Raw genomic sequence first — 72,089 nt, 5'->3', positions numbered from 1 at the left:
ATAAATACTCAAATGCTTCAGTATCTTTAAATCTTTACTTAAATATAAACTTCAGTCCATTTGCCTGGCTTTTATAGGGCAAGTTCTATTTTGAAGAAAACTGGAATGAAATGTCAACATCAATAAATCAATGAAAGGATCTAGCAGAGGTATGGCAGGAACAGAGAAATGGATTTGGCATAGGGATTAAGAGGTTATCCGGTGGGCCTGACCCAGGCTGGACCCCACTTGTACCACTCACCATGCATGTCCTTGAGCAGTTAATGAGGCAAAACTTTCATCCTCCCATCAAAGTGAGGTTATCCCTGTCTCTAAGCATAATTATGAAGATTAAGTGATAATATGCAGGTAAAAAGCTTAGACTATGCCTGGAACATGGCAAGTGCTCAATGAATATGGTAACTAATACATTGATGCAAAATATAATTTATATCTCATACTGCTCATATAATTACAAACTGATAAAGCAAAGGACATTCTGATATCCTACCTAATTAAGCAGAGGAGTATTCAAACAAGAATTTAATTCATGTGCTGCTAGTGTTGTTTGTAATTATCTTACTCAAATCACATTTTATAAAAATACCTGATGCCCTAACTGACTTGATTCTAGACCTAAATCTTGGGATTAATCATGAATTAGTGGACTTTGAACTTGGGAAAGTTGTGATAGAGTGGAAAGCTAGTAATTCCAAGGTTTGGAGTAGGTTCACTTCTTGTCAGGATGTACAACTCTACCTCTAAAGCTGGTTGTCAAAGCAGAAGAAGGCAGAGGTACTGCAACTCTTCCATGGCCACGTTTTCACTTTAATCCAATTTCAGATGCTAGCCACATGCTCTAAAAATCATAGGTCCAAATAAAGGAAATGTCCCCAGGAATTACTTTATGGCTTATAAAAAAAAAACATCTCCCATGAATTTATTGGTCTAATTTTCTGTTGGGAGAGAGAGAGAGAGAGAGAGAGAGAGAGAGAGAGAGAGAGAGAGAGAGAGAGAGAGAGAGAGAGAATTCTCTTTTTTTGTCCTAAAGCAGCCAGTTATATAGAAAACCAAGTGTGCTGTGAGTCAGGAGATGTGAGTTCTGGCCACTGACCATCCCTGACCTCTCTGACTATTGAGACTAGCTCCAGTTTCACTTTCTTTTTCTGTAAAAGGGGTCTATGCTTTGATGGTAAGTGAGATCCTTTCCACCCCTCATAATGGATCATTTCATACCCAAGAACAAGAATTTTCACCAAAGAACAAGAAGGCCATAAATGGTATGTTCAAAGAAAATAAAATGAGACAGTAAACAAGGGGTGTATGTGTGCTCCAGAAGGAAAAAAATTCAACCAATTCTAAATCACCAAATTATTCAACAGGACAAAAGATAAGTGATGTTTTGAATATTAATCTTCATACTTCAGCTATTAAAATAAGCTTCACAGTTAACTGGCTGCATATAATAGGGCTTTGAATATTTTAAGCAAGAATGGACGAGAACTGACAGTGTACAGAGGTTACATCCAAGTGCCATGGAGTTTTATAAAGTTTAGATTCAAACTTTATAAAGAGCATGGTGCTGATAACGCAAAGATTGAGGGTTCCTTCCCCGTACCGGGCACCAAATGCTGCAGTCTGGCTGGGCACAATTCAGGAGCCACTAGTCAAAAGAAATGAACTTTACTTTTAGAACACACACACCAAACCACACAGCTCCTCAGGAAAAACCTTCAGAGCCCAACTGCCACCAACGGCTTCCCACAAGCCTCTCAACCTCCCCCACTCCTCCTGCTCTTGAGGCTGATTGGCTGGGTCACATGGGCAGAGCAAAAGAAAGTCCCCCAATGAGCAGCTGCGTGGTCTGAAAGGGAGGGAAAACAGCCCAATGAGCATCACTGCAGAGGAGCCAATCAGTTGACAGCTAGAAGTTTGCTGGGGCCGATGTGAGCCAATCATCAGCTGTCAGCTGGAAGTTTGCTGGCAGCTGGAAGTTTGCTGGTGCCCCTTAGGCTGTGGCTCTCAACATCAAAGTCTATCTTGTTGCAAATTGAAATCGAGTACATGGATAAGAAAAATGCAGATTTCACGAAAATTGCTTAAAAAGTCACGGACCAATTACATCAAGACACATCAGGCTGGTTAAATGGACTACCCTGGATTATGACTTAAATGGTTTATATATTTAACACAGGTCTTTGGAATTCCCTTTGAGAGACCCTCCTTCCCTCAACAACTTAAAAACTCTTATCTAGAGGATATCTTGGATTAGGGTTACTTTATAGATACCCTTGCCTTTAAAAAAATGTGAATCAAAGTGTTGTTTTTATTGCAGAGTACTTATCCATTAAAGATAAGTTTGAAAATACAGAAAATTAATTCTTTTGTTGTTGTTATTGTTAAAGAAAGTAAAGGATGGATTTAGCCAATAGCATTTTCAGATGCAAAGGTGTATTTGTCAAATGCTTTCTGTGTGCCAGGCACTCTTCTTAACATTCAACTTCATCTTTTTAGTCACCCCCAGTATTATCACATGTTCTGTGGTAATAATGGAAGTGAGGCTCCTGGAGAGCCAGGATTTCCCTGCATGTCTCATTTAGTAAGTGGGGGAGTGGAATTAAGCCCAGGTCTGGGAGCTACAGAGCTTGTGTCCTTTCTAGCCATTCATGCTTCTCATCCTCAATGCTTCCTGGAACTGTGTTGACAGAGAAGTGGGCAAGAAATTTTTACCTCTGATGTATAGATATCATGTGAAAATCATCTCACAAATTAATTTATCAGCTAGAATTATTTAAAATGTACATCTATCTTCCCTATCATTTTTTAAAGTTTTTTTTTGTGATTGTAGATAGACAGAATGTCTTTATTTTATTTGTTATGTGGTGCTGAGGATTGAACCCAGTGCTTCACATGTGCTAGGCAAGCACTCTTCCACTGAGCCACAACCTCAGCCCTCTATCATTTTTTAAGAAATCAAATGAATGAATTTTAAGTGGGAATATATACACCTGCAATGAATGTACAAGTCTTTTCTAGAGACATAAGAAATCTATTGAGCTAAAGTAGAAAGTTACTATTCCATATGCCTAATAAAGGGTATTCCTGAAAAGAGTGCTTGATAGCCATAAAATATATTTAATATATTAAATATGTTACTATATTACTGTTACTACTCTATTAAATATATTTCTATGTTACTATTACTATTATATTCAGTATATCTAACATGTTAAATATATTGAATATTATAAAGCTCTAATAAAAACTGTATGTTTCATTTGAGTGACCCCTAGTCTGGAAAATTATGTAGTTTTTCTAATTAACATAAATATATTTACTCACAGTTAAGACAAACAGGTTTTAAAAAATTTTGAATAATAAGAATATATTATCTATGAAAAATATTTTAAATTGTAAAAAATGTTCTAGATATGAATGGTATTTACTACAGAAAATGGATGAAAGGTAACACTTTCAAAGCCACCAAAGACAGCCATTTCTTTAAAGTCAGTAAATGAATTAGCTATTTCCTCAAGAAATGGAAGTGGTCTGACTGAACTTTCTTCCAAATCAAATAATGCAGTGCAGGGCAAACAGTTGAATGGTTTTTGGTAATTTTATTTCTAAATTGGATTTGGAATTTCTTCTTTTTAAGATTCAAGAATAGGATAGGACTCAGATTCATAGTATAATAGGACAAGATTAGCTACAGAAAAACTACAGAAAACAATTGCCTGCTGCTTTAAAAATTTACCTTAATAAAATAAACAGCAATGCTGAAAAGAGTGTATTCCAGTTAGAATTACACTTCCCCTGTCTCTCGCCCATATAACTCCAACAGCTAAGAGCATATGACAGTTTCCATGCAAATTTTAAAACTGAGGATCTTTGTAGCTTCGGTTATATATATTCTTTACAATACAACAACAACAACGAAACATCGTGAATTCTATTTGCTGCAGTTGAGGATAGTGGTCAAAAAGTATATTTGAAAAGTAAAAAGAAATACTTACAAAAGTTTTTAGTTGAATTGGAGGAGGCTCTTTTAATAATTCAAGCACTGTCAAAACTCTCAAGTTATTCCTAAAATAGACTCAGGAGTTTATCAATTGATAAAGCCATTGTTTTTCAGAGCAACCTACGTTGTTCCTTGAACTGGACATGGGTATGACTGACTTGGCAGACTTGGAATCCAGGGTGAGTGCCTGACAAGCTCACCTTGAGTGTGACAACCTGATGATGAAGTTTTGACAATTTAACTCTCTACTCTTCATCACTTTTTGAATAAATGGTATTTAGAGTTTCTTATGGTCCTGTTTCTGTCACTACTATCTGTATTTAGTATTATAAAGTAGGAAAAAAGCTCTAAGTTAAGTAACCATGTTTCTTATACTTGGTTCTTATGTTCTTTCCAATGAAGTACAGTGAAATATCATATTGGATTTGTTTTATTTTCACATAAAATTCTATTATTTGAGTATGTTTTTCTTGACCTTCTAGTCCCCTAGTCTCCATAATTTTTCAGGTAAGAGAACCAAGTATGATTATCTCCCCCAACAGTATTAGGCCATGGTATGGTTTAGATGTGAGGTGTCTCCCAAAAGCTCAAGTGTGACACAATGCAAGGAAGTTTAGAGATGAAATGATTGGGTTGTGAGAGTCCTGACTTAATCAATACCTTAATCCACTTGACTGGTTGGTAACTGTAGGCAGGGAGGGTATGGCTGAAGGTGGTAGGCAAGGGGGGCATGTCTTTGGGGAATATATTTTGTCCCTGGTAATTAGAGCTCTCTCTCTCTCTCTCTCTCTCTCTCTCTCTCTCTCTCTATCTATCTCTATCTATCTATCTCTCCTTCCTGATTACCATGTCCTGAGCTGCTTTCCTCCTCCATACCCTTCCACCTTAATGTTCTGCCTCACCTGGGGCCCAGAGCAATGGAGTTGACCATTTATGGACTGAAACCTCTGAAACTGTGAACGCCAAATAAACTTTTCCTTCTCTACATTGTTCTTGTCAAGCCTTTAATTACAGTGAAGAAAAAGGTGACTAACAGGCCACCAATGAGTGATTTATTGGTTTGAGGGGATTTTCAAATGTCTTCCAAACCTAGGGCTACTCATATCATTTTATCTAAATTATGTCCTGTTTTTCTCAGTAGAGGAAAGTCTCTTTACTTGGTGATTTCATCATATCACTAGAGGAGGTAACCCATTTTCAACTATATAATAATATGTGTTTCCCTAAATGCTGACTTTTACTTTGTTGGTATTTTGGTGACAGTGACTTTAAACTTCATGTTCTACAAATATATACACGACATATATGTTATATAATATATGATATATATATATAATTTGTTTATATGTATGTATATATATATATTATATATATATATATATAATTTGTTTATATGTTTGTACAGATACATACACACAATGCACATTTTTAAGAATCAGTTTTACATTAAATATTGGGAAAACAATCTTTCCATTACTTTAAAACTACATGTGATCCACATATGCCAAAGATAGGTCACTACTGATCAAAGGAAAAGGTGACCAGTGGTATGTGTGCTGAGCTTGGGCCTGGGTGTCAGGACATGAACAGGAGATGCCAGACCTGTTTGGTAGTAGTGGTAGTAATTGCATAACTTGGCAATCATTGGTTCAGAGAAGCTGGTGCTTTAAAGTATTAATTATCCCCTCCCCAATTTTAGTACCATTTTCTCTCAAACTAACACACATACTCAGGCTTAACTAGGTGCAAATGGGAAGAAGTAGGTGGGCAAAGACCAGTAAATCAAAGTGACCACTCTGAATTTGAGTGGAAAACCAATTCCAAACTCAGTCTGAATAAGAGAAAGACGTTTCTTCTTAGTTTTGTAGTGGTCTGTGGGAGTCTCCAGGCCTTCTTGTCCATAATGTTAAGCCCTTTTACTGGAGGACCAGGTTCTTTCAGGTGCTATCTTCTTTGGAATTTAATTGGTCCTAACATTCCTCCAAGAGCTCTTACAGCACACCACATCACTGTATCCTATTTAACTCAAACCACAGAGAAGTTGGCTGCAGCATCAAACAACACTATTAAAAATACCACAAGGGAACCTTGGAGTAGGAATTCCAGGCACAAGTAAATGCCTAGGGACAAACAGAGGTTGTAAGGAGTTTGGCTGATACTGGGATGGCAATCTAGGAGAATTTGAGAGTCTGGAAAATAGTCCTTAAGATTTGCTTATTGATTCCTAGGCCTGGTTTTCTGTGGTTGTGCAAGTTAGTTAAAAAATGAGAGTTAAGTCTGTCTTTCTCACTCTGACTTGGAATTCTTGTCAATAGATTTGGGACTGTACCCAGAATAGTTGGCAAAATTGTGCAAGAAGAGTCCCTCTCACCCATTACTGGGCTTCACAAAGGAACAACAGACTCATTAACATAGATTTTTTAAAATCTAGATATCTTTATTGTGCCATTTAAGCAATTAGTTGGAAGTCTTCTGGCTCAAATCTTGACTCCAGAGGTTTACAAATGCAAGTGCAGAAATAAGCAGAGTTGTGGCTTCATAAGAGGCTTCAGGCATTTCAAGTGTGAATGAATGTTTTGGAAATCTAGCAGACTTGATGGTTTAATCCTTATTTAGAATTCTGCCATAGGAGAGGTTCTTCTAATTCAGAGCCATAGATCTGGGGCATGAGATTACACTTGTTGTGGTGGTGGCCTTGGAAGCAGTGGTGGTAATGGAGAAGAAGGATCCTCCTCTGGGAGGGAGAACAGGAAGAAGAGAAGCCAGTGCTTATCTTCCAAGCTCTACAGTAGAAGTATCAGAAACTAAACACATTAATGGAATAAATGACCTTTAGAAACAACTTAACTTTTTCTCCTTGATGGTTCAACATGCCTCTGGAATATTCTCAGAAGATCCATTCTACTACATGTAAGTATTTCTTTTTCCATGAGAGTCTTGGATCATGGGTAAACTGGACTTCTTGTCTTCCACTGTCATAGAATTTTTGCTTCCTATAATATGCTTCATTTTGTAATTTTACATTCAGTACTATTACTATTTGATTCATAAATATCTCCACTCTCTTGTCCCTAAATTGTAGGGACAAAGACCAGGGATAATACTTTTTTATAGTCATCACTGACCCCAACAGCCGTTTTTGGTGCCTGACATATAAAGGACTCTCAATCAATTATTTTTTTAAAAGAATGTTGTCCAAATGTCAAGTGGAATGGGTCTAGATATATAATACAAAGACAGGAAATTTGTGGATTCACAAATAGCCAACAATTGGTAAAAAATAACCACAATGGAAAGTTGTTTAATTGTATTTGTGAATTTGTAGGTTCGAGTTGTGATTGTAAAGGGAAAATTATAACCAAGGTAATTGATGTCAGGAGAAAACCACAAAATCATCATCATCATCATCATCATCATCATCATTATTATCAGCATCATCATCACCATCATCTACAAATTGCCTGAAGTAAAACTGGAGCTAGATAAGCTATGAAAAACCATCTACATATAGGGAAAATGATAAAGTTGATACTACAAAGAGTTGAGAAAATGTTTCCAGAGAAAGGGAGCAGTCCATATATACAAACAGGGCAGAGTCCCAAGGAAGTCACTGTATTTCCTATAAGCAAAAGACAAAGTCTCAGGTATCTAGGACTGTGGTGACACTTCAAAATTACAAATTTACACTTTAGCCAACCTGAATCCATGTAAGAATGACATTTATTTGAATGTAATTATTTCTGATCCAAGGAGATGCTACTGTATGCTGAAGAGGGCCCTCTGTCACTTACTATGTTAAGATAAGATGCTGATTTTTGCCAGTAGCTTAAGAATCTGGAATCATTTCCTGGAACTCTGAGGCTGTTTTCAGGAAATGTCCCCAAATAGCTTCAGGTTCAAGAAAATGAAACCCTTCTGGCCAATTCAAAACATGATCACTCTAGTAAAATACAATGTTGTTCAAGTACTACTGGGTGCCCCTCAACAGTTGCTTCAAGAGAATTATACATAAGAACAGTACTCGGCTCAGATCTCACAGTTCTACATTTGGCTTCTATCTGTTGCCTAGAACTTGCTTCCTGGTAATTACTATTTCTAGTCACTAGAGACCATCTGATGTGAAACAATAACTTGATTTCTGAGCTATCTGGCAGGAATGAAATTGCTCTTTATGGTCACTAACAATACTGTATATGGAAGCAGAATGACACAGGCTCTCCTCATTTATCTTCACCCTTTCTTGTGATTAAAGCTTGACACCACTTTCAACTTCTGGAGAGAGACTTTGAGAAGCATAGATGAAGAATAACAGAGGAGACAGAATTTGCCCTTGAGAAATGCTATGGTAAAAAATGAGGAGGCATCATGAAGGGAGACCATCTGGGTATTATAGGCAGTTTTCTGTCATTATAACAAAACCCCAAGATAATCAACTTATAAAGAGAAAAGGTTTATTGTGGCTCACAGTTTTGGAGGTTACATTTCATGATCAGTCAGCCCTGACATTGGGGCTTAAGGCGAGGCAACACATTATAGTGGAAGTTCATGGCAGAGCAAAAACACAAAGAAAAATAAAGTAAGAGGAAGACACTGGGGCCACACTATCCGATCCCCTTTAAGGGGATGCCCCCAATTTCCTAAAGACCTAGCAGTAGAATACACCTCTTAACATTTCCACCATCTCCTAATAATGCCACTCTGGGTATCAACCTTCATTCAAGATCATGGGGACATTTGAGGTCCAAATTATTGCTATGAGATTAGGAAGCTGGGAATAATAGGATGAAGAGGATAAAGGGATTTAGACAAGGAATGGGAGTGTTAGAAAATAAGAGAAGGAATGAGAGAAAAGGACAGAAAAACAAGATGCATAGGATATGAGGGAGAGGGGAAAGAATGTCCCTTGAGGGAGACTGTCACATATTGTTTTTAGGGCATGGATTCTGAAATATAACCATCAAGATTTTGCATCTTGGTTCTTTCCAGAGTAATTACCGTTGGAAATTTCCTTCACTTGTGAGCCTCAGTTTCTTCTATAAATTGGGAAATACCTTATCTACCCCTTAGAAGGTAGCTATGAGAATTAAATGTGATCATGTGGGCCGAATCCTAGCAGGCAGAGGAAATGTTTCCAGAGAAAGGAAGCAGTCCATATATACAAACTTGGCAATGGTTAGAGTTGTTGTTACTAAGGTTAAGAGAGGGAAGGGAAGGGCAAAGCCAAGAACAAAATAAGGGAATTAGGAAAGAGAGCTTCTCAGACTATGGAAGGGTGCAAAAGAAAGACACAACCTGCTAATTTTAACCTTTCTTTCCCATTACAATCCAGATCTCTGCCTCCTGTAGTATGTTTGAATGACATGTGGGGAAGATAAATATGTGTTGAATATGAACACATTGAAAAGGTCTCTTCTTATTAAATTTGCCTGAGACAGTTTGCAAGATAAATGTTCACATTTCCTTAAGAGTTGAAATTATTCCCTAGAAGTGATTGAGATCAAGGCTCCTTGAAGCTAAACCAGTCACCCCCAAAACCATTTGTTTACTTTCCCTTCCCCTTCAGTGTATTGACTAGCTGTTTGATGGAATTAACGAAATTGGCTGGTTATTTTTAAATGTGTTAACCCAGCTGTAGGCACTGGGGAAAACAGAGCCCTTAGTGTTCTTGGTGGTGCTTCTTTCCAAGTTTCTCTCCACAACACAAACCACTTCCTTTTACTCGCAGTCGTTTTGCTTCTCTCATTAGTTGCATAGTCCAGGGGCCGGTGTGGAGTGCTGAGGCTGCTCTCAGTCCAAGACCATGAAACAGCCCATCTGAGCATGCACAGCGCCCAGTATTCCATCCCAATTTCTACATAAAGTAGAAGGATAGACCCAGGGGTTGTTCTGCCCCTCCCCCAGCAAAGGAAGAAGAAACGTGAAGGGAGGGCAGCTGAGGTGTGAAAAGCTCTCTGGGGTCTATTCTTACATTGGGTGGTGGGTGGGGAAAGAACAAAACCACAACCCAAGTCAGAAGGAAAAACTGGAAGGGACCAAAACAACTTCTCCTGACACTCATCACAGCAGTACTCAGTGCACCTGGCCAGGAGCTGCACCTTCATCAGATCACAGTCTGGCTTCCCACAAAGCTGAGTAAACAGTGTTCTCACTGGCTGGCCAGAAGGAGTTGGGTGAAGGCCTACCTTTACCCGCCACTCTCAGCCTACTCCTAAGTGCCTCTCAGAACACACCAGAAAGATTTTTTTTCTTTTTGCAAAATCATGCCCCTTTGCTGGACCATGCAACTTATTTCAAATATTGGACAGTGATACACATATAGTAATGGCATTGGTTCTCATATTTCCTCATTCTAATTCTAAGAACTGACAGTATGGAGAAGACCATTTGTCATTCTTTTTTTCAATTCTTTCAAGTTATTCCCTCCTGTCAAAGGGCCTAAGAAACACATTTTCATACCAGTTCTTTTTCTCATGTAGGAGAAAAAGTTTTCCATATTTACTTTTTTTTTCTGATACCTGCAACTGAACCCAGGGGGTGCTTAACCACTGAGCCACATCCCCAGCCCTTTTTGTATTTTATTTAGGGACAGAGACTTGCTTAATTGTTTAAGGCCTTGTAAGTTGTTGAGGCTAACTTTGAATTCCTGATTCTCATGCCTCAGCCTTAACCAGCTGCTGAAATCACAGGCATGTGCCACAGCATCCAGAATTCCATCCTAACTTCTACATCAAGTTAATGGTTCTACCTTTTGCTCTTATATGCTGCTTAATTAATCATTTCAAAGAGACCAAATAATTGCAAAGAACTCAGCTGATCACTCCTGCTGTGAGTCTATTGAACACCTGTAAATCAAGCATGATGGTGTCCCAGAACCATGCCCTAGCACCCCGAAGACAACAAAAGAACTGACATATTATGGGGCAGACTTCTTGAGAATAGAGAGGCATAGATCACAATGTTTAGAATAATTTTACTGGTGTATGCTAGAGATATGTTTGGAGGGCTGTGGTGGCACCCTGTCCCAGACTGGGAAACTGGGCACAGCTTAGATTTAAGGTATCCTGTCACACAAAAAATTGGATTAAGTAAACCAGAGGATCATGAGAGAAAGTGAGTTCTAGATGGGGAGAGAACAAGCCAAGGAAGACAACTGTGAATCATGCTGCATGGGATGGAAGAAGGTTGCTACTGACAGAGCCATGAGGCAACTGGAAAGGAGATTTATAACTGGGTGGAGCCTTTGGCTCCATTCCAAGGAGGCTGGATTCTGTTTTGTGCTACAGGTAGGTACAGAAGGTTTTAAGCTGGAGAGTTACCTGTTCAGAGCTAAGAAGTAAGGTGGATACAGGCCATTCAATGAATGAGGTTCTCAATTTTTTTTCATTTATAGTAAGAAATACACTGTTCATGGCAAAAATGTGTGCATGCACATTTGTGTATCAATAATTTTATAAAACAATACTGATCCTTGATATTATAGGTATGGTTTTATACTTTTATTATTTTTTATTCAATTCCATATTTTTTTAAAAAAATAAAATGCTAAATAAAACTGACAATTTCAAAACACTATTTCAGGCAACACTACTGCAATTCAGGTGAAGTGGTGAGCACTTGAACTAGGGAAGTGCTGGTAGGAAGAGTAGAGATTTCAGAAATATTTTGAAAACAAAAATTTTGAAAGATGGATTCAATGGAGAGGTGCATGATTTTCAAGTTTCAGGGTGAGATATAAGTAACCGAGGTAGGAAAAACAGATTTACCACAGAGCATTTGAGTCTAGTTTTGGACATATCAGAATTGCAGGCTATCCAGGAGCATTGGTCTTTTTGCATGAGTGAATCTGAAAATCAGGGAAGAAGTCTAACTAGAGATGGAATTTTAGGAATTGTCTGTGAAATACTGGGGAATGCAACTATTGAAGGACATCCAAGCATCTAGAGTGAGAAAAGTGTTGAATCCAAAAGAACCTTCTAGAATACTCATGTTTAAGGAGGGAAAGGGAGAAAAAGACAGGCTGTGAAGGATAGTGAGGAGTATTTAGAGCAGTAAGTGTCTGGAATCTCCTGGGACAGAACAAGTACCAACAAAACTTTGTTGAATAAAATTTACTGAGGATAGAGTTTAGGAGGGAGGCTTCTGACGAGGAGTGTGTGGCACACAGGAGCTCCCGGTGACTGTGGCCCGAACAGCTGAGGTGCTGGTGTGTATGAGAAAGTCCTACCACAGTGGGCTAAGGAGTGAGGTGGGCTGAGGAGGGTGGGACAAAGAACCGGCACCAGGATCAGTAAAGAGCCTGCACCTGGACTTGGCTGTCCTGCGTTACTTTTAGACTGAGAGAGAGAGGAAGGAGCCAGAGTGAAAGGAGATTGCAGATGTGTTGTGTGGGTGTGGGGGAAGCAGCCAGGACCTGGAGGACCTGGAAGGAAGAAAATAAAGGGCACAGACGGGGAGTTAGCTCAGAGCAGCCAGGAGAAGGCACTAGACAGAGGGGAAGGAAGGCAATGGATGTCAGTAAGAGGACACAGGGACCAGGGAAGTCCATGCCTTGATGCTGACATTCTTCACAGAGCAACAAGTAAAGTCATGTGTTGAGAAGATACTCAGTTGGAAAGGAGGGCGGAGGGAGGAGGTTTGGAATAAGCACCAAGGGGACTTGAGAGGGGCAGAGTGAGGACAAAGGGTCACGTGCACCACCGAGGGTCTTCTTGGAATTCCAGCTTGAGATGGTGAAAGATTCCCACCCCCCTCCCCAGGAGTTTAGATGAGTAAGTGGAGAAGGCAGAGTGCAGAACTAAAAGAGAGTAGAGTTTCTGAGATGAATAATAAGAACAGCTTGGCAAGGAATCAGAGACAGACAGGGCAGGCAAGAAAAGTAGATTAGGAAATGGCTTGTTTGCTCAAAGAAATAGAGATCCCCATACTAGGGCATTGCCTTCAAAAAAATGCCTCCATTTCCCACTTTCTTCTGGCTCACTTAGGGCAGTCAATGAGGTATAAGCAGGTTTATGTGGGATTTTGGGAAACTATTCCAGAAGGAGGGGTGTGCTCTTTCTCCCTTCCTCTGCCTTGCTCCTGGCAACCTAGATGTGAAGGCTATGACTCTTGCAGCCATTTTTGTCCACAGGGAAAGAACCCATTATCTAGAGATGGTGAAGAGTTATCTGGAAGAAGCTTAGGTCCCTGGTGGTCTTAGAACAGCCATACCAGCCCTGGATTGCTGATTCTGAGTTTCTTTTATAAGAAAGGGAATTAAAATTCTGCCCTGATTAAAGCATATTTTTTTAAAAATTAAAATTTTTAAAAAGTATTTTTCTTGTGTATATTTAAGCTATACAACTGATTTTTAAAAATATATATATTTTTAGTTGTAGTAGTAGTATTATATAATTGTTATTGCTATCATAACAACACTGTTCGTGGGCAAGTGAAAAGAATGTGTACTGGGTATAAAAACACCACCAAACACATAATTAAGATGGAAATCTAGTTAAACAGCTAAAGAGAGAGGATTTAAAGAAGCAAGACTTGGCTAATACTTCTTCCTCCAATTCTTGCTCCAGGCAACATGAATAGAAGCAGAAGACTGGACTCTGGGATGCTAATAACTCCCTTAACAAGCTGTAGTAATTGGGATCATGGAGCCAGGCTTATGGAAGAGAGAGGGGAAGATCTCAGGATTTAAGAAGTTTAGCAAGAAAAAAACTTTTTTTTAAAAAATTCACATTTTAATTCCAATCATAGTTAGAGATGTCTGGCACCAACAGCAAGAAGGAAAGGAGTATTGATTTTTTTTTGTGAGTTGCTCCTCTACTTGGTTCTCCTAACTCAAAAGAGATAATTGACTTTGAATAGTAGCTCTTGTGTTGAATTTTTATCAAGTTTTCATTATGTTCTTGGTATGTGTTCTTGAAAGTCCACAGCTCTCTTATTTTGTTTATAGTTACTGGCCTAATGATCTTCCATCTTAGAGACACGCTAGAGGAAGAAGACTGCTTTCTAATTATTTAACCCTTCTCTGTAGGTTTTGAGATTGGCTTCTGTATCTTAGCAAGGAAAATAATAGAGAGCTCCAAGTGAAAGGAGAAGTGCAAACAGGCATCAACAAATACTCACTCCAGCTAAGTATGGGCTCCAGTTGAGCTGGAAAAGGTCTCCCAGCTCTGAGTCACTTGCGAGGTTGAGTCCTTGAATGTGTTTCTATCCCTAATATTTTGTTGCTCTGGGCAACCATCAAGTCCACATGAAGACTTTTGCCAACTGGAGAGGATGACTAGCCAGGGGAGTCCGAATTTCCTTTTAACTCTTTGTTGAACAAACTCAAAATAACAAATGGTGTCAAGGATACCCCCTGAAGATCCATACTGGGAAAGGTGAAATTCATTGACTTGGCATATCTTTCATTCACTTCTTAAGGGAATATAAACAAAGGCAATTAATTAGAAGCATGCATTTAAAAATAAGATAATATTATGAGATAGCTAGTTAGATCCTCATTTAATCTAACATCCCCTTTTTACAGATGAATAATCAAGTTAAATTACTGACCAGAAGTTACAGAAGGTGACAGTGGCAGAGTTTGGATTATAGCTCTGGTCTCTAAAACCTGAGGTCATTACTCTTGCTATGACTTCCAGAAACCTGGTAGTAGATGCAAAATGAAAAAAAATGTTAACAATCACAAGTGATTGCCTCACTTTTGTAATAGTAAATGACCATGGCTGGAAAGGACCAGTTTGCTAGAATACAAGAAGCCACTAAAGAGATCTGCAGCTGAGTCTCCAACCATCAGGGCTCCATTACAGTCTGGCCAGGGGTCTGAAGAGTGCTTAAGGCCCTTCATAAATACCAGAATTTCTGGGACTTGCATTGCTTATTATACAAGTTTGATCTCCATCTCAGAATTCTAACGACATTTCTTCTCTTGGCCCAGTCTGGGACTAACTAATATATTTTATTTCCTTTTCATATGTACAATTATATCAAGTTCTTGGGGGTGGGCCTACAACTTATTTATTTTTATTTTCCTGGCACCCAAAACACAAGACTAAAGATGTTTTTATGGATTGGTTGATGACAAATCAATATTAATTTTATTAGCTCTAAAAGTGTACAATCAGCTTATCTAGAGATTTAATTATACAAGGATTTATACTTCTGAAAACCAGTAAGAAGATGAAGAGAATTCAGAAGAGCCAAGCAAGTGCATTTAAAATGTATTCACTATGTGCCTTCAGGATCCTATGGCTCTATTTCAGAGATGGATTGACTGCAAATTCTGCTTTTATTTTGAATTATTAACTTTCATTTGATGCTCACAGCAATGGTTTGGAAATACAGTTGTCTAAGAAGAAAACAGCATTAAGTCAGAAAAGACAACAATAAGGCTGGGCCAAGTGACCTCTGGACAATATTGATTAAATGTTCCCACCAAATTCATGCCTTACCAAGATGATGCTAGTAATAGGTGGGCTTTAAAAGGTGTCTAAGCCATAGTGTCCTTGGGAATGGAATGAGGCACCTCTCACAAAGCTTACAGAGGGAGTTTTTCTCTCTCCCTTCTCCTTGCTGCTATGTGAGAATGTAGAAAGAAGCCCTCATGTAATCAAGATCATGTGCCTTGATTTTGGACTTCCCAGCCTTCAGAATTTGGGGAAAATAACTTTCTGTTCTTTATAAATTACCCAATATGTGGCATTGTATTATGGTCAGACAAAAGAGAACAAGACAATATGGGAGGGTCAGATGAGAATTTAAAGTAGGACAAGATTTAGGGAACTTACAAAATTTTTCTCTTTTTTTTAAAGTTCTACAGTGATGGAGATCAAACCTAGGGCCTTGCCCATCATAGGCAAGTGTTCTACTACTGAAAACCAGTAAGTAGGTGGAGAGAATCCAGAAGAGCCAAGCCTGATGCTGTTTACTATTGGGACAAAAAGATCCTTCATAGATCATTATTAGTTCCTAAGCACATCTGTAAATGGCAGAAAAGTAGAGAAGCAGATGTTTATAATGATGACCAGAGCCACCAAAAATGATTTTTATTCCACTTGATGTGCTCTTTCAGGAGGTTAATAATGAGCCTTTCAAACATTTTCTTCCCAAATGGTTAAAATGATGATAAGTCTTAGTTTTCCAGAATATTCAATATATGAGAAAGTTTCCCTAAGAGAAATGTAGGTAATCTAGGTACTCAGAAAAACTAGTTTAAAATTTGACATTGAAATCTATTTATCCATTTACACACATACACACACACAGACACACACACACACACACACACTATTATAAGGTATCATATATTGTCAGAAGCACTTTACATCCATTCAGCAAAGTCAGACAACAGTTAGTAAAGCCTACACATTTGTTCTTTTATCTTTTGAAGCCATCTCTTTCTTGTATCCCTACTATTTAGATGTTTTGCTAGTGTAGCGCCTCTATTACACCATGCTTAGACATTGCTATTATCCTTACTGGTCTCTGACCCTCTAATATTTTTTTTCCTTTCACTGTCTGGAATTTTTAAAATTTCCCAGGTGATTCTAATGAACAGACAAGTTTCTGAATCACTACCCTAAGTGCTTAGCGCACCATTCATTTGACCCTTAATTATACCCTAGCATAGAACTAACTCCTTTAATAGCAGACATCCTGGGTCTGTGATTCTGAGCTTAGCTGCTCCTAAAAAAGTAGTTGATTTTTAATAAAATATTCACTGTTAGTGAAAAGTACAGTTCCCTTCATTTCTATTTCCCTCCCATTGACTTAACAACTACTTTGGAGCCCTTAACACACAATCTTCCAGAAGACCTTCTGTGTGGGCTTTGGCTCTCCAGCAGACATGTGCTTTTCTCAGGTGCCAACTGATGCTTACACACAAACAGAGATGGTGGGTGGGGGTGGCTTTCTTCATTTTCCTTTTTCTTTTAGGGTACCACCTAAGGGGGTGTGTCACATGTCTACCTTTCTTTGAAGGTCTGACTTGAAAGCAGATTGGGCTATATTTTGTACAAAGGCATTTAAACATGCAGGTGTGACTGCCCAAAATAACAACAATACTTTGAACTTTAACAGAACCTTTCATCCAATGATATCAAAACATTGCAGCTTATTAAAGCCTTAGAAAGCTGGTGGACAAAATATTCAATTGATACATTAGTGAAGATTTTCTGCATTAACTGGGTTAGTGAGGTTTTTTTTTTCCAAGTGCCTAAACAATGAGAAATGTAAGCAGACAAAAAATCCATGATTTGTGTGGACCCTATCACCAACTCATGATATTTAAAATTAAAAACCTCCAAGAAAAACTAATTCTCATCTTTTAAAATTTTTGCTGAGTTTCAGAGTTACCAGTTCCTACATACTTATTTGTGTCCTTCACCTGGTAATACTTCTCCCTCCTTAGTCTGAGGAAGCATTGGCTCTACGTTGTGTTATAAAGTTCATTGGACTTTACCTGTTCACAAAGAACTCTCATCTAATTGACTTTTAAATGAACAATACATCATACAAAAATGTTGAATTCTTCTGAGGTTATGAGAGTTCAAACCTCTAGCTTTGTACTATATTTATTGGGAAAAATTACTAATTTAATCACTTTATGTTTTCCTACTTTTGGCTTCTTTGACTCTTTCTCTTTATGAATAATTGCTGGGAGCTCAAGATAACCAAGATTCAAAGTAGGAAATGGGATGCATTCCTGTTTCCTCTTATTTAAAATCTGTTGTAAAGTAAATAGTTATGGGCAAAATGTGTGAGGAGTGTTTATAAGACTATGTTTTTTTTCTTTGTCCTAGTATATTAGATTTTTGAAAAAATCTTGCTTCATTTCCATGGTTTCTTTGATGTCTTGTTTTGACCAGCTATGGAGCTTTCTGTGGCTATCCATTTACATCATTTAAAAAAATGGTACATAAATGAAACTCAAACAAAATGAACAATACTTTCACATTGTTTCAAAATCAAACATGTTCCTAAGGAATCTGATTTGTGGCAGGTGGAGAACAAAACCTTCCAGAGGGAGGGCTGTTAAATGAGTCTTAATTGCTTGCACATAAAAATATAATGACTAAGATTGTGTGCACAATTAAGAATTTAAACATGTAGGAAAGAACTGGCCACAGAAACAGGCAGACATTTTGTGCACACATAGATAGTTTCTTATGAACACAGAGAGTAAGGAACAAGTTAATAAAGTAAAATGACTTTGAGAGAAATGCAGCTGTTTACACCATTGTTACTTATGTTGAGCTTCTCGTTCTAAAGGTAATCCATTTTCCTCTAAAATTCACTAGAGGAAATGTCATAGTGTATTCTAGAATACATTTATTTAAGAATTGTTTTTTTTTAATTCCTACCATGTGCTAGATGCTAGGCTTGTTGCTTATCCTTCTCATTTAATCCTTACACAGCTTTCCAAGATAGGTCTGCTATTATCTTCAGTATGTAGGTAAGAAATAAAGGCTCAGAGAAAATTTCCCCAGTGTCAAATGGCTAATAATGGCACAGCTAGGATTCTCTGTATTGATTTAATGAAGCCAAAACCTATCCTCTTACAATGTCTACCTTCTTTCCTGGGAAAAGACATATACTTAAAAAAATGAATCCCAAAGATGGCCATACTTTCAGTTTTGCATGAATAATGTCTTCTTTGTGTTGGGTGATATGGTGTAATGAGGTTGGTGGAGAGGCCAGATTTAACCAGGACACGGAACAGCTCTGACACTGTTGAAGATGTGCTAAGGAAGACATGGTTGGTTCCTGGTGAGGCAAATTGCTAGGCTTAGGGTATATGATATCTGAACTGGAATAGGGGCTGAAATGATGGACTTAGGCCAGTACCTGCTACAGGCTCAGCGGCTTCCAAGGTTTGGACAGAATGTGGGGTGGTGAGTATGTTGGTTGGGAAGAAGCATCCAGCAGATCTGCACCAGAGTGGCTCTACAGGAATCAGCTGTGGGATCCATGAAGTTCTACCTGACCGATTCTGCCAGGATGTGTGACACTCAGCCTAGCTCCTCAGTACCTGGTTTTGGGCTCTCCTGATCACAATGACACTAACTTTACAAGTGAGTAAGTTGTGCAGTATTCTACAGTGAGCTTCCATTGATCTTGGAGGATTTAATTCCATCTCCTCCCACAGAATAAGATGCGTTTTCGAGGTGACCTCAAATTCTCTCTCTGATAATTCTCCTTGCTGGGATGGAGGTGGAACTGGTGCTAAGGTACTTTTAATAAATGCCAGTGTGTGCATATTTGTGTCTAAAAATTCATATAATGGACCTTCAATGGAATTTAGAAATCCAACTTATACTAAAGTCCACTCACACATTATTCTCAGAAAACTGAGAGGACTGAAAATACTCTAATTTCAAATTATTCTGTATCCCTAAAAGTAAAACCAATTAATGAGTGACTCAATCAATGATAGTCCATCTAGATTACTATTAAGCAAAGATAATAAGAATGCAAATTATTCCTTGTTTTGGTTCCTACACTTGAGAGTAAGCCAGAAGTCACAGATCATGGTCCCCTGTAGAGAACTAAAGAATAAAGAAGACATCAATAAATTTTTGAAAAAAGTTAGTCAAATAACTTTTGTACTGGGCTCCCAGGGATACATTAATAAATAGGTGACATTCCATATCCCTAAGAAATTGAGTATTTTGGTTCCTACACTTGAGAGTAAGCCAGAAGTCACAAATCATGGTCCCCTGTAGAGAACTAAAGCATAAAGAAGACATCAATAAATTTTTGAAAAAAGTTAGTCAAATAACTTTTGTACTGGGCTCCCAGGGATACATTAATAAATAGGTGACATTCCATATCCCTAAGAAATTGAGTATAATAAAGAAAAGTTTACTGAGAAATAAATAACCAAAATAAATAGTGCATTCAAGCCAAGCCTCTTATCTCACTATTATTAATATTCTTTTTTTTTCGAAAATCAGCATATCTTTCCCCTAAGAGTATCATAATTTTTTTTAGGAAGTTACTTAATGTCTTCATTGGATAATCTTAAAAACTGCAGAGCTAACAATGACCAAGTGCTTACTATGTGTCATGCTTCTTACTTCATCTTTCATAAATGTTATCTCTACATCAATAATTATTGTTATGTCCACTTAAAAACTGAGGACCTTGAGGCTCAAGAAGGTCAAATGAATTGTTGAGGAGAAATATCTATAAGCAGCAGAACTAGAATATGAATCCACAAATCTGACCCCAAAACTCAGGCTCTTATTACCACATTATTCTATAGTATGGTGGAAGTGAAGCCAGATGCCCTGTTAATCTTTTAGCCAAGGATCAAGACCAAACTAGACCAATTTGATCCCTTCTTTGCAATTTCATTATTAAAGAACAACAGAGAATCTAAGAACAGTTGCAGGGACCTCACTATCTTGCATTTGCCACAGGATTTTCCCCCATGATTTTTGGCTTTTTAGCACTGTCAAAATATATCAATTCCTTCAAATTTTATCCTTCAGTTCCCCACAAATTCCAGGAAATAAGGAATTCTTCTAAGGTATTTTTTCACTAATTTTTTTTTTGTGTGTAAGTTAGTAGAGCTGCTTCTTGTCTTACAACCAAGGGCTCATTGTTGATACACAATTCTCTAAAGGGAGGTTATAAGCCAGCCCACAGGATAATTGTATAGATTCCTCAAAGAATAAAATGCTAAAGCCTTGGTCCAAAAATAATTCAATAGATTCACTGAGAAATAATGGCATAACAAGATGCCAGGTAAATTTCCACTGTTGTCCTCTATCTGGAAACCTTGAGGACTCTTAGGCCCTCCTAAGCCAGTGACCTCAGTCACCATGGCCTTCTCCTTTAAATCCATCCACCACTGTGAAGGGGTTCCACTAAATGGCACCTGGTGGAAAGAGATCTCCCAGAGATGATCACACTGATCAGAATACAGACAAAGCCAACTGCATCAAAGTGACCCTTGGGACAACTTATGGATATGCTTTTTCCATATGTTTCCATGACTAAAGTATTTATGACTTCCTATCTTGGAATTATCTTCAGAGTCCAAGTTCTACTTTCAACACTTCAAACTTTTCTTACCCAGTGGGAGTGGCTTCAATTCTAGACTTAGCCTCATCTAGGTTAGGTTGGTGATATGTCTGGTGAACAGGGATAATAATCATATTGGAAATACTATTTCTAGATAAAAGTAAAATTTAAAAAAAATAGTTGTTTATTGACTTTATTTTATTCATTTATTTATATGCATTGCTTAGAATTGAACACACAAGTGAGGCAAGCACTCTTCCACTGAGTCACAATGTCTGCCTGCTAAAGTAAAGTTTATAAGTAAACCAGATATATTTTCTTTTTCTTGGAGAGCTTGTAAAATGCCACTAAAGCAATTCCCAAATGTGTTCAGCAATGGCAGCAATACTCAAACAAAGTGGATAGTTTCCAAAGATGACTACTTTGAGGATCAACAATAATTAAGTAACATAATCCTACTGATAGTTTATGATGATTTCCCACATACCTTTTGGTAGGCCCTAACATCTACCATTTATCATACCTTGCCAAATTTGTCAACATGAATTAGCTGATGTAATCCCTTAAAATTAGTAAAATATTATTCACTCCACTTCAACAAAAAAGATTCAAGATGTGCGAGTAACTTGTCCAAGGTTACACACAAAGTGGGTGAGTGACAGTCAGCCAGGAAACAATGTCTGTCCAGATTTTCAGAATTCTAATACCTACTCCTCCTCTTCTGCTTAGGTTTTGACAGATAGAAGGAACAAACATACCATAACTATCAAGACTTGGAATTTTTTTTTCAAAATAGAATGAAGAAAGGAAGGAAGGAAACCAAGCCTAGCACAGTCAAAGCATGGTCAGTGACATCAGAGGTACCTTATAGACCTTACCTGTTCCTCAGGTCTGAAGTCTAAGTTCCATGACCAGTCCTTTTTTCCTCCTTGACTATTTGGGAAACATTTCTTCTTTTACTGTTCTTGCTTTTCCTTCTAATGCTGCTAAAGTTCTCCTAAGACCTTGTAGTGGTTCCCCAGGTCCCTTCTTCTCTCTAAGCTAACTAACATTGTGAGTACCTTCTTGTATCTCTAGAAAAAGAGAATTCACCCTGTCTCAATTTGTCCTCCCTCTCTTCTTTCCTCCCCTTCTTACTTTATTCATGTAATCATTCACTTGTAAACTCCCTATTCTTTAGTTAAAGCTCTTTGTCATTCATTTGAGCACATTTTACCACTTTAAGTTTCAGAAATCTCAAGGGTAATGGTACTTTCTAATGCTCAGAAGTGTTTTATACCTGATTGGGTCTTCTTACCCTAAGTACAATCCTTCATCCATGAGGGGTGAATGAATAAAAGAGCAAACCCAGGAGGACACATAGAAATGGAGATTTCCATGTGGACAAAATTTAGTGTGTAATATGCAAACATACAAAATATGTTCAGAAAACCATTGCCATACCCCTCATCTGTTTTGCCAGGCATGTTAGAAATACTTCCACAAGGCCAACAGTACTGCAGTAAGAATCATAAAAGAGAAGGTGGCATACTAAAAAGTACTGGATACTTAGACATCAGAAATATCTGTAGAAAGAGCATTTGAGGGATAGAGAGTTGGGAGTTCTATGGAAATGGTAGCCAAGAAGGCAGTGGATGGTAAGACTCTGAGCATGCCTTCCCACAAGGATAACATGAGATCCCCATTGGACAGAGCCATGTGCAAACAAAGGCTGGTACTAATGAGTGGTCCTGGAGCTAGGTGAGCAGCAAAGCTCAAACTTGGCTTCTCCCCAGTCCTGAAATTCTCCATCTGCCTCACTTCTCACACAGACCTGGGACCCTGGCTGGTTGATACTCTGGCCCTGAGCACTCAGGTCACAACATGAAAAGAACAGCAAAGACTGATGAGTGCCTGAAGGACTCTATGCCCCAGGCCGGAGTTCTTCACTTCACTAATAGAACTGATTTCTTAGGGGTTCCCAAAGGGATTCTCTGCATCAATAGATCTTTTCCCTCTCTAAGTCCTACCCTCCATCCATATATATTCAGCAATAGATGGCATAGATTTATTCTACTCTCAAAACAAAAAAAGAAAATAAAGAAAGGGAAAAGGAAAGAAGCAGGGTTGCTGGGGTGGGGATGGGGGTGGGGAAGGTCCAACATCCCCAGGGAATAACTTTTTATGGGGCAGTAGATACAACAGCTTGCAAAGATTTGTGTGTCTATGTCAATAAATTTAGGGGGAGAAATTACTTAACATTCTGTGAGCTAAGCTTAATCTACACTTAGTATTTCATTAGCTATATTTCTTTGATCAAGTTATTTTACTTCTCTAACCTATTTTCTCATCTATAAAGCAGAAATAGTAACAGTGTCTATCTCTTCTGATTTCTGTATTTTTTTAAAAAAAGATGACATGTCTACAGTGTTTAGTTCATATCAAATGTCAGTAAATGTTAGTTTTTGTTAGTATTAGTAATATATTCAACTGATTTTAAAAGCATTTTTGAGATAGTAAAAGAAAGCATATCATGAGTGAACTCTATTTCTTTGCAGAGATAAAATAATTCAGTGTAACATTTAAACAGTAAAATTTGGGAAATTAGCCCCAAAGGAATTTTCAGTTGGCCCACCACAGTCATTGTATTTCTGACTATGCCTAGAATAGTTTCAAGGCTCACATGGGTAGGAAGCACTTAATGGATAAAGGGAGTGACTGAAGAATTCTGCTTTTGTTGTTTATTTTCTTTTTTGCTTTTTTTTTTCAGGTGACTTGGTACTGTGTTTACAAAGACAAAAAAAAAATACAGTTACCAAACATAACATTTCCCTAAATCACTCCTACCCCCATTCACAAACGTGGACACGAGGCTCCATTTTCTTCTAGGAGTGGAGCAGTGCTCTAATTAAAATCTTGTATACATTTTGAGAGATAATAGAGATGATGACCCTAATGATGACGACCGTGATGACTGGGGTGCCAGATAATAAGATCACCTTGTATTTCTTTCTACCAGTTGCTGGAGCACTTGTCACCCATTATCTCATGTATCCTAGACTGCGCCGTTTGTTAGGTGGGGGTGTGGGTGTCACTATATGCGGTTTTCAGAGAGGCAGACATTTTCCAACAAATTACTGGCAACTCAATGACAACACTGTGCACAGACAGCATTCTCACCTGCTGCACTCAATATCTTTTATTCTCCCAAATTTGGCCCATCCCATTTTTCACCTGGCATCACTGGTTAATAATCCAGATTCTGAATCTTATCTCAAGAATTCTGTTCTGCAATGTTTGGGAACCAGTCTTTCTGTGTTGGTTTTTAAATATCCCTTGGGGATTCCTTGGATCGGGCAGGTTTGAGAAGTTTTGCCCTTTCTAAAACTCAGGGAAATAAGGAAGGGATACTGGGCAGAGTGGACGTTGGTGGTGACATTTAGATTCTCTGAAAACATGGTAGCTTTTCTGACCAGTTGGAGAATAACAGAAGGGTCCCGCCATAGATATAATAATCAGTAGAGTGCTGCTCTATCCAAGAAATATTATTTGGAAATATAGTTCATGCTCAATTCTGGCACCTTAATATTGAAATATGATTAGACAATTTCTCAGCAGAACCTCTTTTAGGTCATAAGAGGTTGATAACTGAATCCTGAGAAATACTTAAATATCATTCACCAGATTCTGTGCAAAAGGGTATTATCTGCCCTTGCCAATCACTAATCAACATCTAAACCTGTCTTAAATTGAATCCAATGTCCATAATATATTTCTTAAAATGAAAACCTTTTTCTATATTATTAAATATTTTTCACAAATAAATCAGTTTTGGAATGATATTTTTTAATACCTAAATAGAATTCTGATATTATTTAACATTTGGGTTGTTTTAAATATTTTATATATATTCATGATACTGTGATTGACATCTGTATATATGATCTCACTATTTACTTCTTCCTCATTCTCCAATCTAATCAACTCCTAAATATCTTTAATTGTTTCTCAGAAAATAGTTATGAATCTACACCCACACCTCTCTTCTGACGCTACCACCCCAGGTTAGAGCCATATTACAATGCCTATGCTGTTTCCAGATGTGGTCACTCTAAAAGGCCTATTTCTTTCCCTGCTTAAAATTGATTGATGGGGCTAGATGTATACTCCCTTAGTAAAGTGCTTGCCTAACCTGTATAAGGCCTTGGATTTGAACCCCAGGTTCATACAAATAAATATATAAATAAATAGTATTGATAGATGATTTTCCATTGCCCATAAAAGGAAGTCCACTATTCTCGGTATAGGACTCCAATGTGATTGCTTTAATCTAATTTTGGAGGCTTATCTTTAGTTGCTTCTATACACTTTTAACTCCATTTGTCCTTTTTTGTTCCCAATAGGCTGACCATGATTCCACATCTCACACTTATTGGTTCTGCTTCGAGGTAATCTTCACCTTACCACATGAAGAATACCATATTCTTAGAAGTTTAGCAGAGAGCTCTTCCTAGGTAGAACCATTCATCTTGCCTTCAAATACATATTATTTGAAGAACCTTCAATGATGATATTAGCAAGTATTAAGTATTTATAATTTCTTCTCCCCTAGATTGTGAATTCTTTAAAGCCAGAGTCACTTTTACTCCAACACACCTAATTTGTTACATAACTTATATAAGGTGCTTATCAAACATCTTTTGACCAGATGGATAATGTCACTAATAATATAGTTACATTAATAATGATAACTAATATTTTATGAATATATCCTGGGTACCAAGCATTATGTTGAGCACTGACTTAGAATTTACTGGTGATAAAAACAAAACTTAGTGAATTTAAGTAAATCAACCAAAATTACACAAGTGGTCATAGGCAAGCTGAATTCAACTTAAATGGCTGGACTAAATGTTTTTGCTGTGATAACAAAACAAACATTTAGTACCATTCATTTATTTCAACTAAAATTATAAGAAAGTATCCAAACCAGATATTTGAGCAATTGAGATAGACTTATTTTCCCCATAATTATGCTATATCAATTGTTTTCACTGCTCTTAACACCATATAAAACTTTCATCAATTCCCAGTCAAAAAGTCACTTGTCAGATCTGGTCTTTTTCTATACTAATAGGGAAAACTTTACTTATCAAAATAAAAGCAGAGAAAGGCAAAACAAGTTATAAAATAAGTTGTATTAGTAAGGAAGAAAATAGACCTTTACTGATCCAACAGATAATAGGTTTAACTAATAAATAGTCACACACTATGCATTTAAGCAACTATGCATTTTTTTTCTCCAGAAAAGTCTTTTTCATGTGGAATTTTTATAAAAGTAAACTTTATTTTAAAATTTTGGAATACCTGACAGTCATTAGTTGTATTAAGTATGAAAGTAAAATAAGTAAGACTCCAAAGAAGTCAATTTATAATCATACACAGCTACAATCTTGATTTTTTAAAATTAAAGTTATTAAACATGATGTATCATCAGCATTTTTCAAGTCATCCTAACAAATCTTACTGAGCACTCATTCTTTACATTTTTTAAAGCATTGTCACAATCTTTGCTCTTACTAAAGCAGAAATAAAAAGGACTACAGGAAGGGAGTGGGAGTTCATGGGGATGGGAGTAGGAAAGACAGTAGAATGAGTTGACATAACTTTTCTATGTTCCTATATGAATACATGATCAGAATTCATAACTTCACATCATATACAAGAATGGGAAGTTAGATTACATGTTTGCATGATATGTTAAAATACATTCTATTGTCAGTATAACTAAAAAGAATTTAAAAAATTAAAAAAGGACTACAGGAGGCATCCAGTGCCTGTGAATGACCGAAAGGGAGATGGGCTATGTGGCCTTCTGTCCTTACATACCGACTTAACATGGTTAGTGTTTTCTCAAGACTTGTGCATTTCTCTCACATAGGTCCCATCTTCCTTCTTTATGTGGCTTTTGCTCCAAATTATAATCTCAGATAAAGGTACACATATATATTTTTATTTTGTATATGATGTATTATGTTATATATAGTGTTTGTTACAGATACAAAGACTTACAGGCAGATCTAAATAAGTGTTAGCATCATTACTGTCACCATGACATACTTAGTTTCTTTTCCTTAAGCTCAGTATTAAATAATTAGTTCAGATAATAAGAAAATAACTATTCCTGTTGAATGTCTGTGTTATGTTTTTCACCTCTTATTCAATCTTAGAAATTATTTGTGTTTTAGATCAATAACAAACACAGTTACATTTCTTCTCATGTTTTAACTGACTAGTATTTGGATAGTTTTCTTTTTAATACTCTGCTTTACAGATTGACAAAATTCTATTGTAATAAACTCAGTTTTTTAATAGAGCCATGAGTTTTCAGGGTTAAAAAATATGAAGTGGAACAGAGACTTAAATGCATATTCTTTTCCTGACTGAAACTACTTTTGTGGTATTTTATGCTCCTCATGGCATTGTGTGTCGCCCTCTACAGTAGAGGAAAGGCAATTGCACTAATTGTATTGCCTGGGTATAAGAACTTGTATTTCTCCAAAGTCCTAAGTCCAAAGCCTTAGGCTACCCATTTTTCTGCCTCTAGGATAATCAGTGAATATAATTAAAATAACTATAACCATAAACACATATCCAAGAGAAATTGGGACAATATTTTTTCTAATTTTCAAGTCCATGTACAAAAAAACGAATGCTACATCTATTACTCAGAAATTAATATTTTTTAATATTTCTTTTACTTTCCTGAAAAACAAAATTCTAAGAGTCTGAAGACTATCTTATTCTGGTGGGTTATTTTATTTTATAAGGGTGTAAGAAGGGGAAATGGAACCATATATTTATTTTCAGAGCTACCACCAAGTAGATTTTTGACTCACTAGATTTCAGTCTTCACATCTTCCAAAGAAAGAAATTTAAATAGCTTTTCTCTGAGTTACATTCATGCATGAAAATCCCCAAATTAAAGACGATTAAATAAAGAGGATTAAAATATGGAAATTCAGAAACATACTGAAAGTAATACTGTGAAGACATGACAAGGTTTTATGAGATAGTTGTAGAATTCTTTTCTTACTGTTATTTAAAAATGAAATGCTTGCTGCTGGACATGGTGGCTAATGTCTGTAATTCCAGTGACTCTGAAGGCTGAGGCAGGAAGATCTAAAGTTCAAAACTAGACTCAGCAATTTTGCACCCTATCTCAAATGTATTTAATTAATTAATTAATTAATTAAAAAGGACTGGGGCTATAGCTTAGTAGTAAAGTACTAAAATGCCCCTAGGTTCAGTTTCCAGTTCCACCCTCCAAAACAAAACCCCAAATAAATGATCAAAAGGACGGACCCTGCGCCTCTTAACAAGACCTTACTCCAAAAACAGGGTGTCATCCCCATACAGGCGTGGCTGGGGCATCTCTGACTCTCTGATGCCCTCTCATGTTTCAACAGTCTTTATCTCTGGCAAGTACTGCCTGCTGAAGACCAATGAAGGTGAGGCTTTCTCTAAGTAACTGAGGGATTACTGCAAAGGTCCAGTCATTACTGTGCAAAAGTAAAGTCATTAATAGAATATGCCAGAAAAGCCAATGAACTTTAGTTAGCCTCTGTTACTTCCACTCTTCCTGTTTTTGAATTACCTTAAAGAACAAAAAGTATCACACATGGGGCAGGATTGTAAAAAGAAAGGCTTATACTTCCCACCACCTGGTGAACTTTCTAAAACTTATCTCCTTGAACACTTGCAACCACCCTGAGAACTAAGTACATACAACTCCATTCTTCAAATTGGAAAATAAAATGAAAGAGAGAGACAGGTTTCATATCAGGATCTGAATGCCACACATCAGCTTTTTGTTATATCACACTGAAGAATAAAATAGCTCATGGGCTGGGGTTGTGGCTCAGTGGTAGAGTGCTTGCCTAGCATGTGTGAGGCACTGGGTTCAATTCTCAGCACTGCATATAGATAACAAATAAAATAAAGATCCATCAACAACTAATAAATTTTTTTAAAAACAGATCTTCAGTAGTAAATCTTTTTTTAAAAAAATACTATTTTAGAAGCCCTATTTTAAAGAATTATTAGGTCACTTTAGATCTATGTAATTACCTCTCATAAGTAAAAATAAAAACTGGCAGGTATCTGACATGTTTTAACTCTAATGGTATGAAGTAGAACTTCTCTATGTTTAATATTTATCAAAGTAACAACAACAACAACAAAAAACCTGGCCCTAGCATGATGGCACACATCTGAAATTCCAGCGATTTGAAAAGATGAGGCAGGTGGATCACAAGTTGGAGTCCAACCTCAGCAATTTAGTGGGGCCCTAAGCAACTTAGCAAGATATTTTCTCAAATTAAAAAATAAAAATAAAAGGACTGGGGATGACATTCAGTTGTGAAGTGCTCCTGGGTTCAATCCCCAGTACCAATAAATAATCAAACTTGAAGTGGGTAGAAAGGTATTATATGTTCTATGGGACTAATTTTCAGGAAATATTATATGACATAGAAGTTCTTAATTATTTTTTACAGTTAAATAATTGGTTTATGGAAGAGTTATAGTGAATTATTTTTTTCCTTCAAAAAACTGGCTCTCAAAAGTAAGTTTTTAGACTCTGAAGAATAATCTTATCATCTCAATAAAGAATGCACTAACATCTATGACAGTGATGAGGGGAAAGGACACAAAATTAGGACAATAGAAGGTGTCATTTGGACAGGTCCAAAGCAAGTGTGTCCCTGTGGGCCATTTTGGGGGATCCACACACATTACTCTTATGATTCTGCATCCTTGTCTTTCTCTCATTCTTCCCTTTTCTTTTTAATTTCTGTCCTGTTCCTTTCACTGTCCCTCATGATGGGCTGAATGAGTATGGGCACCTCAAATTCACATTGACATCCTAATCCCCAACATGGTAATAGTTGAAGGTAGGGCTTTGGGGAGATAATCAGGTCATTAGCGTGAAATTAGTACCCTTTTAAAGGAATCTACCCGCTTGCCCCCTTTTGACCCTGTGAGGATATAATAAGAAAAACAGATCTGCAACCTGTCCTTCCCTCAAACACATTGACAAGTTGATCTCAGCCTCTAACACCATAAGAAATAAATTTATGTAATTTATAAATTTATGAGGATAATCTCTGGTACTTTTTATAGAGTCTGAACTGACACCCCTAGTTTTATGAACAGAGTAGGTCAGAGAAACCAAAACAACAAAACAAAATTTATCAAGATGTATTGAGTGCTGACACTGTTGGGCACCATGCTAAGGTAAAAGTGAACACATTAATTCACAGCACCTACCAACGGTGATCTTACTGCATAAAGTGGGATCATTATTTTATAGATGGAGAAACCAAGGCAGAGAAAGGTATGCAACCTGCTCAGGGCCATACAGCTGTCATGATAGAGAACAATTTGAGTTCTGGACAGGCAGCCCACAATTTTAATCACATCTTTGTAGATCTATGAAGGACTCCTGCAGGGGAGCCTTGAGCTTGTTCAATATAGCCCTTTGGGCTAGTGAGGAAATGAATTTAGACAACCCTGTTCCTCCAGATTTTCAGCAAAATTTCAAAGATGGCTGCCTTGATCTAATAGGTTGCCTTGCTGACTTAAAAATACAACAACAACAAAACATCCACTTTTCTCATCTCCTCAGTACTACTACAGAGATATAGTGAGCTTCTAACAGGAGGAAATAAGCCTGGAGGGAAGAAACACATAAGTAATACCTTTTCTTATCTGAAGTCTAACTAGTGTCAAAGACTCAACCACAATTACTTTATTGTTTAGGTTTTAAGGACTCAATTTTTCAGAATGGGATGACAGACAGGAACTTTTCACTGCTCTTGCCATCATCCCCTCACACTCCAGACCCTCTTCCCACCTTGGTTTGCAATATTTGGACAAGAAAAAAGACTTCCATTTACTAGCCAGGAAATTTCCTGTTGGGCTTTGTGAGGAGTCCAGCTGCCAAGCAGTTAATGACAGATAATTTCTCTCCCTTCCTACATGGGATGTTTCTGTAGTCCTCAGGTCAGGAGTTATTGGGTACAAATGAGGCCCCATTAGCCTTAATTTCCCAATTCCATTGTCTCTTAGTTCCCTCTCCAGGGCTTCATTCAATATTATGTAAAAGTTTCTGGGAGCTTCTATGGGGTTTCTCACCTATGTGTAAGATCATGTCTCTGAGTGCAGATGGTCATCTGCCAAGGTGGTTTGCAGCTGCTCTGTCCACTGAACACCCAAACATCTTGTGCAGGACACAAAGGAGTTCTACTAGTGCCTAAAGCTGTTTTTCTGGGAAGATGCTGCCCCATCTGTGAGGCAAGTTCATATGCAACCTCAAACTAAAACAAAACAAACAAACAAATGCCAAGAGACCAAAATAGCACACATTGTACTCAAACCAAAATGTCAGTCTTGCTTATTGCAAAAGTGAGTGGGTAGCTCCTGTTCACAGGGGTACCTGTAATTCCTGGAATAGGGCTGGATACCAGGTTCAATGTGGTTTTTGTTCCTAAAATAACTTATTCTGGTACTTAGAAATTCTTTACGGTTGGTCTCTTGGTCAATGTCAAGAACAAAATTGGTAAACCATATGTATACTATGAAATGAATATATATATATATATATATATATATATATATATATATATATATACACACACACACTATGAAATGACAATGGAAAGTCATTACCAACAAGATTTGTAAAGTGAAACACGGAAAAAAAAACAAAAAAATGTAATAGTCATTGAAATACAAGTGCTATTTGGTATACTTTCAGATAAGAAGATAACATTAACTACTGTTTCAGAATCAACTCTGATGTGGTGACTACAAAGGCAACCACTTGACTGGACATGACAAAGTTAAATTTCAAGCAATTTGTATTCACTAGAAATTTAATAAGAAGCTTCTTATTAAGGGTTGGGGTTCTAAGAAGACACTTGAGTCAAGATGAAGTATTGGTCTAGTTTGGAGAGTATGTTAATTTTTTTTTGGTAATAATTTTAGAAATCATAGGTTTTCTTTTCCAGGCAATTATTTCAATGAATCAATTGGGGTTTTGAGAAATGATTAAATGAGGTTCAATTTGGTTTCAGGTTCAGCAAAATGAGATCATTCATTCTATTTTTGGTTCAGTTCAGGTCAAGTCTCCTGGTTAAATCAGACCAATAGGCATTGGGATAATATGTTTTTATGCCTTTTCTTTCCCTCATCCTTTCTTCTACTTTTCTTTCCCAAACATTTGTGGACCTGAGAACAAATGTGACTTAATTTTTTAAAAATAAATAAATAACACAGTTTCTACCTCAAGGCCTGTCCTAAGGAAGGGGGCCTGACCCTTGTCCTTGGATAAACCCACAGAGCACTCCTAAGCACATACCCACCCCGCTGAGTTGTTTGTAAATAACAGGAGAGGTCTGACTCAGTTGGGCTAGGTGAGAACCCATGGCAACCCCCCTAGAAACCTCCAATCAGCATGAGACAGTGAAAATACTTGGACTGCCAGATGACCCCCAAGTAGTTTATGGTGCTTGATAACATGTTGGGAAACCATGTAGTTTAGCACGTACACCCCTCATCGCTTAAACCAATCAGTTCAAAGGAATGCCCCTCTTGTACTAGCCAATCACCCTTACCCGACTTGCTCCCGCCAGTGAATGTGCTAATCAATGCTAAGATTTGTTGTCTGATTTTCCCGAGATATGGAATGATTTGCTGTGTGATGTTGTGACACATAGAGTATGCCCCCAAAACCTATAAAATCTCGCTGAATAAAGGACCGGGACTCACTCCCTGGGACCGCTGCGTGGGGATTGGTTGTGAATCCAGGCTCCAGCTTGCAATAAAGACTCTTGTGTGATTGCAACGGATTCGGCTCCTGGAGGTCTACTGGGGTCTCACGAATCTGGCATAACAGACCCTTTTCTCATCACACTGAACTTTTCTGTATTGTGTAATAACATGTTCTCTCCCCTCACAAGTTGTATTTATACTCAGCAACCCAAGTTCCCATAAGAACTACTGGAATAGTAATATGTTCCTTCTAGCACAAAACACATATTTCTCTTATTTATACTTTTACTTTAATTAAATTAGACTACCATATATGAAGTTGAAGCAGATAACCAAGCCTGGAACAAAAATAGCAGATATTCTAAGGGTAACTCTGTCTCCCACAACACAAATGCCTAGAGCAAAGCTGAAATGAGTTCCAATATAAAGTCAAGTGGTTAAGAATGGGGTACATTAGAACAGGTTTTCCAAGGAACAGCTTAAATGGAAAAATTGTAAGACCAATGATAGTGAGGATAACATAAAGAAGAAAAAAATTATTTCTTTGACATTTTAGAATTGGAGTATAGAATCAGCATTACTGTGATGTTGAGTATTGAAAGATATATATTCTTCCTGGACACAAGAAGAATAAGTCTGAAGATCTCTCTTACCTGTTATGGTGGCTTTGTTGATGGATGGTTGGTTGCACATTGGTGTTCTTCTGACAAAGAGAGAAAAATACAAAGCAGTAAGTATGTGGTCCTTGTTGATTTGAGTAGGTGCTGAGTCGTTTTAGATATGAAATTTTAATTTTAAGGATTTTTTAAGTTAGGAGATGCAGATTTCCTTCAGTCAATTCTTGGGGATCCTTTTACTATATCTCAGATCATACGTATGAAATTTTTAAGAAAGTTAAGTCTCACGGTGATAGACAGTGGGGAAGATTATGATGTTCATGTCACAAGAACATGATAAAAGTGGAAATTCTTATTAATTGACTATATTCAATTAAGCTAGGGTTTACAGAGCTAACACAGATTTTAGAAAAGTAGTCAAATTATCACTGTTTTCCTTAAAACAGTGCTAAGAATCTTTGATTTTGACATAAAGCCTCATGATTGTTCATACATTATCAGAAGTGCATGATTCTTTCTAAAGTATCTTAGAGAAGGTATTTAAATTTTTTTCCTATTTTCTTACATTGAGAAATATTTCTGATACAAGTGTTAGAGAGGTATATTGACAAGGTGTATAAACATATGCTATAGAGATTTTAGAACTATTGTAAACCTAAGGTATTTAAATAGATTCCATCTAGTATTCTTTCCTATTTTTTTAACAGATGTTTGCCAGTTCCACCAGATGATTATAAACACCCTTAGGTTAAAAACAAAACAAAACAAAACAAAAAACCAAATATATATATATATATATATATATATATATATATATATATATATATATATATAATGATTAACTCATATTCCCTTCAAAGCCCAGCGTGAGCACACACATACACACATACACACAACCTCAACTATTTTACAGATATCCCTAAATGTACCTATTTTTAAAGTGTTTTTAAAGATGGCAACAAGTTAAAAGCTATCAATTATATATATCAACAAGTTAAAAGCTATCAATCTATCTGGTATTAAATCAGTGCTCAATAAATTATGTTGAAAAGAACATCATTTATGGATTGTCCAAAGTTTTTTGGAATAGAATTTTATAAAATCATTACTTATAATTGATAGCTTTTAACTTGTTGCCATCTTTTAAAACACTTTAAAACACATTAAGGGATATCTGTAAAATAGTTCAGGGTGTGTGTTGTGTATGTGTGTGTGTGTGTGTGTGTGTGTGTGTGTTTCTTCTAGTGGCTACACTTACTTAATAAGCATTAAGTGTCTGTCACACGCTATACTAAATGAGCACTTTAAATGAATTATCTCACTTAACCCTGAAAAAAAGCCTCAAGGCTGGTAGAATCATTGTTCTCATTTTACCAGTGAGAAAAACAAATCTTTGGGAAGTTGAAAATCTGTTCCAAGCCAGCAGAGATTTGAATCAAGGTAATGTGACTCTAGGCTGCACTCTACTCTTTGTCTTAGCTTGGGATGCTTTTGTGGAAGCCAAATGGATAACCACACAGATGTGCAGTTGGCAGCAGATTCTCTAATGCTGAAGATGACGACTATCCTAGCAGGTCTGGGGGAAGCTTACAGAAAGCCCTTTGGTGTTATGTAATTTCTCGCTCATTCTATTCAGTGTCTGGCTCTGGGTCATTGCTCTTAAGTTTATTGGTGTCAGCTTGGGATTGAATTTTTGTGTTTGATTGAAAATACACCATGATTCACTTCTGATTTATTTTAGTTTTTTTAAATTATGAAAATAAAAGTCGGGGCTGGGATATAGCTCAGTGGTAGAACAATTGCTTAGCATGTGTAAGGCTCTGGGATGATCCCCAGCACCATATAGAAGTGAGAGAAAGAGAAGAAATTAAAAATATAAATTTGAACTTGATAAATGTTTTATTTAAAAAGGTCAATATTTTAAACTGCTGCTTTGAAATAGCTCTGTTTTCTATACTAGTAGTTACCTTCTTGCTGAGAGTTTGTTATTCAGATGAGTTTGGGGATATTCAGGATGATATAGTTATAGACTAGAGTTTATTCAAATGACTTAAACATTGATGTCTGAGAATGTTTTTTAGTTCTTGTTCTGTGAAAATTTTGAAAACATTGACTTTTTGTCTGGGAAAATATAAATAAATATTTATTCTTTTTTATAGTTTTGGAAAACCAAATGGTTGACTTGCTACTAATTCTCATTTTATCAATCTTACTACTGACACTTGGGAACTTGACATCTTGATAAGTAACAAGCAGAAAATAATAATCACTGGATTCATGGTAACTTGACAGATTATTTTTAAAAAGAATGAGTCACAATTTATTCTTGGAATAAAAAAAGTCTAAAGGGCACAAAAAAGCAAGAAGATCACAAGAAACCATTAGTGGGCTAACACTAGAGCTCTTGGATGAGTTCTTCCTAGACACCAACCCTAAAGCAAATAAAAAAAACAACAACAAAAACAAAAAACTAGTTCTTAGATGAGTTCTTCCTAGACTCCTTTCCTAAAGCAAATAAAAAGGTAGTCTGTGAAAGGCAGCACAGGTCTTCTTCAAATTCCAACAGTGAGCTTGGAAACATTCTAGTGGCACAGGGAGTGCAAGGCAATTAAATCCTGATTCTTTCAGAGTCATCATGCCATGTACCAGTGGCATCCTCTTTGCTAATACCAAGCACAACAGAGTCCAGCTGTGTGGAGATTGAATTCTACTATTCCGACACCCCAGGAAGCTTACTTGGTTTGAATTAATAAAGGAGGTACAAATCTGCATTGACTAAAAAGGAGACCATACACTGGCTTTCACTTAGAGTCTACCAGATGATATTGTAATTCAATGTCTCCATGGGCATTGCATAGTTAGTCAAAGCAGGTGTAAGTTCAGGTGTTACCTATGATTTTTCACTCCCTCCTTTCCATTTTAATATATTCTGTGCCTGTAAATCAGTTGAGAACCTCTGTCTTGTATAGAATAGGCCTGAGGACATTTCTTTGGAGATAGAAGGGCCAGTGTGATACCTTCACACCTGTTTGATTAAGTGTCTATTATATTAAATGCTTGCACTCAGGTGACCACATCCAAAGGAAATTTACAGGGCATTAATTTCTTGTTTACCTTTTAGAGACAAGACCTCGATTTCTTACTGAAATTTGAGACTGCAAGTTTTAGTGACAACCAATAATTTCATTTTTCCTTCAGAGTTAAAAATTTTTAGAAGGTTAAGTTTGTACCCATAACCTACTGAATAGCAAAGGTCTCAGGGCTATTGAGGTCAGCCTGATGTTTTACAACTTATGACCATGTTGTATAGACAACACAACTGGAGATAAATGATTTCTTCATGGCACACCCTCAGGCTTTAAATGCTGAATGGCCACTTTACACTTTCAGTCAACAAGCATTTGCAGAGATTTAGAAATGAAGTGTCCCCCAAAAGTTCATGTGTGAGAAAATGCAAATGAGGTTAAATGAGAGCTGTAACCTAATTAGTAACTTAAACCACTGAAATGGATTAACTGGGTGGTAACTGAAGGCAGGTAGGATGTGGCTAGCGAAGACTGGTCACTGGGAGTGTGCCTTTGGGGTTTATAATTTGTCTCTGGTAAATGAAGCTCTTTTGCTCTCTCTGCTTCCTGTTGGCCATGTTCTGAGCTGCTTTCTTCCTCCACATCCTTCTACCATGATGTTCTGCCTCATCTTGGTCCCAGAGCTCTGTGGTCAGCCATCTGTGGACTGAGACCTCTAAGACCATCAGTGAGCCCCAAGTAAATTTCCCCTCTTCCATAGTTTGTGTCAGGTATTTTGGTCACAGCAATGAAAAATCTGACTAAAACAGAGAAATTATTCTGTGTTCTGATAGGCACTGGGAATACGAATGTGAACCAGCCACACCCCTGCTCTTGGGGAACTGACATTGCTGAGGATCAACCAGGTGATCAGGCAAGTAGGGCACAGGGAGAAATGTGCTTGAATAACAGGATGCAACCAGGCAGAGTTGGAAAGACATGCCAGCCAGCTAGGGCTGGTCACTGTGGGTCTATATCTGGCAGTGTGAAGGACAGTGCCCCCAAAGCAATTATATTTAAACTGTGATGAGAAGAATTAACCAGTTAGTCAAGTGGAAAAGAAGAAAGAGAAGGTAAATGTTCAAGCTGAGGGAAAGTCAATTGGCCCAAGGTTCTAGGTTCCATGTCAATTGTTTGTGTTGTGGAACTTCCACTAATTTTTTTTTTTTTTTTAGAAAACCTTTCTCTATCACAGGAAGTACTTGCCTAATGGCCATAGCTTTCAGGGAAATGTGGATTGTAGAGGTAAACTATGTTATTATGGAGTGGAAAAGTTCAGTTTTTTCATGTTCTTTAAGAAGTAGTTATCGAGTATAAAATAATATAGGCTCAGATATACCATAATACCTAATAAGTTTCTACTCACTGTTCTCTTAATATTGATTTGATTTTTTTGTTTTGTTTTGGAAAATTCTTCCAGGCTGATAATCTTAACTTTATTATAAATAATACTTTAAAAAATAATAGATATTAGAATAATAGTTTATCAGTTTCTCATTTAATTTTGCAAAATTTACTTCCTTCTTTTTGATTTTTTAGATTTATCAGGATCCTCCAATTAAAAAAAAATTGTAGTTGTAGATAGACAGAACATCTTTATTTTATTTTATTTTTTTTATTTTTATGTGGTGCTGAGGATCGAACCCAGTGCTTCATTCAAGCTAGGCAAGTGCTCTGTCACTGAGCTATAGCCCCAGTTCCAAAATCCCTCAATTTTAAATCATTTTCCATTTCAAGTTTCCCTCTCCCAAACACTTCTATTGTTATTACATCAATCTCAATTTTATTAATTGCTTCATGAATGCTGCTGCTCAGAGAGTCAATGACAGCAGGAGAATCAAAGATCTTTGTTGAGATCTGGTGTTTTTCCAGTTAATTGTTGTCTTAGAATTAACAGTATGACTTTGAGATATCATTAAGGTGTGATGAGATTATTTGCCTGTGGCTAATTTATGAAATAAGCCAAAACTATAAAGTTACTTTGAGTATAAATAACTGGCTAGAAGACAAATCACGCCAGGTAATTTCTGACAGAATCACCATGTTGATTTGTCATACTGTTTCATTCCTGATGTTAGAATCACCACTACACTGTATTTATAGTGAATTAGCAGGGTATCATCTGATGTCTTGTTAATGTCCATGGTTAGATAGCTTGGCAGTGAGAAATTTAATATTTTGTCTTGAGTTCAATTCAAATTGAGATGACATTCTTTAAAAGCTCAGCAAAAAAGAGGGAATAAAGAATAACTTACTTGCTAGGCGCTCGGTCTTGCAAATTAGTTAATGCAGCAAAATTGTTTCATACAGTTCGCAGGCTGGCTAAGACCTACAACAAAAAGAAATTCTTGAGATGTCTTTAACTGAGGTCATCTTAAATGCAATTAAGAATGGTTTGTTAAGAGGAAATCTGATAATGCTTAAAACTTAATTTCATATACCACTAAAGAATCTACTAGCACTTAGTAAGGCTTGTATGCATCCATATGAAATCCACAGAGATCACACTGTCAAAATTTTCCAAAAATCCCTTTTCATTATCTACAAATGTGGTCATAGCAGCAGCAGTCTCCATAGCATTCCTGTATTCCCAAGTCACTAAAACAATATCCCAAGCAAACATGTATGTTGCATCTTATGCATATATGAAATAGTGTAGTATAAAATACTAATGAAGCTTACTTTAAGGATAAAAATAAAAATTATTCCAAAACTCTCTTTAAGAATTTACCAAGAGGGCTGGGGTTGTGGCTATGTGGTAGAGTGCTTGCCTAGAATGTATGAGGCACTGGTTTCTATCCTCAACACTACATAAAAGTAAATAAATTAAATAAAGGCATTGTGTCCATCTACAACTAAAACGAAAAGAAAGAAAGAAAGAAAGAAAAAAGAATTCACCAAGAGTTCCATAATTTGCAGTCAGTAAACTAAGTAAATCTTAGATCGCTTTTCAGCTTTACCATGTGTCTGTACCAGCTAGTGCACAGATGGTCTTTTCCTTGGTTAAGACTGTGAATGACAAGAAGTCCCCAAGAAGGTATTTTCTTACATAAAATGCAACTGCTCTCTCTCTCTCTCTCTCTCTCTCTCTCTCTCTCTATATATATATATATATATATATATATATATATATATATATATATATATATTTACAAACACACACACACACACACACACATACTTCCTGGAACACAGAAAATACTCAATAAAATGGCATCGTATGAAGAATACCTAGATAAAATATATCTACACATATGACAAGGCAGGAAAACGATGCCACTACCTCTGATAGCCCCCTTTCCTAATTCCAATCAGACTAGAAGGTGGCCAAGGAATGGAAGTGAGCCTAGGAGAGAAAAGTTTCATGAATCTACTGCCCCTGGCTTTTTCCTAGAATGGGCTCATTTCCTCAGGGTGGATCCTCAATTAGGTGGAATTATAGGTGTTCTGGATGTGAACCAGAATGCTAAATTTATCTAAAATGTGTTTTTCTAAGTACTAGGGTATTGCACAACAAACCAGGCTGCCTGAATCTGTTCAGTATTAATGCGTGAACCTGAACAAGTTATGTAAGCCTCTCCTTACCTCAGTTTTCTTAAATACAAACTGTAACTTATATTTACCTCACAGGATTGGAGTGTGAATTAGAAGAAATGACAGGTTAGGTGTCAAGAAAAAGCATTCAATGTGGGTGAGTTTATCTGGGGTAGCATTTCACTTGATTAATGATTTGGCACACACACAGGGAATTTATTTAGTGACTTAGGAGTGGTACTACAAGGGGCCCCCCAAATTCTATTGCTCTAAGGGCTCCAGAATTGTCTCCAGAGTTTTTTTTTTTTATCTGGCATGGATCTAGAGTCAGTTTATATTTTTTCCAAGACTAAAACATTTTAGACTTCAAAAAACAAAAACTTGACATTAATTTGTGTTGGTCAAAGAAAGTTTGTGCATTGGGATAGTGACCTACAGCATTTCCCCTGAAGGAATCTGTGGTGCTTCCTAAGGAGCCAACCATGATTAACTCAGTCACTGGAAAATCCTGGCTCATTACCACACATAAACAACCCACAGCTCTGAAAGGTCACACTGCCTATGACAGAATATTCAAATAGCTAACTGCTGACATCAGACTACGATGTCTTTCAACAGGCATGGAATCTTGACTGATGCAGAAATAAATTGGATAAATGATCCACTGTCATTAAATCATGCAGACTTGATTTATATTTTAAGAAGTGAATACTGAACACATTTGAAAAGCATTTTAAATAAGATTATTGCACCAGCTAATCGATCCCTTTTCTAGGCAAAAATTTTAATTTCAGAATTCTGATGATTTTATCATAATATGCTGTTGTAAATTCACTGCATTTGACAGCTGGTAAATAGAAATAATATTGTAGGTAAATCATATTCCATGCTCATTTGAGAGGAAAGTAATTCATGAAAGGAAACATTAGTTCATAAAAGAAATATTTTCTGTAGAGAAATTTTCCTGTGTTATAATAATAAATATATTAAACTGGATTATTTTTTTGGATTTTAAGTTTTTTATGTATTTATTTTGAATAAATCATACATTTGCTTGCTGTAGACTTTAAGTAGAAACATAATTATCCTGCAAAAAGTCTCATCTCAATAATTAAGCCAAAATCAAAATTATTGTTATTTATGCAATAGATGAACATGGAAAGGGATACTTCAGTGGCATTAAAATATTCATATCCTTCTATTTCTTAAACTGTTCATTATTATTATGATGATCATTTATGCTCTATATAATCACTAGATATATTGTTTCATATGTATGAACTATCTCAAAACAAACAAAAAATAAAAATGGAAGAAAAAGTTCCCCTATCCCAGTCCCTCCTTCAGGCATCCAGTTGCCAGTCCCTGAGACTGACTTTGAGGTTGTGTCTTACAGTTTGCTTTTACAAACACTGCTGTAGTAAATAGCCCTGAGGATACATCATTCCCTGTGTGTGCAAGTCTTAAGTCATTGTGGCTTTCTCTCTCTCTCTCTCTCTCTCTCTCTCTCTCTCTCTCTCTCTCTCTCTCTCTCGTAGGACAAGCAGTATTTTATAAATTTTTAGATTAAGTGTTAATTATTATCCTTAGCCAAAGTATAAATAAAAGTTTCAGACAGATTATTTAAGGGGTGCTTCCTGGGGAATCTTTATCCTAAATATCACTGGGTTTGTCTTTGCAGAACACAAAGAGGTAGGTAACTGTTGCTGGGGAGAAGAAATGGAAATAGATTTACTGGAGCCCCTGAGTTAAGGTTCCGTTATTTTTTGCTTTTTTTCCAGGGCTGCTCTCACTCCCCATTATTTCAGCTTTGTAAGAGATGTAGTCAGAGCTTTATTGCTCCTATAATTTTCTTCCCTTCTTAATGTTGTTAACCAAAGAAATCCCTGAGGTTTCTTCCACATGGCTCAGTTGCAGAAAATTAAGGTCACTGCTTTCTCTTCTTCTCCTACAAGTACAATGTAACAGAACAAGATCAAAAATACCTCTGGTATGATGAGAAACATACACACCTTAGGAAAGAAATACTGATGGTACTATAGAAAAATTGTGGACAGAGATGATCCGTACACTGGCCTGTGGGGTGGGATGTTATTTATATAGAGTTCTTAAACTTCTTTATGTGCTCTTAAACATCTATTGATCAGTACCAAAATTGACAGAAAAAAATGTGGACTTCATGAATCAGTAATGAACAGCCTCAAGGAGAGTTTTGAGGATTGTTTTTCAATTCATGTACACTTTATGCCACTAGGTGGCGGGCGGTAAAACACAGACTGAGATTCTTGTGGGGTGGGTGTATCCTGTGTGAAATGAAAGTATTCCTGATCCAGGTTTTAACTTCAGAAGAAATGCTGGAGTAAACCTAGAATTATGTACAAGATAAAAAGTTTATTTTGATAGAAAAAAAAATCTCTTTCGACTTATGTTTTTGTTGAACCATATGAAATTGTTTTGGTTATGTCAAAAAGTTATTGACAATTTCCTATGAATGACTGTAAGAGTTCAGATATCTGGAAAGATGCTAGTTACCATTTATATTAATGAAGTCCAAGGAAATGCTGGGTGAATAAAAGCACCTGAAAAGAGACCACTCTTTTCTTCCATTGCTTCACAGAGAGGGCCTGGTGGGTCCAGCAAACTTGGGGACTGTGATGAGATCATAAAAATCTCTTAGGGGTGAAATATTTTTAAAAATATTGGTAATGTCCTACTACTATTATTAATGTTCTACAGTATTAATAACTACTATATTGTTTCCTAAAAGTATTATTGGTGCTGTATTTTGGTTAGAGAAGGCAAAAAATGTGGGTATTCCTGCCTAGTCTTCATGGGTTGGACATGTCTCTCTAGACTGACTGATGTGAGGCACTCCACAGGGAGTCAGGATAATGTTTGGGTGGGGGTTTCCTGTCATTTGCTTCATCAAAGATTCCACTTCTTTCAATACTACAGACTTTCAGATGAGAATTCCAAGAGACTTAGAGTTTTACAAGGTTGTCATAATTGCAAACAGTGGAATTAGAGGGCCAGAGACTGCTGATTCCAGTATTCAGCAGTGTTGTGCCTCCTTGGTGCTCTTGGGCCTTCAGGAACTCTGGCCAAGTTGTTATCCTTGTGGGAGGAAAAGGGCAGTAGGGTCATTCTCAACACTCAAGTCTCTGTGCCAAATGAAATACTCATACCAAAACAGAATTTCAGTTTTGAAATTGAAGTATACAAACAAATTAAATTTGAAACTTTTTCTGGGGCTCAAAGAGATTCTGAAATTATATGGAAAAGTCTAAGCCACCAGAGGTAGAAGACAGTTCAGGTTGACCCCTAGCCAAAACTTTACTCTAACAGTGTTCTTCACATTAGAATAAAACATAGAGGGATTTGTAAGATCCTTCCTGAAAATTAGGCCTAACCAAGATGTTCTAGGTTCAGCTCCATCCAACAAAATGGGATATATATTTTTGTGACTTCCTAAATTCTCTTGTAATTTAGTATTTAATTCTTTTCAAAACCCAAAAGGCCATAATTTAGAAATAATAGGGCAGGATCCTTTCATGTTTTGGGGCTGCACTCAGGCCTAAAGAAATGGGTTTTCAAGAAGATGAAGATGAGATGAATTGGAGGAAGGTCCTTGACCATTTTGGACAATAGTGGCCTGTTTTTAAGATCATAAGGAAAGTCGTAACACCCAGAAAAAACAAACCTAAATGGATAGAAAGTAAGAAAAAAAATGTGAGCAGTAGTTGTTTGGGGATTGTGCATTGTGTGAAATTTTCTTCCTTTTGTTTATATTAATTTTTCTAAAGTTTGTATGCAGAAACATTTTGAGAGCAATGTGGCTCTCCCTGCAAATTTTATTTTATTTTTAATAGTCTTTAGTTATAGATGGACACAATACCTTTATTTATTTATCTTTATGTGGTTCTGAGGATCAAACCCAGTGCCTCACCCATGCTAGGCGAGTGCTCTACCTTGGAGCCACAACCTCAGGCCTCCCTGCAAATTTTCACCAAAATTTAGTGTGAAATTATGAATTCAAAATATAGTAGGAAGAGGGTATGATTCTTTGGCCTACTTGATGAGACATTTTCCTGAGCAAATTGGCTAAAATCAGTCATGGTATAGCAGAACAAATAATGTTGGCATAACTTCAAGCAATGTAAATATATTCCATTTTTGGAATTATAATATTTAACATTAAGTGGTAAGTGCTCTGCCCTGTATTACACACTCTTTTTCTGAGGAGATGGCAATTAAGTCAACAATATATGCCAGTTGGGCCCAACATAGCTTAAGAAAAGGCCAGGCAGGCACTAACTGGGCTTTTAGTCTTACCTGCTTCTGCAACGATACCCCATCAGTGCTAAAACTGCTCAGTATTAAAAAGCCTTTTCTTACTTATATTTTAGTACAGCTTCCAATATTTAATACTCCAGGAAAAATCCATTTATGAAAACTGTGGTGAAGCCACTTAAAAAGAATTCACAGCCCCTGGGGCAACGACCACCTTCTGCAAGGTGAATGAGTCCCTCAGTTGATGATAAGTAAAATCTCATTAAGTATATTTTAGATTATTTTTAGGCATCAGATATATCTGAATATTACAAAGAGTTAGTTTATATTCAAAGTTCCAGTATCAAGGGTATTAATCATTGTAAAATAACATTTATGGCTAAATGATGTTTTATATATAAAATATGTATAAACATCCCAATATAGAGAAATTTGAGTAGTTGTTTTGGAGATTATAGGTATACTATAGATGTCTAATCATGTAAAAGGCTAGACTTCTTTAGAATTTAACTGAAGGCAGGAGCCAAGTTAAATTTATTAATCTGTTAGAGATTAGTAAATATTACTTGAAATAAGAAGCCAAGATATTACATACAGATTTTTTCCATTTTTTACAACATACTTAGATTTATTTTTCTTACAATAATATCTAGAGATTTTAGTTTTAGCTAGCTACCTGAGTAAACTCATGATGGGATAACTGGTTCTACATTTAGTGATGGTTGTTTATATTGTTTTACCTGATTTTGCCTGTTCATCTAGCTCTCAGTTCTTAGTTATACAATTATAAATTCTCAATAGAAATTAATTACAAACTGTTTCATTAAAAGTTTGCTATCACAAATATGATTAAAATGTAACAGTGTAAATTTTTTTGACACTGAAATACAAGCACTAGAAAGAATTCATGATCTGCAAAAAAAGGACTTGAGCATATGGAATGGATGATGATCATCATCTGTTCTTAATTGCCCGCATTATTATTTTTTAGTTTTCAATGGACCTTTATTGTATTTATTTATGTGTGGTGCTTAGAATTGAACCCAGTGCCTCACATATGCCAGGCAAGTGCTCTACCACTGAGATATGACCCCAGCCCACCTACATTAATTTTTAAAATCACCATTAGACATTTTATTTATAAATTAATTACAATTGTGGTCTAAATTATTTTAGAAATTTTAAAAAAATTAAAACTGCAAAATCATATTGTTCTAACATTATTATTATTCATTTAAAAAATTATACCTAAGATTACATTTAGAAAGAAAAGAGCAATTTCATCTCTATACAATTAAACCAGTTTTAATTAAAATTTAATAAACATTAAAATTTTTAGAATTCTTGTGAATATTTAGCATGACCAGTATTATTTTAATCTTTTAACATCTTATGAGGTGGGTACTCCTGCAATTATAATTTAACATAGGAGGAAGTAAGACTTGGAAAAGTTCAGTGCCTTCCTCAAAGTCATTCAGAAAAGTTAAATGAATTGCTCAAGGTGCTACATTTATTTCTGACCTACCTCTAGTTAAAATTTGTATAACTTCTCAGCACTGCTTGTATTTCAACATTTAAACATTTTTTTTCAGTCAGTATTGATTTTAAATCTGCTTCATGACCCAGTTTAAATAAGTTTTATCCTATTTGTCCCTAGTTATCTACATCAGGGGCTGTCAACTTCTCTTACACACAGTAAAAATACTGTGGCCTTTGAAAAATAAAAATTCTTAGATTTCCAGATTATTTAAAATCCATAGGCATGCAAGCCTGGGCATCGGGATGAGTGCTCTAAGTGAGTCTAGCTTGCATCTAGGGTCGAGAATCACTACAGTACACTTCAAATCATCTCATCACCTTCTTGCATCTATGTCATGTTATCAAAGTATTTTCATGATTTGTATGCTGTGAAACAAACACAGATCACTGGGCTAAATCTTTGTGCCAATGACACATGTATAAAGGAGTAAATAAGGTATCAGGTTGAACTGTATGATTGAATTTCAAGCAATGATCATGTACCTCATTTTATTAAATGCAATTTAATCCACAATATAGCCTTCTGCTTCTAATGCCTATATCAGTTAAGAAATATGGGCCTAATTATGTTCTCTATCTCTAGGGTAATTTGTTATTTGAAGCAAAGACAATCTTTGGGTCTACCACAGTTTAAAGAAAACAGATCTCTAGAGCCAAAGTCACATTTTCTAACATAGCCTATGAATTACTTGGATGAACCACACTATTTGTATTTATAATTTCATTTACTTTAAAACTAAATCGAGCAACAGATCAAATCCTCCCAAACCAATTTCCAAATCTGTGAGAAGTCGGCCTGCTCACCGAGGTATGCTTACCTGAGCAAAAGGAGTCACAATAAAGTCATCTCCATGTCTGAAAAATAAACCAAATCCCATGTTAGAAGTCATCGACAACTCTATGACTAGTTTTAATCAATATTTCATGTTAAATTCCAATGTTAAGTTTCATAAATCCCCATAGAGAATTACAATAATTCCATCCTTATTCTTCAGCACATGTTCCTTTCAGGCACTGGGTTGAAAACGCATCTTCTTGGATTTTGAACCATTATCCAGCTACTTAGGTGAAAAGAGGGACTCTGTCATCCATCAGTGTCACTGTTGCCTTTTAGGGCTAACAGGGTACACCATGGTAGAAACAGTTCCAGTGCTGGGGCCTGGGTTTTACTCTTGCCTCTTAGTATAATTATTAGTCAGGGAAGCTGTGGAAGGAACCAGCAGCCTCAGTAGCTTTTGTGAGAGGACCCTGGCCCATGTATTTGAAAATGATTAGCGTTGCGTGTTCTGCATCATCCTCTGGAAGTGTTGGACAAGCCAGGAACTATAGATGACATGGGACTGCATCATATACTAATAAAACCCCATGAAACTTTTCAACTGACTCATGTCTCAGCCACCATAGTTACAGGGGAATGTTACCCCATGTGTGCTGTTGCTATAGCAACCTCAGCCACACCAGGCCTCTGATATAGGAGCAAGGTGTCAGCATGACGTGACTTGGAGGGATAGAGAAAGTCAAGAAAAGTTGTGCAATGTTCTACTTAGAAGAAAGTGAGAAACGTGGGCCTGCAATTCTTTCTTGGTATTTCCTAGCATAAATAGTTCAACAGCAGCACGTGCCTATCTTCATGGGTTATTTCTTGATCTAGACAGCCAAAGCTCTTGAATCAAGTGTAAGCAGTTATTCTGCACAGAAAGCTTCCTGAACATTACTTTCTCTGAAAATAATGCAACTGACCTCTCTGTTTGCTCATGCACAATCTGAAAAGAACCAGAGTGACCTAAAACAACACTTATGAAATGTGGTACAGCATAAAGAGCATGGGGAGAATGTTCGCCATGGATCATCAATGGCAAAGAGACTAATTGCTGTGGTCACCATCAAATTACACAGAGCTCTTGAAAGTCAAAATGTGGAAAATGGAAGAAAAAAACGGAAAAACAGTTTAAAAGAGGCATGTGTCATTTTCCTTTCCATTGGTTCCAGAATCACATTTTCAAGGGACATCTGTTATTATTTTATTCATAAAATCCTACGTGCTATAAAGTTTGGACATCAAGTTTTACCATCATTTTATAGAGGAAGCAACAGAGGTTCAAAGGGATCAGAAGGTCTAGAAGCAAATAAATGGTAGCTCCAGGATGTCAGTCCAAAACGGTCTTCTGAAGCCAAACCCAGAAAGGCTCTGTCCTAGAAGAATGGCCCAGAGTGAAGTAGGCTGGTGTACTGAAGCGGTAAGAAAGCCAGTGTCCCAGAGGCAGCTGGAAAGAGGAGACAAAGCCAAAGAGGCAGAGGAATCATCTGAGTGAGGAAGAATATGACACATTCGAGGAGCTACAATGCATAGCTGAGCGATTCTAGAAAATGCATTGCAGGGTAGGAAATGCAAGAAGAGTGGCAGGTGGTGAGCCAGGCTGCAGATCACTAAGCCCTTTTACATGTAAGAAAAGCCTGGGATTTTACTTTCTGATGGGAGTGAGAGTTGGGAATTCTGACCCCGCCATGTTCTAAGTATATACACTTGTGCAAGTTATTAAACTTCTCTTTCTCTTGGTCTCTTCATCTGTAAAATGGAGATGATAGTCCATACATAATGTTATTTGAGGATTAAGTGACTGATGTTCAGGTATTCAGAATGTGCTTAGCCTAAAATTTGATAAATTTAGTAGTCTATATATAATTAGTAATAGTAAATATTATTTATATTCCAATGGCTTTTGCTTTCTTATGCAGTTAGAAAATTTAAAAGACTCAGAAAACTGATACTTAGTTAAGAACTTTTAAGCCATTATGACAGATTTATAAGGGACTTAGAGTTTTGAAGGAGCAAAACTGAAAGCAGAGTAGGCAGTGTCAAGAGTGGAGGAGATGAGGACCTGAGTCAAATCAATGGTAACTGAAAAAGGAAAAGTGACAACATTATGGGCTTTGTAAAAGAACTTTAAGGAAAATTTGAGACATACAAAACTAAGGGGGATGCTATTATGGTAGGTACATTTTATGTACAATGTCACCAACTATCACACAATGATTCTGGTAAGTGGTATATTCTCATCTTACAGATGAGAAAAACTGAGGCTCAACCTGGTTAAAAGACTAAACCCAAAGTCACACAGGTAAGAATACTCAGCCACACTTGCTCCTTATGATTTCACTAGTTCACTCCTATAGGACAGATTAAAAATAAGGACCTACAATAGGTAAAAAAAAAATAGGAAAATAGTATAGTAATCTAGTAATAGAAAAAAAAGTGAAAACTACAAGGCAAAACTCAAAACGATGTCCAAGGTTGGACAACTGCATTTCTTCATTGGTTCATCATTCTGACCTTGCTCTCTGAGGGTTGATGACAGGCACAATTTAGGGTTGCAATTCCGCCTATGTACTCACTTTGAAATAGTAACCTAACTCTTACAGAGCAACTGAGAAATACTTGCAGAGGCTCCAAATTTTTCTGAAAGCATGAGTATGAGATCCAGAGCTAAGCATTTTACCATTTGACATACACAAATACACACACACACACACACAAACACACACACACAAATATCCATTCAAAGCCAATTGTTTTTATAAGTAGTGAACAAAATAATAAATTTAGTGTGTATTAGTTTTTCTTTGTTAGCAAAAGGCAAAGACTATTTCAACAAATTTACATACATTCAAGACACTTTAGTAGTTTCTATAAGAAAAAGTGTTATTTAAAAAGCATGATTCTGGGCTGGGGTTTTGGCTCAGCAGTAGAACACTCGCCTTGCACATGGGAGGCCTTGAGTTCAATCCTCAACACCACATAAAAATAAATACACCACATAAAAATAAATAAATAAAGGTATAAAAAAATAAAAAGCATGATACCATGACAGGAAATATATTACACAATGAGAAAATTACATGTGAAGTGTCTCCTTGATTTGGCAATTGAAGAGCTTTCAATTTGCTTCAACACGTGGCCATACTGAAGGCAGTTCAGATACCCAGAACAAAAATAATATGAAATCCATATATTGTCCCAAGCTACAATCTTTTCTTTCATTTTATTCTTTATAATTTCCTGACCATAAAGTTAATTTTCTAAGAGCTAAGTCATATGGATCAAGGCACATAATCATTCTTAAATTAATCTATGTTAATAAGTCCTTTAGTTTGGAAGTGCATCCCAGTGGATTTGAACTAGTCTAAAGGATTGCATGTTTGTTAAAACACTTAATTTTTTCTTTCAATCAATTTCATTATGAAACTTTGTAAAAGGTATATTTAGAATATACAATATTTAACATAATTTATTCCTTTCTTTTCCTGTCAAAGTATAAAGAAACAGTTGTAATTTTAGTGGAGATATGTCATTTTTTAAAATTGCCCAGAAATTCTTTCTGCCGAATATTTCAAGTTTGTCTCATTTCAGTAATTATAAATGAGATTCCCAGCATTTCAGTGGCAGACATCTTCTATAAAGATATTTTATCCATTTCTTTTCAAAAGTATATAAGACTTAATTTGTCTTTGGATATATACCTAATATATAATTTAAAAATCTTTGTCTGTCTTCAACTCAACATGAAAATAACCTTTTCCAGACTATTTTTAAATATAATGATGTAGGTAATATATGTTTTTATTTGTGGATAGAAGAAAATAAATATAATATGAAATGTATCTTTTAATTGTGTACTGAACTTTGCATATATAATTAAAAGAGATTTGGGACTTAAGATTAACAAAAGATTAATTTTGTTACATATGATTGGCTTAAAGTAAATGTGGGTTTATGGTTTTGTTTGTTTGTTTGTTTTGTCTTTTTGTTTTGAAACATCTATGTTATCCAGGCCGGTCTCAAACTCCTGGGATCAAGCAACCCTCCTGAGCAGCTGTGACTACAGTGTGCACCACCAGACACAAAACAAAACAAAATGAACAAAAAGCCTTTGAAAGAAAGTGATTCTGCAATTGGCACTTGAACAACTTTCTCAACAAGGAAGTTTTTTAAAATACTGAAAAGAGTTAGGAGGGTGTATAATATCATGCAATCAATTGGGGTTTTCTGAGATGGGAAAAGACAGAGACTCTAACAAATTAAGAAGTTTAACTCATAGTTAGTAGTGCCTGGAGACTTGAAATTGTAACTACTGGTGTCATAAATTTAAGGGAGAATTATTCAATATCACCTTTTCTTTAAGTAAAAAAAAAACTTCAACAAACTTAAATCATCTGAGATCTATTTTAAAGGGAAGCTAATTTTAGATTTCAGATAAATTTCTTTTCAGAACTGCATGGGACACAGGTGGGAAGACATTGGGGGCTGGTAGTACTCAGGAGAAAGCTACTTTTTGACATTATATATATATACATATATATGTATACACACACACACACATGTGGAGACCAAGAAGATTGGGACCCAGGTAATAGTCACAGCGAAGGTTAAGTGCAGAGACTTCCAGAACAGATATGATAAGTCACTGGAGGTCACTGTGGAGACAGTGTCACAATGGCCTTGAGTGTTGTGATGTGGAAGGAGGTGCCACATGTTCAGTCACTGAGCTGGCTGTGATGGGTAGGCTTGCCTACACCTGCCCCACCTCTGCTCTCAAAGAGAGGCCTTGCTAGGTCCTGAGTCAGGGCTACCAGAGGCAGAGGCTCAATTGTTGACTCTTGTTTTCAAAACAGGAATGACAAGAGTTAAAAACTCCCATTCTTTATGCCTTTGCCATCCTTTCCCTATTTCTTGTTCTTTCCATAACAAGAAGTTGGAAACACAGACAAGAAGTTGAAACAGATAGAGAGAAAGAGAAAAGCCAGGTGGGAGGTGACAGCCTGTAATTCCAGTGACTTGGGAAGCTGAGGCAGGAGGGCTGCAAGTTTGAGACCAGCCTCAACAAATTAGAAAGGTCCTAAGCAATGTAGTATAAACCTTGTCTCGGAAATAAAAAGGACTGGGAATCTGCTCAGAAGTTAAACCAATGAGTTCAATTCAGAGAGAGAGAGAGAGAGAGAGAGAGAGAGAGAGAGAGAGAGAGAGAGAGAGAGAGAGAGATCTAAAAGCAAACCTTCTTATGGAAGCCTTGTTGGGATCCATATACTATTCAAGTATAGTATTAAATTTGGAAAAGTACACTGCCATCATAAAAGAATAAGTTTAACCAAAACCAGCACCTGGAATTTTATATATATATATATATAATTTGAAATAGATTTATATATAAACAAATCTTTGAAATAGATTTTTATGTATATAAATCTATTTCAAATTGTGAAACTCAGGGACACCTTTCTTCTTGTTGGCTTCAGCACTAGGAGCCTTTATAATATCTTATTATTTTTTATTTCTTAAAACAATTTCACTATACTGCTTTTAAGAATTCAGAGTATAAACATTCAATGAAAGTATAAATATTAGTGGTAATAATTACAAAAATTAGTTATCATAAACAACAGTGATAGCTAATATCTATTGAGTTATTACTATATGCAAAACATGTTACAATAATAATCTATTCTTTTTTTTTCATAGATGAGAAGACAAAGGCCTAAGAAAGACACGAAAAAGACATGTCCATGAAGTGATAGGGCCAGGATCCAAATCTGTGTCATGTGACTTTGGGGCCAGGATCCAAATCTTTGTCATGTGCTATGTAATTCTCCAGATAGGACACATTTATAAATGCCTAAACATCATCCAAAACAATGCTTAATCTTTGATATATTTTTTGTGTATCATGAGACAATATCAAAAAGACAACAAATAGAAGAATTATACATGAATGCAAAAAATAATGTCAAAACAACAAAATCAAGCTAATCAAACAACATATTATCAATGACTAATAAAGCAAAACAAACTTAGTCTACCTAATGATTTTCATATCCTACAACCCTAAAATAATAATTTTTTTTCCATCCAGGTGTAAAGTTTTGGCTGACAATTCAATAACATATGTGCATAATCAGGGTGTGATAAGAACATGTTAGTCATATGTAACAAAGACCTCTGAGGATAGTGTACAGATAACAAAACATTCTAATGTAAATGTCTACAAGTAAATTTATGTATGCATATTTTGTATATATGTGTATATGTAATCCTAAGGAAATTTTCTTTTAAAAGAAAATTCTTTTTTAAAATTTTAATTCTTTGCTTCCTGTTATTCAAATGACAGGGAAAAGTACCATTGGGAGGAAAAAAAATGGTATAACCACTATGGAAAGCAGTAAGAGATTCCTCAAAAAAACTTAGAATGAAACCACCATTTGACCCAGCTATCTCATTCCTCAGTTTATACCCAAAAGACTTAAAATCAGCATAGTACAGTAATGCAGCCATGTCAATGTTAATAGCAGCTCAATTCACAATATCTAAACTATGGAACCAAACTAGGTGTCCTTCAATAGATGAATGGGAAAAGAAAATGGGATATATATCCAGGACCAGAAAGTCAAATAAAGTATTATTGTATATATGTATAAATTTTTTCAATGCAATATTACTCAGCTTTAAAAAAAGAATGAAATTATGGCATTTGCCAGTAAATAGATAAAGTTGGAGAATACTATAAGCGTAATAAGCCAATCTCTCCAAAACAAAACACATATTCTCTAATATGTGGATGCTAATTGACAATAAGGGGGCAGGGCACTAGAGAATAGAGTTACCTTAGATTAGTAGACGGAAGTGAAAGGGGGGAAGGGAGGGGAGATGGGGAAAGAAAGATAGTAGAATGAAACAGAAATTATTAATTTATGCATATATGTGACTACATGACTAATGTGATTCTACCAATGTACATTCAGAAAAATGAGAAATTATATCCCATCTATCTATCTATCTATCTATCTATCTATCTATCTATCTATCTATCTATCTATATATCTATCTATCTATCTATCTATATATATCATATCAAAGTAGACAAATGCATTCTACTGTCATGTATAACTAATTTTAAAAAAAATTTAAAAAATTAAAAACAAAACAAAACAAAAAACACTTTCATCTTTACTAGCCTTAAGAGAATTTACTATATCATTTTGCCTATTCTAATCAATGAGAAAATTCTTCAGAGAACACCTGTAAACATTACATTCTAATTGATATTTTACTGGATTAAAAATATCAGTTTAGGGGGCTGGGGATGTGGCTCAAGTCGTAGCACGCTTGCCTGGCATGCTTGCGGCCAGGGTTCATTGGATCCTCAGCACCACATACAAACAAAGATGTTGTGCCCGCCTAAAACTAAAAAATAAATATTAAAAATTCTCTCTCTCTCTCTCTCTCTCTCTCTCTCTCTCTCTCTCTCTCTCTCTCTCTTTTAAAAAAAATATCAGTTTAGGGGCTGGCGCTTGCCTAGAATGTGTGAGGCACTGGGTTCGATTCTCAGCATCACATAAAAATAAACAAATAAAATAAAAGTATTCTGTCCATCTACAACTATACTTTTTTTAAAGTCACTTTAGAAAATACTATAATCTTAGACGTTTAGAATTCTAAATTTCTTCTTTTTTCCTTCTGGTACCAGGAATTGAACCTAAAGGAACTTAAACACTGAACCACATCCCCATATCCCCAACCCTTTTTATTTTGAAGCAAGTTCTTGCTAAATTGCTTAGGGCCTTGCTAAGTTGCTGACAAGGGCTTTCAACTCATGATCCTCCTTCCTCAGCCTCCCAAGCCACTGGGATTACAGGTATGTGCCACTGTGCCCAGCTAATCTTGTTACCACCTGCTTAACACTTATTAACATTTTAATAATTAACAAATCACTTAATAGCAAGAAAGCAAATAACCCATTAAAAATGAACACAAGAACAGAGTAAACATTTCTTAGAATAAGACATACCAATGGCCAATAAATATATGAAAAGGTGCTTAACATAAGTAATCACCAGGGAAATGCAAATTTAAATCAAAATGAGCAATCATGTCTCACCCAAAAAAATAGCTTTAATCAAAAAAGCCAAGGATAAAAAATGTTGACAAAGATGTGAACAAAACACTGTACACAGTTGGTGGGAATGTGAATTCGTGCGGCAGTTCTGGAAGGTACTATGGAGATTCACCAAAATTAAAAATAGGACCATCGTATGATCCATTTCTGGGTTTATAAGCCAAGAAAATGAAATCAATGTGTCAAAAAGTATCTGGACTACTGTTTTATTAGAGCACTATTCACAATAGCTAACACAGAATCAGCCTAAGTGTCAACCAACAGATGAGTGGATAAAGAAAATGTGGTCTCTATACACAATTAAATAGCACTCTCCCTTAAGAAGGAAAGAAATTGTGCCAGTTTGAAAACAATGATGCAGAAATGAGCCTAAAGTACATTATGCTTAGTTAAATAAGCCAGGAACAGAAAGTCAAATAAGGTGTTATTGCACATATGAATGTAGATCTATTAAAAAAAAAAAAAAGAAATCTTGGAGAGAGTAGAATGTTGGTTACCAGAAGCTGGAAAATGGGGTTGGGAGATGTTGGTTGAAGGGTACGGATATACAGTTAGGAGGAATACATTTAAGAGACTTATAAGGTAGGCTATAATTAAGAATAATGCCAAGCATATTTGTAAATTGCTGAGAATAGATTTTAGATGTTCTCATCACAGAAAGTATAAGTGAATTGATGGACATATTATGAGTTTGATTTAATAATTCCATAATGTATACAAATATTATAACATTATATTCTACATCACACATACACACACACACTACACAGACACATATTATTTGTCAATTAAAAACTAAATAAAACAACAACAGATTAAAACCTAGAACTGATCATTGATCAAAAAAGTTCTTAAAACAAAGATCCATAATTTTTGACTCACTCATGCTCATCCCTGTTAATATTATGCACTGATGATATAGCAAATGAAATTAGAGGTATTATGAATCATAAGCAAAAAATTCTCTCATCTGCAATGGAATCTCTTTATGTGCTACAAGAAAAAAAAAACTTAGAAAATACATGAGGCCAATAAATGACTTTCAATTTGTTAAGTCATGTGACAGTACAAAAGATAATCTATGTTTAAAATTATGTATCAAAATTTTTTTCTGATTTGAGTAATTTAAAAAGTGCTTAACACATGCTTGTAAACATGTTCATTAAGTACATTGAATTATTTTCTTTGATTAAAAACTAGTGCAATAGGGCCTGGGGTTGTGGCTTAGTGGTGGAGCACTTGCCTAACCTGTGTAAGGCACTGGGCTGGATTTTCAGCACCATATATAAACAAACAAACAAAACAGTGTAATAGGGGGATTTTCCAGGAGTGCTGATGTCACAAATGACCATCAGCTGTTTTCAGTACTAGGCTGAGTCTTATTTCCACAGAGGGGAAGAAGTAAGGTGGAAAAGGTTGAGTTCACAGAGAAGGACTTTCACCTCACTTTGTGTTCTAGGAACAGGCTCTTCTTTCACTGTTGATCTTATTTTACAGGCCTGTTTCTAATGTCAGAGTCCCTGCCCTCTTGATTCTTCTCCAGCATGGGTTCCTAGGAGGAAGATTTATGGGAGTGCATGCAACTGTTTTAAAGGACAGTATGTGCTAGATTTTAGCAGATTAAAAGGAACAGTCTGATCAAATAGAGAGGAGAGCATTATGTTTGATATGAACCTACTATGTATCAGGCATGGATCTCCACCAATGGGCAATATCTAATTTCAAGGATTTTGCATTACAAGGTACTCATATTCCCATGCCAAGGCAAGGAACCAGGCTCTGAGAACTTAGGCAATTCATCACAGTCATGCCATTGGCAAGTGGCAGGGATCAGTAGTTTTCAAATGCCATTCTGAGATCTGGGACTTACCTAACAAAATATTTATTGGTTCTTGTCAAAGTGAGATTAAATATGGGCCATGAAGTGAAATGTTAAAAAAGCCAAACTCACTTCTTAGGAAAATAATTTTATTATGAGATTATGCATTTTCTTTTAAAAAATGATGATGTGTATCAGTGGGAATTTTCTTGTTAGTATCCTTTGTCTGACAAAGTACAAATTTAGCAACCCTAAGTCGGTCTTCCAGTTGTTTGTTTGTTTTTTTTTTTTTTTTGACATTTTAGTAGATCATGAACTCTCAAGGCATGGAAATACGCAGTATAACTACATTTAACTCAGGCTTTAAAATACTGTTTTGTTTTGACCATGATACCTTCTGGATGCTCATGTGGATTTAGACTATTCTGAAGCCCCACAGATATTTCTAGACTCCAAGAAAGTGCTGTCAATACTTTTTGGGCCACTGTTTTCTTCTTCAACAAATCTATGCTTTGTCAAAAAAATCGACACTTTAATTTTACCCCATCCATTCAAAATGTCAAAACATTCAGATCTCCTTTTTGTGATGTTTTTAAAACATAAGAATAAAAATTTAAAATATGTATTAAGGGTTTTTTTTTCTTAATTTTTATATTTTTGGTACTGAGAACTGATCTCAAGCCTACTCTACCATTGAGCTATATGCCCAATCCTTTTTATTTTTTATTTTCAGACAGGGTCTTGCTAAGTTGCTGACACTGGCCTCAAAATTTTGATTCTCCTGCCTCAGCCCCCTAAGTAGTTGGGTTGATAGTTCTGTGTCCCTATGCTTAGCTGGTATTTTTATTTTATTAGTTCAAAAATTTAAAAAAAAATGTTTAAATTGTATTTTACTATTCATGGAACTCCTGGAGTGTTTGATTCTCTACTGGGGATAGAAATTAGGGCCTGGGCAAGTGAGGCAAGCACTCTACCACTAAGCTCAGTCCACTTCTATTTTTCATTTTTTGATTCACAATAAAATGACTTAGTGACTGAATGAAGAATAGCTTTTCAGAATAATAGTAATTAAAAAAAAGACTAAAAGGAAAAAAGATGGTTGGTATTAAGCAGGTACTCAGTAGCCAATGATCTTAGAATACTGTGTCAGTAGACTTCTTGAGATCTAGGAGCTGGTGGTAGCCTGCACATTAGCACTCCATAATGACAATGACAATGGTGGCCGCTTGGCAGGAATGAAGAAAAAGAGCAGGCTACTTTGATTATTATCAAAAAATAAAAGATTTTGGCTACCTGGGATCCTAACAGAATTAGGAACAGTATATACTCTTTACTCTAGAACTTGTCAAAAAATTCATGAGTTTTAACATATTTTTTTTCTTTTTTAACAAAATTTCTCTTCACACAGAGATTTTGTTTAGTTCCAGTCCTAAGGACATGAAACAACAACCTGATGCAGAGGTTCTCCAACTTTCTTAGTCCTTAACAACTCAGTAATTTTTTATAACACTCCATTGGCCCAAACAAATAACAGTCAGGATGATTAAGTAGTTCAGACCAAACAAATGAGGTGTTATCTCAACAATGTAGCACCTATTGAGCATTATGCATCTTATCACTTTGAAATGAGATTGGGTTCTGCCTTTCTCATATCTGGTTCCACATCAATTTTTGCTCAGTACCTGCTTTTCATCTAGCAACCACTGAAAATCCAGTTTTGCAAACATATGAGGTAACAGAAAGGAATGTCATGATCTAAACTGCCATTATTTGCTTTCCAGGTGATTGACGATTGACGGATGTTTCTGTTTCCCTTGAATATTTCAAATATCCCTTTTGCCTCTGTGAGTTCCCTCTGGTTACCCCAGAGGATATTTAGGGAACCCTGGCCCTCGTCCCTTTATTCCTACCCACCTCAGTTGGGAAGACTCAGGAACTGGGGAAAGATGATTTACCCCTGATACCATTTTGTATTTAGTTAATGGACGATGGCTTTCAAGTGGCAAATCGGTTTGCTTTTGAAATGTTTTTTTTTTATATAATAAGATAAAAAACTAGCTAGGACTGTTAGAAACTTTTTACATACATCTAGGAAGACTAACCATGTCTTATTATTTTTTAGTTTTGGAGATACCCTAATAGGATCAAGGAAAAGTTATGTAAACTGTCAATATGAATTGACAACAGGCTGTCCTTCTGCCTTTGCAAGTTCAAGACTAGCAGCACCCTTCTTTTCAGTAGCCCAGGTAGTGGGAATGAAGGACTGGAACCTAAAACCTGCACTTGAAATCTGGGATGGAGGGGCACTTGTTAACTACTAAGGACAGGGTGGCATTCTGAGATATGGCAGGGGATAGTGCCCATTAGGTAAGAGCATGCCCACATGGGGCAGTGTGCAGCCTGATCAGTGAGGTCTAGAGAATTATAGATATATGGGAACAAGTTAACTAGACTACCAAGTGTGCCCAGATTTTTTGGTATACTAAGTCCACTCATCTCTTTCTTAGCACCCTTTTCACATTCACCTCCACCCCATATTCTGTGTGTAGGTAAAGCACATAAGCATGAGTAAAGGGCTCTCTGGGTCAACTTTGCTTTCTGTATGTTAGTGTTTATTCAGCAGGTGATGGGGGATAAGGATCAATTATTCAGGTGAATTGATTTTTTTTTACTTATTTGACAAGCAGCTGATATTCAATAAAGTAATAGCTTTATGACTAAATGCTATTTGTCTTATCACTGTTAATTATCCTTTAATCCTCACAATCTATCATATCTTCACATGTTTTCACATACAGAAGCACTATATTATTGGATGATGGGTAACAATAGAGGTAACTGTTATTTGAAAGATAATTTTAAACATATTTTGAAGAAATTTATGAGAAAAAAAACATAATTATCTGTTTACTTTAAAATTTCCATCATGTTTCTTCATGACATCACTGAGGCAAGTTTTTTAAATCTATTTTCTACTGTTATAAAATCTTTTTGAACTACTAAGAGTAGTTCAAATTTGCTTTTTATGTATATTTTTACTCAGGTTAATACTTAAGATTTTCTCCTTATTTTTATTAAAAATTAAGTTGCTACTGTGTCATCTGCATTCAACAAACTGTGTGGTAGTCTGAGAGTAGAAGCTCCCAGAAACTTCTCTTCCACTTTAAACAAGTGATTCCTTAAGATCCATGTATTTGCTGAGTGGGTTGCATTTTTGTCTTATAACCTCTCTGACTACTTTGAGCTTGACCAAATTTCACAGCACTAAGTGGTTCATTTGGCCTAATTAATTTGGTTTTGCTATAGTAGTTCACAGCACTTTATTCCCAATGGTAGTATCAAAATATATTCTTTTAGAATTGATAATAATATTTATTGTGTTCTTAAGCAAGATTAAAATCACTGGACTTTGGATCTCTTGCCTGCAAGTGGCATAATAATGTCCCCATTGAAAGAACTGTGAGTACCTCATATGAAACAACTGGTATGAAAATATCTGGGAAAGCTAAGGGTAGAACATGCAATGTGAGTTATGATTATCATTACTAATATTATTGGCCTTTTATCTCCACATGCCTCAACTGTTTTCTAGAATGGTTTATAGAAGACAAAGTCACAAAATCCAGTCTACTAGGAAGAGATTATTTTCCTAGTCACTTTTTCAATAAATTAAACAATTACATTCCAAATTACTGAACATTTAAAAGTTTCCTAAAGCATTTCATTCATATAGATAATCACAAACTTCCACTGGTACTGTTTGTGCCTGAAATTTCTCAGAAATTTTCTCATTAGAAAGCTCAACTAGGCCAATAAATATAAACTCATCAAGCACAGTTGAATTATGGTTGTTTGACAATCTTCACAGAATTCCGAATGAGATAAGGTAAGGAAACAAGCTTACATATAGCTACAGGAGAGTCCAGTAAAGAGAAGGCATATCCTTTATGTGTAGATGGCCTGGGATGATTCAGATTTATACTGAATTGGTAATTATTTATTCTCCTTCTCTTTCTTTCCACAGAAACTCCATCTCCTTGGTAGAAAGAATGTGCTCTGTGTGTCAGTGAGTGTAAAAGGAAAATCTTATATGTAAATATATCAAGGGAATGAGAAAAATGAGCACGTTCTAGATGTTATTTTTCTGTAATACAGAATTGCATCATGGCCTGATTAAACCAGTCACTCCTACAATGAGGCTAAGCTAATAAAGAAACTCTTGTATTGGTCTAGCATAAGACCAGGTCATCCCTTTCAGTGGGCTTTGAAAATAAAGGTCCTACTTAAATATGAAATGTTATAGTCCTTTTATAAAATGTGTGTATATACTTAATCCTTATTAACTTGGGTAAAGGGTGTGAAGGAATTATCTACACAAGCTGGTATTAAAAGATCAATTTTCTCCAATTTTAAAAAACAGAACACATAACTACATAAAGTCCACTAATTCATTGTGAGGTTTTTTTTTTCCAAAATTGTCTTGCCTTTGATAAAGTTAGATTAAATGGTTTCCATTCAAAATCATTATTGTGATCTATGGGAATGTTCAGTGTTCCTCTGGTCATCTTCATTCTGTTATTCTTTTTGATCTTCATGATGATTTTCTTATGTGTTCCTTATCCCTCTCTTCTTTGGTTTTTAATGGTTATACCTTCTATGATTGCAAAAGTAGAGATCATTAGCCATTAACTCTCTAAACATTCATTCATCTTTAGATTTATGTTTTCCCCTTTCACTTGATTCTTTTTTTGTTCGTCTTAAAGAATACAGTATTACTTTTCCAGAGATAATCTCTTAACTTGAACTGAGAATCATATTTTTTCAGCAATGACAACTCCACTTTTTAACCTCTTTTTCCTTAAATTATAATCTCTATTTTCATTTATCTCAAGTGTCCCAAATTAAAAAAAAAACAAGAAATGGTTCCCCTTAAAATTAATTATTCATCAAGCAATCTTATTCTCTCCCTCATTAACCTTCTCAAAAGATACATGTACTTGCTCAGATCTCAACTTTCAATTCACTCCTCAACATAGTGGGTTTTTAATTCCATTACCTGACTAAGAATGCTTCACTCAACTGTCATCCAAAGACCTAGTAATCAGAGGTAGTAACTGGTTCTTCTAAGTTCTCTTGGTCCTGTGGACTACTATTTCTGCTCTTTGTCCTTGGGCCTAATGGTTGTCTTGTTCCCCTATGCTCATCTGATAAAGGCCAAATCTATTACTTATTACCTGCCATCATGTTGTCTACTCTCTATTCTTTGTTCCTCACATCAACATCACCATTTTACTCATTCAGGGTAAAAACTTTAACAATCCCTTTGATTCTCCTTCCCCAGGTGGCTACTCTCCAACATACATGCATGCACACACTTCTGTAAACCTTTTCCCTCTTGCATCTGGACCAATCTCTTTTCTCCACTGCCATTTCCTTGATCTAGGTCTTCATCAAATTTACTCTGCTTTGTTTCTGTGAATGGTGACAGAAATCACTTCCCTGTGTCTACTTCCCTGTGCCAAGATTCCACAATAGAGTGATTGGAATGCATGGAAACAAGAATATAATCAGGACAAACCTGGCTCTTGGCTCCCATATACTGCATTTGAATCTTTCTATCTTGCCACATTTTGCTCCCTACACCAAGCAGACTGTCACTCCTTAATTGAGTCATTTTCCATGCCTCATATTTTGCAAATATTGTTCCTTGTCTGTTGTTTTCTGCACTGTTCCCTTGGGCAGAAAATCCCCCTTCTCTTTTTTGTGCTTTTGTAGTGATCTCTAAATAACTCAAGGATGCTATGCTCCAAATTTTATATCAATGAACTAAAATTCCAGATCTCTACTTCCCACTCCAGAATAGGAACTTTAAATATATCAGAAGTCTCAAGAAGTGTTTTCATTATTGGTGAATTAATAGACAATAATTCTGAATTTCAAACCTATGAAAGTGGGATAAGAATCGCACAGAGATAGGGCCAATGAGAAAAAAAAAAAGTTGTTTGGAAATAAAGAGTGGACAATAATAATACAAATGCTAAAAACTAATAACTAAAAGTAAACACCTAATAATAACTAGAGGTTATAATGAAGAGTAGAACACAACTTCATTTCTAGAATTCCACTTAGACCACCTGCAATACTTGGATGATCTATTAGGATACCGAGAATAACACAGGCTCTTAGGGGCCTCATAGAGTCTAATTCCTTTAAGATGAATTATAACTCATTATGAGTTTTTGAGATGATGTTTTGAGAAGATGGTGAGTGTACCTGGACGGTTGTCTAGATCCAGAAGAGAAAAGTGGAGATCAGTTGTATACATAGAGAAAGTTACCAAATATGACAATGCAGAACATACATAGCACATAAATAGTACATAAAAATAAGAATGGAATGTGCTACAAAAATGAGCTGAAAATAGTATAAGATGTGCAGTTTAAAGTATTTTCCATTGTGTGCCATGTCTTCACTGATATTCAAGTCTGTCTAATGTTTTATGGGCTTGCCTCTGGTGATTAATCTTTAAAAAATGGCTTAATTTAAGCCACATCTCCAAAACATCTCTAACGTGATCTGACAAACCAGTGTTAGCCTCTCTATATATACATCACTTGAGATTCATTCACAAGGATTTTCTGACTTTAAAGTCTTTCAAAATATTAGAAAGTACTCATTGTGGCAGGACAGCAAAAAAAACAGGTCCTACATAAATATAAAGCTGATGTTTAAATGTAAGTGTCTATTAAAAATGCAATTCTCACTTTTCCCAATGTTTTTCTGGGAAAATAAATGTGTCAAGAGTGACAGAGTACTCAACTTGAATCTACCATTCATTTTCAGTTTGCATGATTTTACTCATTCTTCCTGTTTTAGAGAAGAGTGATGCAGTTGAACAAATGCTTTGGTATTATTACATCATCAACTGTGGAAATAAATTGGGTTGATTTTTTCATTTCTGCCCCTTCCTGTACTCACATATCACTGGCAATGGAGGAGTTCCGGGACATAGACTTTGGAGAGAGGTCATAATCGCTGTCAGATCGATACTGGAAGGACTCCCGGCTTTGACTGTGGACAAAATTTGCTTGGAGAATTAGCCCAGACCCTGGGCTGGTCATGGGATCCAAGGGACTCCGACCTGCAGATGTGCCATTGTCCACATCAAAACTGTGAATGAAAGAAAAGGAATTATGTTGTGGTAAACACTAACATGTTGATATTTTACCTAAACATTTAGCTTCAATTAAGGAATTTAGAATAGGAAAATTTATAGTTGCTCCCTGCTTGTGAAAAATGATAATATTAAAATAAATAAAAGTAAACATAAATAAGAAACGTGCACGAACACACAAACATACCCCCACACACCCCCACTGGCTTCACATTCTGATTTTCTAACTTCTGATCAGACACAAAAGACTGATCATTCTAAACTCAATTTCAGCTAAAAAGAAACAATTATTTAAAAACAGCTCTTCTAATGCAGAATCAGAATTATTTGTTGAAAACAGCAAATACATAAAAATTCACTAAACCTTTGAGTTCAACTCAACAAGTGCCTGTTATATGCCTATTATTATTACTCCTCCAAACCCGAGCTTCTTTCTCTACCCAATAAACATATCCAGCAACTAATTTCCATTATATCCCCTATCCTTCCATTCCCGATTTATTACAGGCATTTTAAATCCAGTATTCAACTCCCACCTATATTATTATAAGAGCGTTTCTCTTGGTCTCCTGAACCCATCTTCCAATCTGTACCAAGAGTGACTCTTCTTAAAATGCAAATCTGACCACACCCTTCTTCTGTTTAAATAATTCAATAATTCAATAATTCACTATTACCTTTAAGTTGAAGCCCAAACATCTTTACTAGACTACAAGTCTTCACTGTCTGCTGTCAGTTGCAATTACTTATCTTCACAACCTCAACTGGCAACTCTCTGCCTCAAGTGTATTCTGCACTCATTGGAGCAGCACATCCTAGGCCAGGGAAGCCCTGCCTGGCTTCTGATTTTTCCTGCCTAACGGTTGCTCATCCTTAAGGACTCAGACTTTAACCTCAGCTTGATACCTCAGAAATTCATGAGATGCTGTTCTCTATGATCTCAAGACACTTCTCCATTCGTAATGACAGAATTTGCAATGAACTGAGTATGTTTACCATCTGATCTCCATTCCTAGTCAGTGAGCTTTCTGAAGATGGAGACTCAGAATATTCTTAGAGCTTCACAGGGCACTGTTAGGTAGAGGTGAGTAGGGTGAAATGACAATGAAGTGTAACTAAAAAGCCCAGGGAGCATTTTCTGACAGGATAGGAACCTGGCCATAGAGACCTGGTATGTCAAAACCTCCCCCAGCCTTAACAAATGACACCCTTTTAAGAAAAAACAAGAGCTTCTGGACCATGTCATCATTATCTCTTGTAACCAGGTCTCCAGTCCCCTCTCTTATCACCAAAACTATGTCACAACCTCTACTCACCCTGATAGCCAAAGCAGCAAGACACTCAAAGTAAACTTAGTGGGGACTTTTCAAAAGGTAGTATGACCAATTAAGGGGGCAGAAAACAGAGACAAAAACCTATGGTCAATATTTCCTTAAAAACTCCAACTCTGTGAGTACCATACCATCCTCTCTGCAGGAGTTCCTGTACAGTGTCCTCACTTCTCAGTCTCTTTGGTAAACTTTTGCTGGCTACTCTGTGTTTTACTGGAATTATTTCTAGCAACATTAAAAGGACTGTAGTGTCTGTCCATCTCCACATGGCAGGCCCCAGGCCTGTAACAGCACTTCAAAAATTGCCCTTTAATGGGCTGAGAGTGTAGCTCAGTGGTAGAGCTCAGCCTAGTTTGTATGAGGCCCCAAGTTCAAAACTCAGCACCACAAAACAGAAGAATGAAACAACAGCTAAGTGGTTTGAATGAATGATTGGTGCTATGTTTAATAATATTGATTTTTAGAGTTGGAGGAAAAAAGAACCATACATACACATATTTTTTAAAATTATAAAACTCATAAGCTGTATTCACTTTCCACAAAGAGCTTTTCTAAGTGAAATATCAAGAAGTGTCATAATGAAGTCAACTCTTGTGTGTTCATAAGATAGTTAGAAATAATCCAGGAGGCATGTGATTTTAAAAAACTGTTAATGAATAAGTGAAGTTTATTATATGATAAATAAACACATGCATTTAGGTTTAGATATCATCAACATTTCTCCCAAGAGTGTTATCCAAACTAGTAAGCAGTAAATTTTAAAATGTTCTTTGTTTTCTTCATTGGAGTTATTAATAGTGTTATGACCCAAAGACTGGAAGCCAAACCTGAAGAATAAAGTAGGGCTTATATGTTTCATGAATCACCTGCAAATCTATGATAAAAGAATCCTGCTTCCAAATCAACCCATCAAGTAGAAGACGTGGAAAAAAATTCACAGTGTAGCTTAACCAATCAAAAATATGTTTTCCAACTTAAAATTTTCTTATGAATGTGTCTCCTTATAAATGGATTATTTATTTGGTCCCTCAGACAATAAGAATTATTATCTAGTTGAACAGAGTCATTTTATAGACAAGGATACCAGGTCCTAAAATAGTTATTTTCAAGTTACTGAGCTAACCAAATTTAATCATCTATCATTCCTGACATTCCTTCAGCTCCATTGTATAATTACATACACCACAACTATGTGTCAGTAACTGTGATATCAAAAAAGGTACATCTGATTCACTTGGATAGGCTAGGCACTGGTATATGTGGTATGGCAACCCCAAGGAAAGCCAGAGTGGAACAGGATCTCTAATCCTTGAATTCAAGCCAAATTAGGAGATCTCAGGCAAGCTCTTCCCCAATGTGTGTAATTAAATAAGCAGTCAGTGAACATCAACCATGAGCACTTGGAGACACAGAAATAAAGGTAGGAAGGTTAATTCACTGGGATATCTGAGATATCTCCAAAAATGAGCCATATATAAAGAGGGCTTTTGAAGGCATGCAATATATAGTTGGAAGATGTTAAAGACTTTTGAACAGGGAGAGGAGAAGAGTGCACTTCCCTCCTATAAAGATGCATAGGTAGTTCATGCTGAAACCTGAGGACCTAAGAATGAGCGCTCAAATGAAAGCTGTGTGCGTTGATTTCTCATTAGTATTAAGATGATCCTTCTGCTAAAAAATCTAAAAGGAAACACACTCTCTTAATTCTGCATGAATGGAAGTATAGGAGACATAGGAGGATAATTTTGGTTAAGTTTTTCTTAATTCAATTGAGTAAATACCAAGTAGCCCCCAAATTCTGTAATTTTTAAAATTTTAATATTTTTTTCAATTCAATTAAGCAACTGAATTACAAGGACACCCTACTTACATTTGGGCAAAATATTGCTAAATATATTAAAACATTTAACATTTTTGCCATAAAATTACCACTTACCAATTAAAACCAAAATATTTATTAGTAGGGCAGAAAAATGCCTGTGATAAGAGATATTCTAGGGCATCAGATTTTTTTGGTAGGTTGTAATATAATAATTTGTCCACTAGATGGAGATAATATTCTTTCTGTTTTTTTGGAGGGGTGTCATTGGGGGAGATTCAGGACATTGAGATGATTTTCTTGAGTAAGAAAATCCATCTTAAATAAACTAAATTTCATCTTACTAAAAGATTCATAAAAAACAATCTATTAAATATCATCCCAAAATAAAATCTCACCATCTACAGAAATCATATTTATCTGAGAAATATTAGTATTAGCTTAACATTGAGAATGATCTAAAATGGTCACAGGTATTATTAGATTCTTACTTTTAAAACTCAAACAGACATAACTGATTTTTTCTAACAAATCACTAAAAATTTATTATCTTGAGACAAAGTAACATAAGTACCATGAATGCTTTGGATAATCACTCTATGATAACACAAATTTTCTCAGAATAAATTTTTTTAAGTGGTAGGACCAGAGTCTAATGTTATTATCATGGTAAATTTCCATTTAATTAAAGGATCCTATGATTAAAATAAATAATCAAGAAAAAGGAATATTACTGAGAATCCCTAGTATGAAGCATTATTGAATGTTAGTATTGGTATAAGGACATTTTTAAAAATACTTTTTGAGATGTCGATAGACCTTTATTTTATTCATTTACATGTGGTGCTGAGAATCGAACCCAGTGCCTCACACATGCTAGGCAAGTGCTCTACCACTGAGCCACAACCCCAGCCCTATTGTAAGGACGTTTATATTACAAAAGATGCATCAACTTTTGCAGTTTGTCCTATGTCCTTAGACTAACAATGGAATAAATACAGATATACAAAACACAACACTTCTCAGCTAGACAATAAAGTCCAGTGAGCTCAAAAGACATGAAGCAATTAGAGAAAAAAACCTCAAACATATGGCATCTGTATTAAATAGTATATAAATCATAAAATACTACCAGGCATGAATTAGGCAATCAAAGTGTGATTTAGACAATTAACATAAAGGGAGTTTGATAAGTTAAAGGCTGTGCATTTTTCAAGAGCAGGTAGAATTGGGGTGGTGGTGGAGAATATCCAGTCGAATTGAAGTAGCTAAAGCAAACAAAAAAGGGATGGCTGAGGCATGTGTGTAAAACAGAAAACAGAATGTCTGGCTCCATTTGTGGGTTGGTGTTAAAGAATGGTGGGGACCTATAAAAAAAATTGCCATGTTTTGGTTCAATATAATAGGGACAGCTGGGTGTGTTTATGGAAAGTTAGGCTAGGGAGTGTCAGAAGCTTATACAAAGAAATACACACACTAGCTTCTAACACTGATATCTCATAGGAGTGAGATGGAGAAGGCTATTTACTTTTCAGCTACAAATTTTATATTGTTTAATTTGTTAAGATAAACCTTATTATTTTTGCAACTAAAGGGAGAGTATAAAAGAACAGAGTAGAATATCACAAAATAGAAAATAAATAAATAGACCAAACGGGGAATCCCTTGCTTCCCCTAGAAGAAAACACTCCTTTGTTAAATCTTTCAAATATTAGAACTAGCAAGCTTGCTTTGGGAGAGGTTATTTTGGATTAAAAAAAAAAAGATAGGACTTTTTCACTCAGTAGATAATCAATTAATTGAGCATTACACTACTTATTATTTGCTTAACTTTTGGAAAGAGAGTCTAATTTAACTGAGAGTTAATTTCATGCCGCAAATACAGATGCCTTTAAATAAGCTACTTATTTTTGTAACATAACTTTATAAACAGTTCACATCATGGTAATATTAATTGCCGCAGTCTAGCTTGACACAATTCAGAGCCACTTGTCAAAAGAAACTAACTTTATTTTTAGAACTACAAACGCCAAACAAAACAGCTCCTCAGGGAAAAAACCCTCAGAGCCCAACTGCCACCACCGGCTTCCACAAGCCTCTCACCCCCACACCAGCCTCTCAATCTCCCACAATCTTCCTGCTCTTGAGGCCAATTGGCTGGGTTGCATGGGCAGAGCCAAAGAAGTCCCCCAATGAGCAGCTCCGTGGAGGAGCCAATCAGCTAGATGTTGCTGGGGCCGCTGTGAGCCAATCATCAGCTGGCAGTCTGAAGGGCAGGGAAACAGCCCAATGAACATCACTGCAGAGGAGCCAATCAGCTAGATGTTGCTGGGGCCGCTGTGAGCCATTCATCAGCCGGCAGCTGGAAGTTTGCTGGCAGCTGGAAGTTTGCTGGAGCCCCTTTGGCTGTTGCTCTCAACAATTAATAAAACAAGAAGTAAATGAGAGGTAAGGTAGCCCTAACTCTAGTTGCTATTACCAAAGAGATCAAGAAGTTATGAATTTCCCAGTAACAATAATAATGAAAACTTGGAGCAGTTTTCATGTGCAAAATACTATGCTTTGTCTGTATTATCTCACTGAGTCCTTATGATATAACACTCTGAAGTACAGGCACTATATTTTTGGTATGGTCAATGAAGAATCTGAGGCCTAGAGACTTGGCTCAAGGTTAAGTAATGTGTTCAGGACCATCAATCTCCTAGATGGGTTTTAAACTCAACTGTAGGATTCCAGGGCCTGGGAAAATGGACATTGTATTTATGTCTTTATTACAGTCTCCTATTAACTGTTAAAAAACACTAGCTTCCTTATCTGGATAGGACTTCCAGTCTTAATTCTTTAAACTTAACATTTTGATTAACTTAAAGGGCATGCATACCAAGGCTAATTTTGGTACTAGATGTCCACATTAGCCAACACCATGGACTTGCTACATCTCTAATTCTTCCAATTTTGAACACAATAGTAGTATGCAAAAACAGTCTCTGTCATAACCTATTTGATAGGTTCTTTTACAGAGTTTGAGATTTACTCTGGAATTGAGGATCAGTGGATACTTGAAAAGTCTTAGCAAATGGAACTAAGTAAGATGCTCTACTGTCCTTCATGTTTGCGTCCTTCAATGTGATGAAGATCCTTAAAAAAGCTGACTTTTACCAGGAGGCGGTTTTAGAGAGGCAATGATGCAACTGCATTGGTCCCCTATGTGGACAAATCTGTTGTACTTGGAGCTCTTGAAGGCTGTGGGTGCTTTGCATTCTTCTTCTATGAAACCACCTTCCCACAAGAAATAAGCAGAAATCAGAAAAACTTACCAATAAAACCCCTCTCAGCTCTTCTTGCTGTTCCATTTCAGTTGACTAACTGGATGTTAATACAGTTTCAATGTACTTTCTAGCCAGCTTCTTTGCTCCCATATTTCATGTCTACTGACCTTGTTATAATTTCTCTGTTCAGGGTCATTTTTCATCTTTTTGGCCTGATGCTAGCCCTTGAATTGCTGGTCTAAACATTTTACATCTCTTCTTAACCATAATTTAGTCTCTTTCTGAGAGTCAGGGTCCTGTTACTATCCTGTGTAAATCACTCGCCTCATCTACTCTAGCTTTCAGGACCTTGTACTAACACTGATGGCCAGTTTGGAACCTGAGATGAGATACACTGAGAATCCCAGTGGAGTAGTTGCTAGGATCTGCTATCAACAGAAGTTCCTATGAGGAAAAAAATCTATGAAGGATTCCCACAGGAAAGACCAGGCTGAATGTTGCTGGGAACCTGGGAGCTTCCACTAATGCCAGCAGCATATGACAGCTGCTTTTGCTGGTTGGTGTTAAGAACAAGGGTATGTTAACAATATAGATCCTATTGCTCCCTGTTAGAAGGTGGGGAGATATCACAATGTTCCTATTCAAACATTCACTTGAGAGTTAGAAAAGCAGAGTTAAATTTCAAATCTTGGTCTACTATTTTTTAATTGCATATTCTTGGGCAAATGACTATACCTTTCTAAGCTTCCATTTTTCTGATAAAGATAATTACACACTTAGCTCTGGGGCCATTATATGGGTTAGAAGAGAAAATGTTTGGAAAGAATTTATGACATTGCCTGGTAGCCAGCACATTCCAAATATTTAGCAGCTCTATTTTAGTTTTATTACTCTTTATCTTCCTGAGTGATCTTCTGTCTAAGTCATTTTCCTTACCCGATTATTTTTACCTAGACACTTGGCTTTGGAAGGAATCTAAATGGAGAGGTGAGAGAGGAAAGGAACTGAGGTCAAAATTATGTGGATCAACCCCAGCAATCAATGAGGTGACAGATGCTGGAGCTAGATTGCACTTAGAACTTCAACTGCTTTGACGTCTCCACCCTATTCCATACTTCCAATGTGATAACATCTGGGGAGAGGGTGGAGACTGTTGATTTTTCTCTAGATATTCCTCACTGAGGAGAAAGAACAATTTCCTGGTAGGAAATGTAGACGGCTTGGAGGTCCCAAAGCCTCGGGTGGGGCAGTAGCTGAACATAATGGGCAGAAACAGCACTTTAAACCTCAGTCTCCAGATACAGGATGTACTTAGAGGACCTGGGACCACAAATGAAGTGCTGTTTATTTTCCTAGACCAGGTCTCCCATGTGAATGTTAGCCCATGCTGTTGGCCATACAATATGGTAACTCATGCTGTTGGCCATACAATGGACTCCATGTTGGCGCTTTGCCATTCAGGGAGGAAAAAGCTTTGTCTCCAAGGTTAATGGAAGTATACCTAAAAATGAATGACTATTTTAAAGTATTTTCTCTGCATAATAGTAAATAATTTACCAATTGTTATCAATATCACAAGGTTATGACTTTGACATTAATTTCTAATTAATGTCAATCACATTTGCTCATTTAAAATTTCTCTGTAGGTCAAATGGCTTCTCTGAAGTAAAAATAAGTATAGTTTCTCAAAATTCACTCTTTTGATATGTACTTTCCTGTGATATAGATATAAAACTGTAGAAAATAGCATTTTACTATGATGTCACAGAAAACAATCTTTCTCAAAAACTTCACACAAATTTTAATAGTATATCCTGAGATGGTCTTTAGTTACTCAGCCAGATTATGTAT

General features: G+C 36.2%; 1 pseudogene; it reads right to left on the bottom strand.

Annotated features, from left to right (window-relative positions):
• Positions 1-28,614: 28,614 nt before the first annotated feature.
• Positions 28,615-65,410, bottom strand: LOC144369651 (3',5'-cyclic-AMP phosphodiesterase 4D-like; annotated as a pseudogene).
• Between the last annotated feature and the right edge of the window lie 6,679 nt (positions 65,411-72,089).

Source organism: Ictidomys tridecemlineatus, chromosome 13 (genome assembly GCF_052094955.1).
Source record: "Ictidomys tridecemlineatus isolate mIctTri1 chromosome 13, mIctTri1.hap1, whole genome shotgun sequence".
In the NCBI taxonomy this organism is placed as follows: Eukaryota; Metazoa; Chordata; class Mammalia; order Rodentia; family Sciuridae; genus Ictidomys; species Ictidomys tridecemlineatus.
This window is presented reverse-complemented; position numbering and strand designations above follow the sequence as displayed.